This window comes from Ornithorhynchus anatinus, chromosome 21 (assembly GCF_004115215.2).
Source record: "Ornithorhynchus anatinus isolate Pmale09 chromosome 21, mOrnAna1.pri.v4, whole genome shotgun sequence".
NCBI classification, from domain to species: domain Eukaryota; kingdom Metazoa; phylum Chordata; class Mammalia; order Monotremata; family Ornithorhynchidae; genus Ornithorhynchus; species Ornithorhynchus anatinus.
The window spans coordinates 1,609,763-1,664,355 of NC_041748.1; the positions used below are offsets into that span (position 1 = coordinate 1,609,763).

The following is a 54,593-nucleotide window of genomic DNA, read 5'->3' on the forward strand; positions in this document are numbered from 1 at the left end:
ATGTGTCTGTTTACCATTGGCCTGTCCTCTCCCAAGTGTTTAGTACAGTGCTCTGCACGTGGTAAGCGCTCAGTAAGTATGACTGATTGAATGACTGAATTAATAGACGCTCCTTCAACGAGAAGGCTGGAGGAAGGGTAGTCTTTGGGCGAGGAAGGGTGGTTTTCGGTAGGGAGGGGATTTCAGCAGAGCGGTGAGAATGAAGAAGAGGCTTGGTAGACCGCAGGAGAAGCTGGGAGAGTAAGCTGGGGGTGGGGAGGCATTCTTGAGAGCGCTCAGTACACCCTCCCAAACGGATCCACCCCCACTCCTCTGGGAACCGAAGCGGATGAGTAGGAAGAGGGGAACATTCCTCTCCGTCCCTCTGCAGCCGCCTTCTCCTGGAAACATTATCCGACTCTGGCTTCATTCGTTCATTCATTCACTCGGTCGTATTTACTGAGCGCTTACTATGTGCAGAGCTCTGTACTGAGCGCTCGGAAAGGTACGATGCAATAATAAACGGACACGTTCCCTGCCCGCGACGAGCCGACAGTCTAGAGGGGCCTCTCTCTGGCCGCTCATTCTCGGTCCCTTTCGGGGACTCTTCCTCCTCTGTCTCCCTAACAGTGGGAGTCCATCAAGGTTCAGTTCTGGGTCGCCTTCTCATCTCCATCTACACCCACTCCCTTGGCGAACTCACTCGCTCCCACGGCTTCAACTCCCACCTCTACGCGGATGATTCCCAAATCCCCGATTAGACCGGGAGCCCGTCACTGGGCGGGGACGGTCTCTATCTGTTGCCGAATTGTCCATTCCAAGCGCTTAGTACAGTGCTCTGCACATAGTAAGCGCTCAATAAATACTATCGAATGAATCTCCACCTCCAGCCCCGATCTCTGTCCATCTCTGCGGTCTCGCATCTCCTCCCGCCTCCGGGACGGCTCTCCTCGGAGGTCCTCCCGTCCCCTCCAGCTTAAAGCGTCCAAAACAGAGCTCCTCGTCTTCCCGCCCACACCCCGTCCTCCCCCTGACTCTCCCGTCACCGTAGACGCCACCGCCCTCCTTCCCGTCTCACAAGCCCGGAACCTCGGCGTCATCCTCGACTCCTCTCTCTCATTCAACCCACACGTTCAGTCCGTCCCTAAATCCTGTGGGTTCGACCCTCACTGCGTCGCTACAATTCTCCCTTTCCTCTCCATCCAAACTGCTCCCACGTTATTCCCAGCACTTCTCCTCTCCCGCCTTGATTAAAGCATCAGCCTCCTCGCCGACTTTCCAGCCTTTCGTCTCTCCCCACTCCGGTCATTCATTCATTCATTCATTTATTGAGCACTTACTATGTGCAGAGCACTGCATTAAGCGCTTGGAACGTACAAATCGGTAACGGAGACAGTCCCTGCCCTTTGACGGGCTTACATTCTAATCGGGGGAGACGGACAGACAAGAACCAATAGCAATAAATGGAATCGAGGGGATGAACATCTCATTAAAACAATAGCAAATAAATAGAATCAAGGTGATGTACATCTCATTAACAAAATCAATAGGGTAATGAAAATATATACAGTCGAGCGGACGAGTACAGTGCTGAGGAGAGGGGGAGGAGAAGAGGGAAAGGGGGGAAAAGAGGGTTTAGCTGAGGAGAGGTGAAGGGCGGGTAGAGGGGGAGCAGAAGGAGCAGAGGGAAAAGGGGAGCTCAGTGAGGGAAGGCCTCTTGGAGGAGGTGAGCTTTAAGTAGGGTTTTGAAGAGGGGAAGAGAATGAGTTTGGCGGAGGTGAGGAGGGAGGGCGTTCCGGGACCGCGGGAGGACGTGGGCCGGGGGTCGACGGCGGGATGGGAGAGAACGGGGGACGGCGAGGAGGTGGGCGGCGGAGGAGCGGAGCGTGCGGGGTGGGCGGTGGAAAGAGAGAAGGGAGGAGAGGTAGGAGGAGGCGAGGGGATGGAGAGCCTCGAAGCCTAGAGTGAGAAGTTTTTATTTCGTGCAGAGGTCGATAGGCAGCCACTGGAGGTTTTTAAGAAGGGGAGTGACAGGCCCAGAGCGTTTCTGCAGAAAGAGGAGCCGGGCAGCGGAGCGAGGGATAGATTGGAGCGGGGAGAGACGGGAGGAAGGGAGACCAGAGAGCAGGCTGACACAGTAATCCATCCGGGATATTACGAGAGCCCGTAACGGTAAGATAGCCGTCTGAGTGGAGAGGAAAGGGCGGATCTTGGCGATATTCTAAAGGAGAGACCGGCAGGTTTTGGTGACGGATCGGATGTGTGGGGTGAACGAGAGAGCCGAGTCAAAGATGACACCGAGGTCGCGGGCCTGAGAGACGGGAAGGATGGACGGACTGAAGGATAGGGAAGTCAGGAAGAGGACGGGGCCCGGGAGGGAAGATGAGGAGCTCAGTTTTGGTCATGTCGAGTTTTAGGTGGCGGGCAGACATCCGGGTAGAGACGTCCCGGAGGCAGGGGAGATACGAGCCTGAAGGGAAGGGGAGAGGACGGGGGGCGGAGATGTAGATCTGTGTGTCATCTGCGTAGAGATGACAGTCGAAGCCGTGAGAGCGGATGAGTTCGCCGAGGGAGCGAGCGTAGGTGGAGAACAGAAGGGGGCCGAGGACTGACCCTTGAGGAACCCCAACAGTTAGAGGATGGGAGGGGGAGGAGGAGCCCGCGAAGGAGACCGAGAATGAACGGCCAGAGAGACGAGAGGAGAACCGGGAGAGGACGGAGCCCGTGAAGCCGTGGTGAGTCGAGGTGTGGAGGACAAGGGGATGGTCGACGGTGTCAAAGGCAGCGGTCCGGAGGTCACTCTGCTGGCCACGTCATTTTTCCAGGAAAATATTCAAGGCCGCGTTTCCCCGCCCCTCAGGAAACTCCAGGGGTTGCTTATCCACCTCCGCATCAAACAAAAACTCTTGGCCATTAGCTTTAAAGCCTTCAATCACCTTAATAATAATGTTGGTAGTTGTTAAGCGCTTACTATGGGCCTAGCACTGTTCTAAGCACTGGGGTAGATACAGGGCAATCAGGTTGTCCCGCTTGGGGGGTCACAGTCTCGATCCCCATTTGACAGATGAGGTCGCTGAGGCCCAGAGAATAATAATAATGTCGGTATTTGTTAAGCGCTTACTATGTGCAGAGCACTGTTCTAAGCGCTGGGGTAGGTACAGGGTGATCGGGTTGTCCCACCTGGGGCTCACAGTCTTAACCCCCATTTTACAGATGAGGTAACTGAGGCACAGAGAAGTTAAGTGAAGCGACTGGCCCAAAGTCACACAGCTGACCAGTGACAGAGCTGGGATTAGAACCCATAATAATAATAATAATAATGTTGGTATTTGTTAAGCGTTTACTATGTGCAGAGCACTGTTCTAAGCACTGGAGTAGATACAGGGTAACAAAGTTGTCCCACGTGAGCTCGCAGTCTTAATCCCCTTTTTACAGATGAGGTCACTGAGGCCCCGAGAAGTTTAGTGACTGGCCCACAGTCACCCAGCTGACAAGCGGCGGAGCCGGGATTAGAACCCATGATCTCTGACTCCCGAGCCCGGGCTCTTTCCGCTGAGCCACGCTGCTTCTCTGCCGTGCCTGCCTCTAGCTCACCTCGCTGACTCTCCCCCTACAACCCAGCCAGCACACTCTGCTCCTCCAGTGCCAACCTTCTCGCGTACGTCCCTCTCATTTATCTCCCTGCCACCCTCTCTCCCACGTCCCGTCTCTGGCCTGGGAGGCCCTCCCTCCTGTTATTCACCAGAAAATGACTCTCCCCGCCCCTTTCAAAGCCTTACCGAAGGCCCGGCTCCTCCTCCAAGAGGCCTTCCCTGACTGCGCCCTCCTTTCCTCTTCTCCCTCTCCCTTCTGCGTCACCCTGACCCGCTCCTGTGGAAGAAAAGCTTCACAGACTCCGCTCTGTGTTTGAGCGGATGTCTTAGAGACGGGTTTATTTACTATTAACCCTTCTTCTCGGCAGCTGGAGGACAGAGATCCCTCTGTTAGTCAAGGCCAGCTCAACTCTGAGCAAGCCAGAGCCGTCTTATATACAATACGGCGTCTAATTGAATCAAAAAGCACAATAGAGGATAAATACCCCCGGTTAGGCCACGGTAACTCCTCGGGATGGGTTCTCCATCCAGCCTCTGCCTTCTTCTCCTCATGGTGATGAAATCATGCTAGGTGGGGTTATTATTACTACTGCTAAGCAGCGTGTCGTAGTGGAAAGAGACTTGGGAATCAGAGGTCGCGGGTTCTAATGCCGACTCCGCCACTTGTCAGCTGACTTTGGCCCAGTCACTTCACTTCTCTGTGCCTCAGTTGCCTCATCTGCAAAACGCGGATTAAGACCGCGAGCCTCACGTGGGACGACCTGATGACTTGTATCTATCCCAGCGCTTAGGACGGTGCTCGGCACATAGTACGCGCTTAACAGATACCATCATCATCACTATTATTACTGCTACTAGAGTGATGGTACTTGCTAAGCGCTTACTATGTGCCGAGCACCGTTCTAAGCACTGGAGAAGAAGAGCTAATCAGGTTGGACACAGTTCCTGTCCTACACTGGGCTCACACTCTTAATCCCCATTTTTCTAGGTTAGGTGCCTGAAGCCCAGAGAAATGAAATGAGTTGCCCAAGGTCACAGAGCAGACACACGGCAGAGGTGGGATTAGAACCCGTGACTTTGCGATCCCTAGGCCTGACCTCTATCCACTTGGCAAGGCTGCTACTGTTATTATTACTGCTCCTGTTAATCATTCGTTCGTTCGTTCATTAATAATAATAATTATGGTATTTGTTAAGCGCTTATTATGAAGACTGTGAGCCCCACGTGGGACAGCCTGATTTCCCCTATGTCTCCCCCAGCGCTTAGAACAGTGCTCGGCACATAGTAAGCGCTTAACAAATACCAACATTATTATTATTATTATGTGCCGAGCAATGTTCTAAGCGCTGGGGGTGATACAGGATAATCAGATTGTCCCACGTGCGGCTCACTTTTTTTTTTAACCCCCATTTTTGCAGATGAGGTAACTGAGGCACAGAGAAGTTAAGCGGGACTCGCCCGAGATCACACAGCAGACAAGTGGCGGAGCCGGGATTAGAACCCACGACCTCTGACTCCCAAGCCCGGGCTCTTTTCACGAAGCCACGCCGCTTCTCAATTGAATTCATTGAATTCACTTGTATTTATTGAGCACTTTCCGTGTACGGAGCACTGTATTAAGCACTTGGGAGAGTACGGTAATCATAATGATGGTATTTGTTAAGCGCTTACTATGTGCCAGGCACTTTTCTAAACCCTGGGGTAGCTATAAACTAATCTCGATGGACACGGCCCATGTCCCACACAGAGTTTACCGCCTTAATCCCCGTTTTACGTATGAAATAATTGAGGCCTAGACAAATGAAGCGACTTGCCCAAGGTCACACAGCAGGTAGGGGGTGGAGCCAGGATTAGAACCCGGTTCCTTCTGATTCCCGGACTCGACCCGCTAGACCACCCTGCTTCTCAGCGCCCAGGATCCTTTGTGGCTCAGGGCCGCCTCTTCCTCCTCCTTCAGAAACACAAAGATGACGTCCAGAAGACGAAGCTGAAGCCGATTAGACCGTAAACCCGTCACAGGGCAGGGACCGTCTCTATCTGTTACCGATTTGTATGTTCCAAGCGCTTAGTACAGTGCTCTGCACATAGTAAGCGCTCAATAAATACTATCGAATGAATGAAGGGAAAACGGCGTGGCTCAGTGGAAGGAGCGCGGGCTTTTGAGTCAGAGGTAGTGGGTTCGAATCCCGGCTCCGCCGCTTGTCTGCTGTGTGACCTTGGGCAAGTCGCTTCACTTCTCTGGGCCTCCGTGACCTCGTCTGTCAAATGGGGATGAAGCCTCTGAGCCCCACTGGGACAACCTGATGACCTTGTATCCCCCCAGCGCTCAGAACAGCGTTTGGCTCATAGTAAGCGCTTAACAAATACCATCATTATTATTATTATCATCTCTTCATCCGATGAGAAGATAATAATAATAATGTTGGTATTTGTTAAGCGCTTACTATGCGCAGAGCACTGTTCTGAGCGCTGGGGGAGATACAGGGTCATCAGGTTCACTCCTGCTGCTCCCGGATTCCTCTTTCTCTGAAATCCTTCGGAAAACCCGTCGGTTCTCTCTGGCTTCGGGTGACTCACAGAGGTACGACACAAAGTCTGCTGGAGAAACGGGGAAGGAAGTCGGCTACGCAACACAAAAGCGTCAATGGTGCCACTCTCCACACAATAGCGGTTCCTGCCCTCGAACTGACCACTTATGAGGAACCCGCTAAAAAAATCTTATCTGGACAGTGGGTCCGAGGCCAAGCCCCCTTCCTCTCTGTTGCCGCCGTAATAATCCATCACTCAAGCAAGCAGTCGTATTTACCGAGCGCTTATTGTGTGTGCGGGCCACTGTTCTCAGTGCCTGGGAGAGTCCAACATCACAGAGTTGGTAATAATAATTGTTCTAAGCGCTGGGGTAGATACAGGATAATAGATTGTCCCACGTGGGGCTCAGTCTTAATCCCCATTTGACAGATGAGGGAACTGAGGCACGGTGAAATGAAGGGACTTGCCCAAAGTCACACAACTGACAAGCGGCGGAGCCGGGATTAGAACCCACGACCTCTGAGTCCCCAGCCCGGGCTCGTTCCGCTGAGCCGCGCTGCTTCTCTTGTTCTGGGTAGACTTGTTCCCTGGCCACGAAGAGCTGCCAGTCTGAAGGGGGAAAAAGACGTTGTAAATCAATCCATCAGTGGTATTTATTGAGCGCTTCCTGTGTGCAGAGCACTGGTCTAAGCACTTGGGAGAGGGTAACGTAGAAGAGGAGGTCGATACATTCCCTGTCCGCCACAGGCTGGTAGTCTAGAGGGGGAGATGGACATTAATGGCAATAAATAAATGACGGATTTAGACAAAAGTGCAACGGGGCTGAGGGAAGGGGGACTAAAAGGAGGAAATCAAACAGCAAGGGTGGTTCGGAAGGGAGTGGGAGAAGGGGCGGTGAGGGCTTGGTCAGGCAGTGCCTCTTGATAAATAATAATAATAATAATGATGGCATTTGTTAAGTGCTTACTATGTGCGAAGCACTGTTACAAGGTGATCAGGTTGTCCTACGTGGGGCTCACGGTCTTAATCCCCATTTGACAGATGAGGTCACTGAGGCCCAGAGAAGTGAAGCGACTCGCCCAAAGTCACGCGGCTGACAAGCGGCGGAGCCGGGATTAGAACCCACGACCTTTGACTCCCAAGCCCGGGCTCTTGCCACTGAGCCACGCTGCTTCTTGAGAAATAATTTATTAGCAATTACTTATTCATACGAATGTCTGTCTCCCCGACTAGACTGTAAGCTCATTACGGGCAGGGAGGGTACCTGCTAGTTCTGCTATTTTGCGCTCTCCCAAAGAGCTTAAAACAGCGCTCTGAGCGTAGTAAGCGCTCAATAAGCACCACTGATCGATGGATCGATTGGAGGCGGACTAGAAAGTGGGGAGAGCGGTGGTCTGTCGCTTGTGGAGGGGGAGGATGTTACAGGCCGGAGACAGGATGTGGTAGGCAGGTCAACCAGAGGTGAGAAGAAAACTCCTCAGTCACCGACCCTCCCTGTTTCTGTGTAACGAGAGTTTCAAATTTTGTTCCTCGTTGAGCAGGAGGTCAAAGGTAGCGGTAATAATGATAACCGTGGGATTCTTCCCTTCTGTCAGCTCTCTGGGGGCCGGGTACCTATATACCAACGCTGCTCTACTGGACTCTCCCAAGCGCTCAGTACAGAGCTCCGCACACAGTAGACTGTAAGCTCCTTGTGGGCGGGGATAACGTCTACCAACTCTGTGATACCGGACTCTCCCGTGCTTAGTACGGCGCTTGGCAGATAGTGTTTACCAAATGTACCGTGACTAGCAGTAATAAGTATTATGATTATTATACCATATTACATTTTACAAAGTAAATTTACTGTGATGATATTGTCTACACTGACAGAGCAATATGACCGGTCTATAATATGTAATGATATCATGTTATAAATGACAGAGAATACTTAATCGTATCTCATTTAATTGTCGATCATATAATATACGGTCCTCTAGACTGCGAGCTCACTGAGGGCAGGAAAAGTGTCTGCCAACTCGGTTGCGTTGGACTCTCCCAAGCGCTCAGTACAGAGCTCTGCACACAGTAAGGACTCAATAAATATGATTGTTTGATGGATAATATAATTCTATTATACTTACGTGTCCATCTTTCGGTCATATATTATGAATTTCTTGTTTATATTCATGCCCTCCTTTCCTCTTCTCCCGCTCCTTTCTGCGTCGCCCTGGCTCGGCCGCCTTTATTCATCCCCCATCCCGGTCCCACATCGCTTATGTCCATATCTGTCATTTATTGATTTCAATTCATGTCTGTCTCCCCCTCTAGACTCTAAGCTCACTGTGGACAGGGAATGTGTCCATCTAGTGTTATGCCGTACTCTCCCGAGCGCTTAGTACAGTGCTCTGCACACAGTTAAAGCTCGAAAAATACGAGCGATTGATTCGCTGATAATGTAATTGGGTTATAATGAGTAATTATGATGATTATTTTTGCCATTGTCACTAGGTAGCGAGCAAATATAAATGATTTTGAAAACCCTAAAGTCTTCAGTGATGGGTTAAGGCCCCTTGCCTGACACCTTTCCCTCTCCCAACCCCGTGCCACTGTGTGACGTGGAAAATTTAAAGAGAGCAAAAAATCTTTTTTCTCTTGCTGGTAAGTTCTCTACTGTCTTACAGGAAGGGAACTGCTGATTTGTAAGAGTCTTCCAGCATGTAGTTATTCGAGAGAAATCTGAGTCGGAGGTGTTGAAAGACTTTCCTCAGCCCCATTCTATGTCCTCCAGAATTCTTGAAAATAATAATAACAATCGTCGTATTTGTTAAGCGCTTACCAGGGGCCGGGAATTGTACTTAGCACTGGGTTGGGTACGAGAAAATCGGATTAGACACAGTCCCTGTCCCACGTGGGGATCACGGCCTCCACTCCCATTTTACAGATGAGGGAACTGAGGCCCAGAGGAGTGAGGTGACTTGCCCAAGGTCACAGAGCAGATGAGAAGTGGAGCCGGAAAGAGAACCCGGGTCCCTCTGACTCCCGGGCCCGGGCTCTAACCACTAGGCCGTGCCCCCCGTTAGCAGCTCGTTGGTTCTGGATAACTTTGGACTTAGTTAAGCACCTAGGGAGCTGTACTGAGCGCTGGGAGAGGTAGGATCATCCTTGTCATGTGGGGAGCCCCCCATCTGAGAGAGACTGGGGGATACGGGGATGAAATTCCCAGTTCGAATCGGAGTCGACTCTTTACGGGCGAAAATCCTTGGGGGGTGCTGGTCCTTCCCATAAGCGACACTCACGCACAGACACACGTGCACCATGTGAAAAACCTTGGTGCGTTCTGTACTCTGAGCTGCAAAACACTCCGGTCCTTCCCATCATCTGCACACAGTCAATTATATTTCCTGAGCCCTTATGGGGTGCAGAGCACTGTACTAGACGCTGGTACTAAACAGACACCTTCGCCGCCCACAGAGGGGGAGACAGATATGACTATAAATAAGTAAATTACGGATAGGGACCTAAGCGTTGAGGGGCTGGGGAGGGGGATGAGTAAAGGGAGCAAGTCAGAACGACGCAGAAGGGCTTGGGAGCAGAGGACATGAAGGCTTGGTCGGGAAAGGCCTCTTGGAAGAGAGGCGCCTTCGATAAATCTTCGAAGGAGGGGCGAGACAACGATACGAGGAGGGAGGGAGTTCCAGGCCAGAGGCAGGAGTTGGGCGAGAAGTCGGCGGCGGGAGAGAAGAGTTGGAGGGACGGTGAGAAGGTTGGCGTTAGAGGAGAGAAGTGGGCGGATTGGCGTTGGACTAGGAGAGTAGTAAGTTCAGGTAAGAGGGGTGAGGCAACAGAGAACTTCGAAACCGACGGCGATGAGTTTCTCTTTGACGCCGAGGTGGATGGGCAACCCCGGGGGGTCTCGAGGAGTGGGGAAACCCGGCCTGAACGTTTCTGTAGAAAAATGACCCGGCCAGCAGAGCGAAGTCTGGACCGGAGCGGGGAGAGGCGGGAGGCGGGGAGGTCGGCGAGGAGGCCGACACAGTCATCAAGGCGGGAGAGGAGAAGGCCTGGGATTAACACGGCAGCGGATCGGATGTAGAGGAAAGGATGGATTTTAGTGGTGTGGTGAAGGTCGAACTGACAGGAATTAGTGATAGATCGAATGCAGGGTCGAATGAGAGATAGTCGAGGTTACGGACTTGTGAGGCAAGGAGGGTTGGGGGGCCGTCTCCACTGATGGGAAAGTCAAAGAGAGGACAGGGTTTGGGGGGGAAGGTAAGGTCTGTTTCAGACATTTTTAGTTTGAGGAGACGGCAAGACATTCAGATAGAAGTGTCTCGAAGGCAGGAGGAAATGCAAGCCTGCGGAGAGAGAGAAATAGGGGCCGGAGATGGAGATTAGGGAATCGTCTGTTTAGAGGTGGTAGTTGAAGCCATGGGAGCGAATGAGTTCTCCAGGGGAGTGGGTGTAAATGGAGACTAGAAGGGAACCCAAAACTGAACCTGGGGGGCCTCCCACAGTTAGGGGATGGGAGGTAGAGGAGGAGCCCGCCAAAGAGACCGAGCGGCCAGAGAGGTAGGAGGAGAGCCAGAAGAGGAGAGTGTCAGCGGGGGTGAGGTCGGATAACGTTTCCAGGAGAAGGGGACGGTCCACAGTGTCTGAAGGCAGCTGAGAGGACGAGGAGGATCAGGATGGAGTAGAGGCCGTTGGATTTGGCAAAAGGGAGATCACCGGCGACGTTTGAGAGGGCGTTTTCTGTGCGGCGAAGGGGACAGAAGCCAGATTGGAGGGAGTCTAGGAGAGAATTGGAGGAGAGGAACTTGAGACGGCAGGTGTAAGGCGGCTCTCTCAAGGAGTCTGGAGAGGAAAGGTAGGAGGATGATGGGGTGATACCTGGAGGGAGCTGTAGGATTAAGGGAGGGTTTGTTTTGGGGGTGGCCTGGGAAACACGGGTCCGTTCGAAAGCAGTGGGGAAGAAGCCAATGGTGAAAGATCAGTTGAAGATGGCGGTCAGGGAGGGAAGGAAGGAGGACGCAAGGGTTTTGATAAGATGCGAAGGGATGGGGTCGGACTTGCAGGTGGAGGGGGTGGATTTTGAGAGGAGGCAGGAGATCACCTCTAGAGATTCTGCTGGAGAAGATGGGAGAATTGAAGAAGGGGCGGGGTGGCGGGAGGGACTGGAGAGGGACAGATTTTAAGGGAGATGACTTAGTGTCGATTTTCTTCGTAAAGAAGGTGACCGGGTCACTGTGGGCAAGGGAGGGGGCGGTGAGCGGACACGGGATTTGAGGAAGAAGTCAAATGTCCGGAACAATCGGGGAGGGTGAAGCGCACGGGTGTCATAAGGGTGGAGAGAGAATTCTGCCGGGAAGAGGGGCGGGGGGAGTTAAAGTCCACAAGGATAAACTGGAAGTGGGCGAAGTCGGCCTGATATCTAGATTGCCGCCAGCAGGGCTCTGAGGCTCGTACACGAGGGCGAAGGAGGCGGACCGTGCGGTTGATCCGGGTCTGTGGGTTAGTGGAAGGAGACCGACGAGGGGAGAGAGGAGCGACCGAGTTGAATTGGGTAGAGAGGGTGGAGTTGACAGCGTCAATTTAGTCATCGAGGGAAGATGGTTTGGGTATGGAGGCTAAGAGGGGCGTGATGAGTCGAGAAAGTTGGACGGGGTCCAGAGATTGGAGGACTCTGTGGGAGAATAATGCCGATTTTGGGGGAGGAGGAGTGCGGGAGAGGAGGCAAGTGAGAAAATTTGGTCAGAGGGGGATTTCAGAGTTGGTCAGGGTGGAGACTGTGCAGCGGCTGAAGTCGATGAGATCGAGTACGTGTGTCCGGGTTGGTGAGTGGGGGAGGTGGGGTGGATCAGAGGGTCGGCGGAGTCGAGGAATGATAGAAGGCGGGCGGCAGCGGGGTCATCGGGAACGTCTAACGTGGAGAGTGAAGTCCCCAAGGATCCCAGCGGGCATGGAAAAAGGGAGAAGGAATGTGAGAAAGTTGGAGGTGGGACCTGGGGGGCCGGCAGATGACCGGGACTAGAATCCGGAGTGGGCGGTAGAGGCGGACGTTACGGGCTTCGAAGGAAGGGAAAGAAAGGGATGGGGGAGGTGGGATGGTGCAGAAGCGGCACTGGGGTGCGAGAAGGAGGCCGACGCCTCCTCCTTTCCCAGTGAGTCTGGGGGAGAGGGAGGAGGTGAGCCCCCCTCCGGAGAGAGCAAGGGGGAGACCGCGTCGTCTGCGGAGAGAAAGGTTTCAGCGACGGAGAAGAGGAGCAGAGAGTGGGCCGGGAACACGTCAAGGATGAAGAGAGGCTTCCCCACGATGGAGCTGGGGTTCCACGGGCCACGCTCGGTTGAGGAGAACACACAGAACACACCCCCACGCTCTCACAAGTGCAAAGAAGTCCTTGGTGTGGAATGGACTCCGAGCTGTGAAGCATTCTGGTGCTTCCCGTCAACGGTGAGCAAACACAGACACGCACACACACCCTGCACGTAGTAAGCGCTCAGCAAATACTACTGAATGAAAGAATGAACGGTGTGTATTGGATTCTGAGCTGCAGAACATTTCGGTCCTTTCCATAAATTGTGCCTGTGTGCGGACACAGACGCACACACAGCTCTTGCTATGTCGTTTCAAGGCTAAGCCCAGGGGGGTTCCATAGGTCTTGGCAAATCCCAATAAAGCCGGAATTAGTTGACGCCTTGGGTAAACATTTGAAGAAGATTAATCTGAAAAAGTAAATTCTTCTGAGCTATACAGAGAAGGAGCAAAACCCATCTTGGGATCAGCCTATGCAAAGAGTAAGTCCGAGCTGGCGACGTGTTTCTTTTTCACAGATATTTGATAAGGGCTACAACGGGCCTGGAATTGTACTAAACCCTGGGGTGGACGCACGCTAATCAGGTTGGACACAGTTTCTGTCCCCCGTGGAGCCCACAGTCTCCATCCCCATTTTACAGAGGAGGGGACTGAGGCCCAGAGAAGTGAAATGACTCGCTCAAGGTCACACGGCTGACAAACGGCGAAGCCGGGATTAGGACCCGGGTCCTTCCGACTTCCAGACCCGGGATCTATCCACTAGGCGACCCCGCTCGCTTTGACGTCGTGCGGATAGAACACAGGAGGATGGAGTCAAAGACATGGGGTGGGTCGGTCAGTCATTCGTATCTATCGAGTGCTCACTCTGTGCAGAGCACTGGACTGAGCACTTGGGAGAGTACAACAGAACAATAGACAGACGCATTTCCTGCCCACAGGGAGCTGACAGTCTGGAAGGGGAGACGTACATTAATAGAAATAATTACGGATAGAGAGGTAAGTGGTGCGGGGCTGGGAGGAGGGAGGAAGAAAGAGAGCGAGTCGGGGCGACGCGGAAGGGAAGGGGAGAAGAGGAAAGGAGGGAGCAGTCAGGGAAGGCCTCTCGGAGGAGGAGATGGGCCTTCGATAAGGTTTTGAAGGCGGGGAGAGGGATGGTCTGTGGGGTTTGAGGGCCACAGGCGGGACGTGAGCGAGAGGACGGCGGCGAGAGAGACGAGGGGGAGGGACGGGGAGAAGGTTGGCGTTAGAGGAGCTCAGCGTGCGGGCCGGACTGGACTAGACGACCGGCGAGGTGAGGTCGGAGGGTCGAGGGGATGGAGGGTTTTAAAGCCACGGTGACCGGTCTCTGTTTGATGTGGGGCGGGGACGGAGAGAGGATGGGCTTTCCCCACCAACCCACCGGGACTTTGATGGTTCCACACTCTTTTAACTCTTCATAATTGTGGTATTTGTTAAGCTCTTACTATGTGCCAAGCCCTGTACCGGGCGCTGTGTAGATTCAAGAGGATCAGGTCGCACACAGTCCCTGGCCCACGCGGGGCTCCCAGCAAAGTAGGAGGGAGAACAGGGATCGAATCCCCATTTTAGAGATGACGAAACTGAGGGCCAGAGAAGAGCAGGGCCAGGTGCACGGGCTTGGGAGTCAGAGGATGTGGATTCTAATCCTGGCTGTGCCACTTGTCTGCTGTGTGGCCTTGGGCGAGTCACTTAAACTTCCCTGTGCCTCAGTTCCCTCATCTGTAAAATGGGGATTAAGACTGTGAGCCCCATGTGGGATGTGGACTGGGTCCAACCTGATTTGCTTGTATCCACCCAAGCGCTTAATATAACGCTAGGCACACAGTAAGTGCTTAACAAGTGTAATAATAGTAATTATTAGTATTATTATTATTATTAAATGCCTGGCACATAATAAATGCTTAACAAATACCGTAAAAAAAAGAAAGTGAAGTGACTTGTCCAAGGTCACCCAGCAGACAGGTGGCAGACCCGGGATGCGAACCCAGGTCACCTGGCTCCCAGGCCTGGCTTCCACCCACTAGACCGCACTGCTCCTCTGTCCCGTCAACTATCTCACCGTCTCGTCACCACATCCCGATGGGCCAGGAATGACAGTCCGCCTATTATGGAGGAGGAACAGACGCCCAGAGAGATTGAGTGACTCACCCAAGGTCACACAGCTGTCAAGGATCAGAGCTGGAAATAGAGCGTGAGTCTTTCCCCAGCTCCAACCCCTCGCCCACATTTTCTGGGGGGAACCAGACTTAAACTCATTTCGCGGAACCAGGGAGGAGTTGTGAGCGAGGGATTTAAAATCTCACCTCTCGTTGACTTGCTTTACCACATCCTGCATCTGGCCTGGCCTGCCCACCCTCTTCATATCTGACCGCCAATCACGCTACCCTGCTTCCAAGCCTTATTGAAGGCCCACCTCCTCCTCCGAGAGGCCTTCCCTGACTAAACCTCCCTGACTAGAGAAGCAGCGTGGCTCAGCGGAAAGAGCCCGGGCTTGGGAGTCAGAGGTCACGGGTTTGAATCCCGGCTCTGCCGCTTGGCGGCTGTGTGACTGTGGGCGAGTCACTTCACTTCTCCGGGCCTCAGTTCCCTCATCTGGAAAACAGGGATGAAGACTGTGAGCCTCCTGTGGGACAACCTGATGACCCTGTATCTACCCCAGCGCTTAGAACAGTGCTCGGCACGTAGTAAGCGCTTAACAAATACCAACATTATTATTACTATATCTGACGGACAATAACTCTCCGCCTTTCAAAGCCTTATTGAAGGCCCATCTCCTCCAAGACGCCTTCCCTGACTAAGCCCTCTTTTCCTCTTCTTCCACTCCCTTCTGCCTTTCTGCGTCACCCTGGCTTGCTCCCTTTACTCATCCCCCCCTCCCAGCCCCACGTCATTTATGTCCCTATTTGTTATTTATTTTCTATTCATTGTCTGTTTCCCCCTCTACACTCTAAGCTCACCGTGGGCAAGGAGGGTGTCATAGTTCGACATTGTATTCCCTCAAGCACTTAGTACAGTGCTCTAGCCCCACAGTAAGCGCTCAGTAAATACGAATGACAGGTTGATTGATTGAGGAGAGTTATCTTAGAGTGGCCGGATTGAGGGAAAAGAGCTGGAAAAGGCAGCGGGCGGGGAAGGTGGGAGAGATACGGGAAGCAGCTGCAGCTCGGCTCAGCTGCACCTGAGAAAGAGCGAGGCTCAGTGGAAGGAGCCCGGGCTTGGGAGCCAGAGGTCATGGGTTCTAATCCCCACTCTGCTGCTTGTCAGCTGTGTGACTTTGGGCAAGTCACTTCACTTCTCTGGGCCTCAGTGACCTCATCTGGAAAATGGGGATTAAAACTGTGAGCCCCACATGGGACAACCCGATCGCCTTGTATCCCCCCGCCCCCAGCGCTTAGAATAGTGCTTTGCACAGAGTAAGCGCTTAACAAATACCGTCATTATTATTATTATTATTTTATGGGATTAGATGAAAGGAAATAAGAAGCAGGCCTAGTGCATAGATCCCGGGCCTGGGACTCAAAAGGTTCTAACCCCTGCTCTGCCACTTGTCTGCTGTGTGACCTTGGGCAAGACACTTCACTTCTCTGGGCCTCAGTGACCTCATCTGTAAAATGGGGATGAAGACTGGGAGCCCCACGTGGGACAGGGACGTGGTCCAACCGGATTAGCTTGTATCTTCCCCCAGCGCTTAGTACAGTGCCCGGCACATAGTAAGCGCTTAACGTAATACCCCCCAAAAGAATGAGTGTTTTGCACAGAGGAAGCGCTCAATAAATAGGATTGAATGAATGAATGAATGAATGATCATTTGGGGGAGCAGCGCCACCTAGCGGTAACATTGGATTATTACACGTTCCGGGCAGGAGCGGTAATAATAATAATAATAATAATAATATTATTGGCATTTGTTAAGCGCTTACTATGTGCAAAGCACTGTTCTAAGAGCTGGAGTGGGTACAGGGTCATCAGGTTTTCCCACCTGGGACTTCCGGTCTTCATCCCCATTTGCCAGATGAGGGAACTGAGGCCCAGAGAAGTGAAGTGGAAGTCCTGGAATGCCCTCCCTCCTCACCTCCGCCAAACTGATTCTCTTTCCCTCTTCAAAACCTTACTTAAAAATCACCTCCTCCAAGAGGCCTTCCCAGACTGAGCTCCTCTTCCCCCTCTACTCCCTCTGCCATCCCCCCTTTACCTCTCCGCAGCTAAAGCCTCATTTTCCCCTTTTCCCTCTGCTCCTCCACCTCTCCCTTCCCATCCCCACAGCACTGTACCCGTCCGCTCAACTGTATATATTTTCGTCACCCTATTTATTTTGTTAATGAATTGTACATCGCCTTGATTCTATTTAGTTGCCATTGTTTTTATGAGATGTTCTTCCCCTTGACGCTGTTTAGTGCCATTGTTCTCGTCTGTCCGTCTCCCCCGATTAGACTGTAAGCCCGTCAAACGGCAGGGACTGTCTCTATCTGTTGCCGACTTGTTCATCCCAAGCGCTTAGTACAGTGCTCTGCACATAGTAAGCGCTCAATAAATACTATTGAATGAAGTGACTCGCCCACAGTCACCCAGCTGACAAGTGGCAGAGCCGGGATTCGAACTCATGAACTCTGACTCCCAAGCCCGGGCTCTTTCCACCGAGCCACGCTGCTTCTCTATCCTCTCCAAGCACTCACTTCAGTGCTCGGCACACAGTAAGCGCTCAATAAATACAGTTGACTGACAGAGACAAGAGACAGGGAAGTCTGACCTCGCTGATATGCAGATGGCTTTGGTGCTCAAGAAACAGGGCCGAGGTGAGTATATTGTTCTCAGGCAGCGGGTGAGAGCCCGAGGGGGACTCAAATGAATAACAAAAACCGTGGTCTTTGTTAAGCGCTGACTGTGTGCCAAGCACTGCGATTTACAAGATAATCAGTCCCTGCCCCACAAGCCGCTCCGGATCTCCGTAGGAGGGAGAACGGGTATTGCATCCCTGTTTTACAGATGAGGAAACTGAGGCTCACCGAAGTAAAATGACTGGCCCAAGGTCACCCAGCAGGAGCAGGAAGAAGGAGGTGAGTCCCTGGGCTTCCCCTTGACTCTACTTATCGCCATCGTTCTCGTCCGTCCGTCTCCCCCGATTAGACCGTCAACCCGTCAAACGGCAGGGACCGTCTCTGTCTGTTGCCGACTTGTTCATTCCAAGCGCTTAGTGCAGTGCTCTGCACCTAGTAAGCGCTCAATAAATACTATTGCATGAATGAATGAATGAGTGGAGGAAGAGGGAGAAGGGGAGGAAGTCTGCTTTGATCTGTGAGAATCTGAATTCTGGAGAGCCCGGGTTAGCTCCAGCAGAGGGATGGTCCCATCTTTGACCTGAAATAATAATAATTATTATCATGGTTATTATTATTATCATTGTGCTTATTAATCGCTTCCTAGGTGGTAACTACAGTTCTAAGCGCTGGGGTAGGTACAAATATTCAAAGGGCAGGGACTGTATCTGTTGCAGATTTGTGCAATCCAAGCGCTTAGTACAGTGCTCTGCACATACACACGCACATACAGTAAGCGCTCAATAAATACTATTGAATGAATGAAAATTAATCAGGTTAGATAGTCTCTCCCTCACATAGGGCTCACAGTCGCCACCCCCATTTTACAGGCGAGGCCGGAGCGATGAGACGACTTCCCTGCGGCCGTCCAGCGGACATAAGGCAGAGCCAGGATTAGAACCCAGGTCCTCTGGCTCCCGGGCCCCATGCTTTGTCCATTAAGCCACGCTGCTTCCGTACACCCGCCATTACAGACAACGTGGGAGAGTCCCAACCTGGGAATCAGAGGAATCTGGGTCTGGAAGTCAGAGGACCTGCTGTGTGACCTTAGGCGAGTCATTTCACTTCTCTCGGAGAAGTAGCGCCGCTCAGTGCAAAGAACTCAGGCCTGGGAGTCAGAGGTCCTGGATTCTCATCCCAGCTCCACTGATTGTCTTCTGCGTGACCTTGGGCAAGCTACTTCACTTCTCCGGGCCTTAGTTTCTCCTCTGTAGAATGGGGGTGAAGACTGTGAGCCCCATATGGGCCGGGGGGCTGGATCCAACCTGACTGGATCTACCCTAGCTCCTAGTACAGTGGCTGCTAATAAGTGCTTAATAAATACCTTTTTTTTAAAAAAAAAGGGAGGGGGGGAAGGTAGAGGCTGGTCAGTTGTGGAGCCAAGGGGCTAACAACATCGCTAAAGTCCATCCTTTCCTCTCCATCTGAACTGCTACTTTGTTAATCCCAGCATTTATTCAATCCTGCCCAGATGACTGTATCAGCCTCCTCGCTGACCTCCCTCCCTCCTGTCTCTTCCCCCCTCCAGGGCATACTTGGCTCCGCTGCCCGGTTCACTTTTCTGCGAAAACGTTCGGGCCGCGTTTCTCCACTCCTCCAGACCCTTCGTTGGTTGCCCGTCCTCCTCGGCATCGAACGGAAACCGGTCACCGTCGGTTTTAAAGCCTCGATCTCCTCGCCCCCTCCGACCTCCCCTCGCCGGTCGTCTAGTCCAGCCCGGCCCGCAGGCTCCTCTCATGCCAACCTTCTCCCCGTCCCTCCGTCTCGTCTCTCTCGCCACCGACCTCTCGCCCACGTCCCGCCTCTGACCTGGAACTCCCTCCCTCCTCAAATCCACCACACAGTGACTCTCCCCCCTTCAAAGCCTTATTGAAGACCCGTCACCTCCTCCCAGAGACCTTCCCTGACTGCGCCCTCCTTTCTTCTTCTCCCCCTCCCTTCTGCGTCGTCTTGACCTTCTCCCTTTAATAATAATAATAATAATGATGTTGGTATTCTAACTGTTCTAAGCGCTGAGGTAGACACAGGGGAATCAGGTTGTCCCACGTGGGGCTCACAGTCTTCATCCCCATTTTACAGATGAGGTAACGGAGGCACCGAGAAGTTAAGTGACTCGCCCGCAGTCACCCAGCTGACAAGTGGCCGAGCCGGGATTCGAACCCATGACCTCTGACTCCAAAGCCCGCGCCCTTTCCACTGAGCCACGCTTTTACTCATCCCCCCTCCCAACCCCGTAGCCTTTATATGCGTATTTGTAGTTTTATTGATTTCTAGCTCCTTGTGGGCAGGGAATGTGTCTGCTTGCTGTTCTTTTGTCCTCTCCCAAGCGCTTATTCCAGTGCTCTGCACGCAGTAAGCGCTCAATGCCTTCAGTTGGCCGACCGACTGGCTCACTGGTGTTTAGGGAAGTGACCGCACACGTTTCACTGAGAAATAGCCCTTCCCTTGAATGTACCTAGTCGTCCGGCAAGGCCTAGCAAGCAGAGCCCGGGCCCGGGAAGCAGGGGACTTCTAATCCCGACTCCACCACCTGCCGTGTGACCTTGGGCAGCTCACTTCACTTCTCTGCGCCTCAGTTTCCCCCTCTGAAAAAGGGAGATTAAGCCTTGGAGCCCTACGTGGGGCAGGGGATGGTGTCCAGCCAGATGACCTCATCCCCACCCCAACGCCTTCTCCGAGGGGCAAGTTTTCTTCCCCATCCCCATGAGGAAGCCGAGGGCAGCGAGGGCGTTTCCTCATCCGCCGTGGGGCAATGGCCCCCGCCCGGAGGATTCTGGGATTGTTGTGTAAGGGCCTCGTTTTCCGATTGCGACTTCCTCCTTGGGGCGGGGGCCGGCTTGACCCCCGGGGGAGCAGGGAGGAGAGGGAGAGGAGAAAGAAGCTGACTGGAAAAAGCCGGTGGGGCAGTCATTCATTCAGTCAGTCAGTCGTATCTGTTGAGCGAGCGCTCGCTGTGTGCGGAGCGCTGTACTAAGCGCTTGGAAAGTCCAATTCGGCAACAGACAGAGACAATCCCTACCAACAACGGGTTCGCGGGGATGAGACTGCAGTGTCCCCCACGGCAGGGCTCGAGTTTTCTAACTCGACTGGACTCTCCCGAACGTTCAGGGCAGCTTCTCTCAAAAAAAGTCCGTCCACACCAAACAGAAACTCCTCTTGGATGGCTTTAAAGCCCTCCCTCGACCTCACCTTGCTTCTCTCCTACGACCCAGCCCGTACACTTCGCTCCTCTAGTACCTCCTCTCTCTGCCTCCACCTCCCTCCTCTCGCCCCCTCGCCCACGCCCTGCCTTTGGCCTGGAATCCCCTCCCTCCTCAAATCCGCCAGGCGATGACCCTCCCCATCTTCAAAGCCTTCCCGGAGGCCCGTCTCCTCCTCCGAGAGGCCTCCTCAGATTAAGCCCCGCTTTTCCTCATCTCCCGCTCCCTTCTGCGTCACGTTCCCTGTGCGCTTCCCCCCTCCCGGCCCCGCTGCACTTCCGTGCACATCTGTAATTTTACTTTATTCGCTTTGATATAATAATGTTGGTATCTGTTAAGCGCTCACTTTGTGCCGAGCCCTGTTCTAAGCGCTGCGGGTGGACACAGGGGAATCGGGTTGTCCCACGTGGGGCTCACAGTCCCCATTTTACGGATGAGGTCACTGAGGCCCAGAGAAGTTAAGTGACTTGCCCACAGTGATCTCTGTCTCCCCTCCTCTCGACTGTAAATTCGTCGTGGGCCGGGAATGTCCCTGTTTATTGTTGTGTCGTACTTTCCCAAGCGCACACGGTAAGCGCTCGATAAATACGACTGATCGAATGAACGCATGTTCCGCCCTGTCAGCTCCCTGAGGGCAGGGATAGAGTGTACTGGACGCTCCCAAGTGCTCAGCACGGTCTTCTGCACACAGTAGGTGCTTAGTAGTCAGTCAGCCAATCATCTTTAAGGTATTGTCTCTATCTGTTGCCGAATTGTATATTCCAAGCGCTTAGTACAGTGCTCTGCGCATAGTAAGCGCTCAATAAATGAATGAATCCCAAGAACTAAGCTCTTGGGGAAGTACAGTAGAACAGTGCTCTGCAAACAGTAAGCGCTCCGTGAGTACGATTGAATAAGCAGACGTGGGGTCAGTCAGTCGTATTTAATGGGCGCTTACTGTGTGCAGAGCACTGCACTAAGCGCTTGGGAGAGTCCCATAGAGCAACAAACAGACACGTTCCCTGCCCACGACGTGTTGACAGTCTAGAGGGGGAGACAGACGTGAACATAAATGATAAACGACGGATATGGGCATAAGGGGTGCGGGGCTGGGAGGGGGGAGGAAGAGAGGGAGCGAGTCGGGGCCACGCAGGAGGGAAGGGGAGAAGAGGAAAGGAGGGCGCAGTCAGGGAAGGCTTCTTGGAGGAGGAGATGGGCTTTTAATAAAGCTTGGAAGCGGGGGAGAGGGATGGTCTGCTCTATTTATTGCCATCGTTCCCGTCCGTCCGTCTCCCCCGATTAGACCGTCAACCCGTCAAACGGCAGGGACCGTCTCTATCTGTTGCCGACTTGTTCACTCCAAGCGCTTAGTACAGTGCTCTGCACATAGTAAGCGCTCGATAAACACTATCGAATGAGGTTTGAGGAGGGAGGGCCTACCGGGCCAGAGGCGGGACGTGAGCGAGAGGTCGGCGGCGAGAGAGACGAGACGGAGGGCGGTGAGGAGGTTGGCATTAGAGGAGCCGAGTGTGCGGGCCGGGTTGGAGTAGAAGGGCAGCGAGGCGGAGGGGGCGCGGGGATCGAGGGCTTTAAAGCCGCCGGCCGACCCGTTTCCGTCTGCTGCCGAGGTGGATGGGCAACCGCCGGAGGGTCCTGAGGAGTGGGGAAACGTGGCCTGAACGTTCTTGGAGAAAGTCAATCCGGGCAGCAAAGCGAAGTATGGACTGGACTGGAGTCGGGGGAGACGGGAGGCTGGGAGGTCAGCGAGGAGGCTGATGTAGTAATAATAATAGTGTTGGTATCTGTTAAGCGCTCACTCTGTGCAGAGCACCGTTCTAAGCGCTGGGGGAGATACGGGGTCATCAGGATGTCCCACGTGAGGCTCACAGTGAATCCCCATTTCCCAGATGAGGGAACCGAGGCCCAGAGAAGTGAAGTGACTGGCCCACAGTCACCCAGCTGACAGGCGGCAGAGCCGGGATTCGAACCCCTGACCTCTGACTCCAAAGCCCAAGCTCTTTCCACCGAGCCACGCTGAGAAGGCCGTTTCTGTGCCCCGAAGGGGCGGAAGCCAGATCGGAGGGGGCTGAAGCGAGAATTGGAAGGGAGGAAGTTGAGACGGCGGTGCAGACGACTCGCTCGAGGAGATCGGAGCAGAGGCGCTTCATCCACAACCGGAATTTATTCTGAAATGGCACGGCCTAGTGGAAAGAGGCCGGGCCTGGGAGTCGGAGGGACCTGGGTTCAGATTCCGGCTCCGCCGGGTGTCAGTTGGGTAACCTGGGGCGGGTCGTTGCACTTCTCTGTGCCTCAGTTCCCTCATCTGTCAAATGGGGATGAAGACTGCGAGGCTCACGAGGGACAACCTGGTGCCCCCGGATCTCCCCCAGCGCTCAGAACAGTGCACGTAGTAAGCGCTCGACAAATACCAACATCATTATTATTATTTCAGCGCCTGGCACCGGGCTGGACCGATTCCGCGGTGGTTATTATCCGTCTCCTCGCCCGATCATCCCCCGGGGGGGCGGTCAGCCGAGCTACCGTGACTCCAACCTCCGCTCCCTTCTCCGGACCACTGCCCGTCGCCCAAGAAACCGGTCGGGTCGGCCCAGCCGGAGGAGGGCGGTCGGCTGTGATGGAGCGGCACAGCCCCGGGGGACCTCCCGAGGGGGAGGCCGGAACCCCGACCCCTCCTCCTCCTCCGTCCGGAGGCCGAGGTGCCCTCCCCTCTCCCGTGGGCCTCTCGGACGGACGCTGACCAACTGCTGTTGATTTAAGTATTAATAATTAAGCCTCCCCCCCCAGCTCCACTTTGGAGCCGGTATTGCCGACGCGGGTTTCCTCTCTTTCTTCGGGCCCGATCGACTTCCTTTTTTCCGGCCGGTTATAAAATCCGCCTGCCCCGAGCCTCGTCAGAGCCCGGGACGGATCGCTGACCGAGACGGCGACGGGATGGTCGTTCCGATACGGACCTGGGCGGCCCTCGTGGCGCTCGTCGGCGTGGCCGGGGTCTGGGCCGCGAATCCGGGATTCGTGGTCAGGATCTCCCAGAAGGGACTGGATTATGGTAAAGGAAAACGCGTCTGGTCCATCTCCTCTCCCCGTCCCTCTGGCTCTCTCTGTCTCGGACCGTCTCTCCGGGTCTCTCTCTTTTTCTCGGGGTTCTCGCGGAGCGGCTCGGCCTAGCGGGTCGAGTTGGGGCCCGGGAGTCAGAGGATCCGGGTTCTCATCCCAGCCCCGCCAATTGCTGCGAGACCTTGGGCCGGTCACCCGGCTTCTCTTGGAGAGGCAAGGTGGCTCGGCGGATAGAGCCCGGGCCTGGGAGTCAGAGGATCCGGGTTCTAATCCCGACTCTGCCGAACGGTTGCTGTGAGACCTTGGGCCGGTCACTCGGCTCCTCTCGGAGAAGCAACGTGGCTCGGCGGAAAGAGCGCGGGCCCGGGAGTCAGAGGATCCGGGTTCCAATCCCGACTCTGCCGATCGGTTGCTGTGAGACCTCGGGCGTTTCACTTCTCTGGGCCTCAGTTCCCTCATCTAGAAAATGGGAATCGAGACCGTGAGCCCCATCTGGGACCAGAGCCTGTGCCCAACAGATTGTTATGCATCTCAGTGCTTAATACAGTGCCTGACCCGTAGTAAGCGCTTAACCAACACCACAGTCATTAAGCACTCATTAGGTGCCGTTGCTGACCGTCTCCCTGTCTAGACTGTAAGCTCATCATGGGCAGGGAACGTGTCCGCTAACTGGTGTCTTCGCCCCCGTTTTCCAGATGAGGTGACTGAGGCCCAGAGAAGTGAAGTGACTTGCCCGAGGTCACACAGCAGACGGGCGGAGGAGCCGGGATTAGAACCAAGGTCTTTTTGCCCCCAGGCTTAGGCCCTATCAGTTGATCATTAAGCACCTATGGTGTGTAGGACACTGTACTAAGCACTTGGGAGAGGACGATATAGTAGAAACAGTCCCCGCCGTGATGGGGCCGTCTAGTCTATAGATAGTACGTACTGAGCGCCTACAGCGGGCCGAGCTTGGGAACGTGCCTCAGAGTTAGTACTCGGTAGTCACTTAACTTCTCTGTACCTCGGTTTCCTCATCTGTGAAGCGGGGATTCAGTCCCTTTCCTCTCTCAGACCCCCTGGGGGGACAGGGTCTGTGTCCAATCTGATCACCTTGTACCTCCCCCAGCGCCTAGTACGGCGCCCGGCACGTGGTCGGCGCCTAACAAATACCCCAAAAGCAGGATGGTGTAGAGCGCGGGCTCTAACCACTCGGCCACGCTGCTTCTCTTGGTGGGAACGGCTCTCACCTGGGGACTGGTGGTAAGGAATGAACAAGTCGGTTTCTGAGCCCGGGGTCTGGTCGTGTGTGACCTTGGGTGAGTCACTTCACAACCTAGAGAAGCAGCTCGGCTCAGTGGAAAGAGCCCGGGCTTGGGAGTCCGAGGTCATGGGTTCGAACCCCGGCTCCGCCACCTGTCAGCTGGGTGACCGTGGGCGAGTCAGTTCACTTCTCTGTGCCTCGGTGACCTCATCTGGAAAATGGGGATTAAGACTGTGAGCCTCACGTGGGACAGTCTGATGACCCCGTATCTCCCCCAGCGCTTAGAACGGTGCTCTGCACAGAGTGAGCGCTTAACAGATACCAACGTTATTATCCCCGGGACAGCGCTTGACCCGTAACCGGCATTTAACAGCCACCGCCGTGATTACTAATCGAACGGCGGGCGATGGGTCTACCGACTGACTCTCTTCCGTCGGACTCTTCCAAGCGCTTAGTACAGCGCTCTGCGCAGAGTAAGCGCTCAAGAAACGCCACCGATTGCCCCCCACCCCAGACGGTCAGCTCCTTGCGGGCGGGGAACGTGTCTACCAACTCCGCTCCCACTGGCCTCTCCCAAGAGCTTAGTACAGTGTTCCGCACACAGTAAGCGCTCAGTAAATACCATCGATTGATTGATCCTGGAACCTCAGGGACTACAGGGTTAATGCCTAGAGCCCAAGTCTGAGAGTCAGAAGGTCAGGTGTTCTAATCCTGCCTCCGCCACTTGTCTGCTGGGTGACCTTGGGCATGTCACTTCACTTCTCTGGGCCTCAGTGACCTCATCTGTAAAATGGGGGGGAGAGACCGGGAGCCCCACGTGGGGCAACCTGATGACCCTGTATCTACCCCAGTGCTTAGAAAAGCGTTTGGCACATAGTAAGCGCTTAACAGATACCAACATTATTATTATTATCATTATTAAGTCCCTTTTGAGCCTCAGTTATCTCACCTGTAAAATGGGGATTGAGACAATGAGCCCCACACGGGACGGGGACAGAGTCCAGCTCGATTTGCTTGTATCCACCCCGGCGCTTAATACAGTGCCCGGCACATAGTAAGTGATTAACAAGCGCCATCATTGTTATTACAGAGCTTTATCTGAAGTCCTCCATGAGGATTATCGGCTAGAACTAATATCTCCCAAGTCTTTTAGCTCCGCTTGATAAACTTTCAATTAGACGGGAGATTTTATAACACAAAAGGCCAGTTGTGCCTGCTCTGAACTTCTGCTTAGAGAGCTGCCCTATTTGCAGGGCGCTTTGCTCAAAGCGTCCAAGACACCACCCCGCACATGGCCTAACGTTTACATTTACCAGATGTCTTGAACCACGCGATGACCGAATTTAGAGGGTAAACTGTAGCCATTAATCGCCAAGGCGTCTATCTGTTGCCGACTTGTTCATTCCAAGCGCTTAGTACAGTGCTCTGCGCATAGTAAGCGCTCAATAAATACTATTGAATGAGTGAATATTGAGCTGTAGAAGCAGGGTGGTCTAGTGGCTAGAGCCCTGGGAGGCAGAAGGACGTGGGTTCCAATCCCGGCCCCACCACTTGTCAGCTACGTGACTTTGGGCAGGTCACTTCACTTCTCTGGGCCTCAGTTGCCTCATCCGTAAAATGGGGATTAACTGGGAGCCTCACGCGGGGCGACCTGATGCCCCCGTATCTCTCTCCCCCAGCGCTTAGAACAGTGCTCTGCACATAGTAAGCGCTTAACAGATACCAACATTGGTATTATTATCATGAGCCCCCTTTGGGCCGGGGACTGTGTCCAATCTGAGTAGCTTCTACTTGCCCCAGCATTTAGTACGGTGCCTGGCACAAAGTAAGCGCTTAAGGAGAAGCAGCGTGGCTCAGTGGGAAGAGCCCGGGCTTCGGAGTAAGAGGCCATGGGTTCGATTCCCGGCTCTGCCACTTGTCGGCTGGGTGACCGCGGGCGAGTCGCTTCGCTTCTCTGGGCCTCGGTCACCTCATCCGTAAAATGGGGATTAACCGGGAGCCTCACGTGGGCCGACCCGATGACCCCGTATCTCCCCCGGCGCTTAGGCCGGTGCTCTGCACGCAGTAAGCGCTTAACAGACACCGACGTTATTATTATCCTGGCGCCTCCACTTGTCTGCCGTGTGACCTCGGGCCAGTCACTTCACTTCTCTGGGCCTCGGTTTCCTCATCTGTAAAATGGGGGATGAAGATCGGGAGCCCCGTTAGGGACGGGGACTCTGTCCGACTTGATTAGCCTGGATCTCCCCCGGCGCAGACGCGACCCTAGCCCTCGAGGAGTTGCCAGTCACCGTACTGAGCGCTTGGGAGGGTCCGGTAGGGTTAGCAGACACGGGTCCCGCGGTCAAGGCCCCCCGGGGCGAGGGGGAGGGCGGTGATGGCGGGGGGTCGGGCCCGTGTGACGGCGGCCCCCTCTCCCACGTCCCGGCAGCCCGCCAGGAGAGCATCGTGGCTCTGGAGAAGGAGCTGTTGAAGATCAACCTGCCCGACTTCTCGGGCTCCTTCAAGATCAAGCATTTTGGGAAAGGCCACTATGATTTCAACAGGTGAGGCCGGACCGGGGTGGGGGGTGGGGGCTGGGGGCGGGGGGCCGCACTGGGGGAGGGGAGGCCTGGGGGGGGGGGGGTCCCTCTGTCCTCCCGAGGGGGGTCACAGCGGCCTGGTGGTGGAGGGCATCCCTACTTCCCCCTCTCGTGGGGTAGAGAGACTATCTTGGGAAGGGGCTTCCTGGCAGTGGGGTATCTGGGGGGCCGGGGCTTCCTGGAAGTGGGGTTCCCCGGGGCGGTGGGCGTGGCTCGGTGGAAAGAGCCCGGGCTTCGGAGTCAGAGATCACGGGTTCGAATCCCGGCTCCGCCACTCGTCAGCTGCGTGACCGTGGGCGAGTCGCTTCGCTTCTCTGGGCCTCAGTGACCTCATCTGGAAAATGGGGACTGTGAGCCCCACGTGGGACAACCGGATTCCCCTGTGTCTACCCCGGCGCTTAGAACGGTGCTCTGCACATAGTAAGCGCTTACCAAATACCAACATTATTACTATTCTGGAAGTGAGGTACAGAGAGAAGCAGCGTGGCTCAGTGGAAAGAGCCCGGGCTTTGGAGTCAGAGGTCATGAGTTCGAATCCCAGCTCTGCCACTCGTCAGCTGCGTGACCGTGGGCGAGTCGCTTCACTTCTCTGGGCCTCAGTTCCCTCATCTGTAAAATGGGGATTAAGACTGTGAGCCCCACGTGGGACGACCTGATTCCCTTGTGTCTGCCCCGGCGCTTAGAACGGTGCTCGGCACATAGTAAGCGCTTAACAAATGCCAACATTATTATTATTAGCTTGGGGGTTGGGGGGGGGGGAGGTAACCTGGGGGTGGGCCTTCCTGGAAGCGGTCACCTGGGGGGGGGGGCTTCCTACTGAGAGCTCACCTCCTCCGGGAGGCCTTCCCAGACTGACACCCCCTTCCCTCTGCTCCTCCTCCCCTCTCCCTCCCCCTTCCCCTCCCCTCAGCACCGTGCTCATTTGTATGTATTATTTATTACCCTATTTATTTTGTTAATGAGGTGTACATCCCCTTCATTCTATTTTTCCTGATGATGTCGGTCCGGTTTTGTTTTGTCCTCTTTCCCTCTGCCGCCTGTCTCCCCCCTTGAGACCGTGGGCTCGTTATCGGGCAGGGACGGTCTCTATCTGTGGCCGAATTGTCCGTTCCAAGCGCTTAGCACAGTGCTCTGCACATAGTAAGCTCTCGATAAATATTATTAAATGGATGACTGAACGGAAGTGAGATGCCCGGAGGCGCAGGACTTCCTGGGAGGGAGGAAACGTGGGGGAGGGGCTTCCTGGAAGCGAGTCACCTGGGGTGGGGGGGCTTCCTTGGAGGGAAGTACCCTGGGGGTGGGAATTCCTGGGGCAGGAGAGAGCTACCCTTTGGGAGGGGCTTCCAAGGACCACCCAAAATGCTACCTGAGCACCTACTATGTGTGCGGAGCACTGTAGTGAGTGCTCGTGAGAATCCAGGAGAGTAACCGCAATCCCCACCCCCTCCCGGAGCTTCCAGTCTATCTTTTGGGTGCAGAGCACTGTACTGAGCACCGAGGGAGTCCCTCACAGCGAGTAGCCACAATCCCCACCACCTCTGAGGAGCTTTCGGTCTCTCGTGGGGGGTGCGGAGCACTGCGCCGAGCGCTCGGGAAGTCCAGGAGTGAGGACAGTCCAGTGCTCTGCACCGGGTAAGCGCTCAATAAACACGATGGAATGAATGAAGCTCGTGGCGGGCAGGGAACGTGTCTACCGAATCGGTTCAGCCGGACCCTCCCAAGCGCCGAGCCCAGTGCTCTGCCCACGGTAAGCGCTCAATAAACACGATGGGACGGATGAAGCCCGCTGTGGGCAGGGAGCGGGTCCACCAAATCGGTTCTATTGGACTCTCCCGAGAGCTTAGCCCAGTGCTCTGCACCCGGTAAGCGCTCAATAAATACGACTGCTTGAGTAGCCCCGGTCCCCGCCGCCTCCGAGAAGCCCTCCGCCTCCCTGGGTGGGGGGTGGGAGGAGGCAGGGGGTCCCGGGCCAAGTGAGGACGGTCTCTCTCTCTCTCTCTCTCTCTCTCGGCAGCCTGGAGATCAACAACTTCCGCCTGCCGACGTCTCAGATTAGCTTGCTGCCCGGCCAGGGGCTGAGGGTGGCCATGTCCAACGCCTTCATCCAGGTCTCCGGGCACTGGAAAGCGCGCAAAAATTTCATGTACGTCTCTTCATCCCCCGCCGCGGGTCCTCGTCAGAGGGGAGGGCTGGGCGGGGGGTCCGGGGGGAGCCGAGGAGGGGGGCTTTAATCCCCTCCCCACCTTGACGGGAGACCCTTGTGTCCAGAGGAGATGTGAGGCCTTCTCCGCTGGGTCATTCCCGGCTTGGTTTCGAATCGGTCCGCTCACGGCGTGTCCGTTTATCGTGGTATCGGACTCTCCCGGTACGGTAGGCGCTCGATAGATACGACTGACTGAATGGAAGAATGAATTTCTTGAGCGCTCACTGGCCGCAGAGCACGGGGCTGAAGCGCGGCGGCCTAGTGGAGAGAGCTCGGGGCCTGGGAGGCAGAGGATCCGTGTCCTAATTCCGGCTCCGTCACCGGTCTACAGGCAGCGGGCACTCGATCGACCGGTCAGTGATATTTACGGAGCACTTTCGGCGTGCAGGACGCTGTGCTAAGCGCGTGGGAGAGTGCGACACAACCTAACAGAATTAATAGAAGTAAACAGTAACAGAAATAAATAAATGACGGATGTGGACGGATGTGGTGTGGGGCTGGGAGCGGGGATGAATAAAGGGAGACATTCAGGGCGACGCAAGTCGGGATCGAGGGCTTTAAAGCCAACGGTGAGGCGTTTTTGTTTGATGCGAGGTGGATGGGAAACTCCCGGAGGGTCCCGAGGAGCGGGGCGACGTGGACTGAACGTTTTTGTAGAAAAATGATCCGGGCGGCAGAGTGAGGTCCGGACTGGAGGAGGGAGGCCGGGAGGTCGGCGAGCAGGCTGATACGGTCATCAAGGAGGGCTGGAATAAGTGCTTGGATTAACAGGAAGGCAGTTTGGATGGAGAGGAAAGGACGGATTTTAGCGATGCCGTGAAGGTGGAACCGACGGGATTTAATGCCGGATGGAATACGCGGGTTGAATGAGAGAGAGGAGCCGAGGAGGACGCCGAGGTTCCGGGCTTGTGAGACGGGAAGGAGGGCGGTGCCGTCTACGGTGACGGGACAGTCAGGGGGAGGACGGGGTTTGGGCGGGAAGACGAGGAGCTCTGTTTTGGACGCTTTAAGCTGGAGGGGACGGGAGGACCTCCGAGGAGAGCCGTCCCGGAGGCGGGAGGAGACGCGAGACCGCAGAGAGGGACAGAGATCGGGGCTGGAAATGGAGATTTGGGAATCATCCTCATAGAGGTGGTAGACTGTCAGCTCGGTGTGGGCAGGGAATGCTTCCGTTTATAATTCTGTTGCCCTCTCCCAAGCGTTCGGTCCAGTGCCCTGCACACGGTAAGCGCTCGGTAAATACGCTTGAATGAATGAACGACCACGGTTATTATCATTATCGTTACCGAGCGCCTAGGAAACTTCTCCGTCTCCTGTCTGCAGCAAGCTCAACGGTTCCTTCAATCTGAAGGTGGAAGGCCTGTCCATCATGACTGACCTCCATCTAGGCAGTGACCAGAACGGTCGTCCTACGGTCTCAGCTTCCGCTTGCAACAGTCAAATATCCAACGTCAAGGTGCATATCTCCGGACGCTTAAGGTACCGGAATCCCTTCGCCCCTCCCCGGGGTCCTCGCTTGGGGGTGAGCTCTCCGTGGGCAGGGAATTCGTCCTTTTGTTGTCGTATTGGACTCTCCCAAACGCTTCGTACAGTGCTCTGCACCCGGTAAGCGCTCAAAAAATACGATGGATTGAATGAATGAATAAATCAATTCCAGAGCCAGACATAAGTCCTGCGGGGCTGAGCGAGGGGGGGGTAAGAGGAGCAAATCCGAACGCAAGGGGAGACATAGAAGGGAGAGGGAGAAAGAAGAGGAAATGAGGGCTTGTTAATAATAATAACAATAGTAATGGTGTTTGTTAAGCGTTTACTATGTGCCAAGCACTGTTCGAAACACTGAGGTAGATACAAAATAATCAGGTTGTCCCACGTGGGGCTCACAGTCTTAATCCCCATTTTACAGATGAGGTCACTGAGGCACAGAGACGTTAAGTGACTTGCCCGAGATCTCACAGCAGACAAGTGGTGGAGCCGGGATTAGGACCAAGTCCGCGCTCTGCTTAGTCGCGGAGACAGTGTGGCCCAGTGGAAAGAGCCTGGGCCTGGGAGACAGAGGACGTGGGTTCTGATCCTGGCTCTGCCTCTTGTCTGCTGTGTGACTGTGGACCAGTCACTTCACATCTCTGGGCCTCGGTTTCCTCATCTGTAAAATGGGATTCAATCGCTGCTCTCTCTCCCTCTTAGACTGGGAGCCCCATGTGGGACAGGGATCGGGTCCCACCTGACGATCTTGCATCCACACCAGCGGATTTGTCCCCGTGAGGTTCTGGGTGATGGCGGGGGGCGGCGGGGGACACCGGCGGGAGAGCGCGACGGGGGCTGGAGGAAGCCCCCACCGCCCCGGGCTGACCCTCGGCCCCGGCCGCCGCCTCTCCCACCCTCCCCGCAGCTGGATCCTGAACCTCTTTCACAAAAAAATCGAGTCCAGGTTCCGCAAGTCCATGGAAGGCAAGGTGAGGGACCCTCAATGCCCGGAGACCCCCGCCACCTCCCCTCCCTCTCCCCTCGCGGGATCCGGGACCCCTTCCCATCCGACCCACCCCCCTCCCAACCCTCAGCTCCCGGCCTCGCTCTCGGCTCGGGGCCGGCGCCCGTGTCCCCCGGGGCCGCTGCGGGGGCGGGCGGGGAGCCGCCACAAAATGGCAGCCGCAGGACACCATCCCATGAAGCTGTGGGCCTGGGGGAGGGTGGGTGACATCACGTGGGTCTTGGTCGTCCCCTTCTCCCTCCTCTTCCTCATTACTCAGTCAGTCGGTGGTATTTATCGAGCGCTTACTGTGTGCAGAGCACTGGGGGAGGAATCCGACAGAGTCGGGAGATACAGTTCCCGCCCTCAAGGGGCTTCCGGTCGATCCCGCCACCGGTGATATTCACTGAGCGCCCGCTTCGGTTCCCCAGGAGGTCTGTGGGAAAGGGGTGTCCCCACCGGGTGGGGGGGGGGGACGGGAAGCCGGAGCCTCGGAATTTCTCTTTGCTTCCTCAGATCTGCGAAAAAGTGATGTCAGCGGCCCGCTCCAAACTCCAGCCCTACCTGCAGACTCTGCCAGGTGGGCGGGGGCGGATGGGGCCGGGGGCAGACGGGGACGGGGCAAACGGGGAGGGGGCGGGAAAGCGGGAGAGCAGGCGGGCTCCGTCTCGGGGACGGAGGGTCCTCTCGTGGGCCTCCACCCGGTCTCATTCAATCATCTCATTCTGCCGTATTTCTTGAGCGCTTACTATGTGGACTAAGCTCTGGGGAGAGGACAGTAGAAGAGTGAAGGGGCCCATTCCCTGCCCAAGACGCGGGTCTGGAGGTCTCCAGCCCTCCGGGGCCGAGTCGGCCGCTCGCCGCGGGTCGTCCCCCGTGGGCCGGCGCGGCTGGAGCCTGGTCACCCGCCCTGGGGCCTCTCCCCGCTGACCGCTGACCACAGCTGCCTCACGGGCTCCACGCAGAGCAATCGCTTCCTTCCTCTCCGGCCTCCACCTCACCACCCCACCCCTCGTCCCCCACACCCCACATACACACCACTCGATTCCGCTTTTCAAGTTTTCTTACAGCCACTTCCTCCTCCTTCTCCCCCTCCTCCCTCTTCTCTTCCTCTTCCTCCTCGTTCTCCTTTTCTTCCTTTTTCTCCTCTCTTTCTCCCTTATCACCTCCTCCTTCTCTCTTCATCCTCCCCCTCTTCTCTTCCTCCTCCATTTCCTCCTTTTCTCCTCCTCTTCCTCCTCCTCCTCCTTCCTTTTCTCTTCCCCCTCCTCCTCCTCCTTTTTTCCTCCTCTTCCTCCTCATCCTCCTTCTTTCCTTCCTTTTTCTCCTCTTTCTCCTTCTCACCTCCTCCTTCTCCTCTCTTCCTCCTCCCCCTCTTCTCTTCCTCCTCCTCCTCCTTCATTTCCTCTTTTTCTCCCCCTCTTCCTTCCCCTCCTCTCCTCCTCCTCCTTCTCCTCCTCCTCCTCCCCGCCTTCTCTTCCTCTTCCTTCTCTTCTTCCTTTTCTCCTCCTCCTTCTCCTCCCCCTCCTCCCTTTTCTCTCCCCCTCCTCCTTTTCCCCTCCTTCTCCTCCTCCTCTCTTCCTCTCCTCCTCTCCCCTCTTCTCTTCCGCTTCCTCCTCCTTCTCCTCCTCCCTCTTCTCTTCCTCCTCCTTCGCTTCTTCCTTTTCTCCTCCTCTTTCTCCTCCTCCTCCCTTTTCTCTTCCTCCTCCTCCTTTTCCCCTCCTTTTCCTCCTCTTCTTTCTCCTCCTCACCTCCTTCTCCTCCTCCTCCTCTCTTCCTTCTCCTCCTCTCCCCTCTTCTCATCCTTCTCCTCGTCCTTCTCCTCCTCCTCCCTCTTCTCTTCCTCCTCCTTTGTTTCTTCCTTTTCTCCTCCTCTTTCTCTTCCTCCTCCTTTTCCTCTCCCCCCCCCCCTTTTGCCTCCTTTTCCTCCTCCTCTTTCTCCTCCTTCTCCTCCTCTTCCACCTCTTCCCCCCGGCCCGGGATCGAACGGGCCATCGATCATTCAACCAAACGGTCCTTCTCTTGTCGCCCAGTGACAGCCAAGATCGACAAGGTGGCCGGCATCGACTATGCCCTGGTCCACCCGCCCAAGAGCTCGGCCTCCACCCTGGACGTCGGGCTGAAGGTGCGGGGTTCGGCCGGGGGGGGGGGGGGATTCCCGGATCTGGGGGCGGCGACGGGGGTCTCTAGGCTGGGTTCGTCTGGGGGACTCTGAGGCCGGAAGCTCCAGTCCGTCAGCTCTCTGAGGGCTGGGGAACGTGACTGCCGACTTCTGTATCGGACTCTCCCAAGCGCTCAGTTCAGTGTTCGGCACACGGGAAACGCTCAATAACTACCGCTGATGGACGGATAGCCTGTCAGCTCCTTGTGGGCAGGGAACGTGGCTACCAGCTCTGTTGGATTGGACTCTCCGAAGCGCTCAGTATGATCCTCTGCACACAGGAAGCGCTCAATAAATAGCTCCGATTGACCGATTGTCCTCTAAACCATAAGCTCGATGTGAGCAGGGAACGTATCTATCAACTCTATTATACTGGACACTCCCAAGCGCTCCGTACACTGCTCTGAACACCGCGAGTGCTCAATTAAGTACCACTGATGGATTGATTGGCCGTCCTCTAGACTGTAAGCTCGTCGTGAAGCAGCCTGGCCTAGTGGATAGAGCACAGGCCTGGGAGTCACGAGGTCCCGGGTTCTAATCCCGGCTCTGCAACCAGCCTGCTGAGTGACCTTGGGCAAGTCGTTACACTTCTCTGGGGCTCAGTTCCCCTACCTGAAAAATCCCAGGCCTGGGCTCTTTCCACTAGGCCGGGCGTTTGTTAAAAACGTTAGGAGATAGAAGATCATCAGGTTGGACACAGTCCCTGTCCCTCATGAAGCTCTTTATCTAAGGGGGAGGGAAAACGGGGATCGAATCCCCATTTTACAGATTTGGAAAGTGAGAGAAGGGAAGCGACCGGCCCAAGGTCACCCGGCAGGCAGGGATCAGAGCCGGGATTAGAACTCAGGGCCCCGGACTGACATGCCTGGTGCTCCCTTCTTCAGGCTTCACTGCTCCAGGGACCCGGGGTTTTGAACCCTCACTGCTAAATCCCTAACGGTTGTTTTCTCAGCAATCGATCGATCCGCGGTATTTTTTGAGCGCTTACTGTGTGCAGAGCCCTATGTTAAACGTTTAGGAGAGGACAGTAGAGTGAGTAAACCCGATTTCTGCTCTCAGAGAGCTGCCAATCAATCAATCAGTGGTATTTATTGAGCGCTTACTATATGCAGAACACTCGACTGAGCAATTTTGGGAGAATACAGTAGAGCAGAATTGGTCGCCATGTTCCCTGCCCACAAGGAGCTTCAGCTCTAACCATCCAACAGTGGTTTTATTGAGCGCTTACTGAGTGCAGAGCCGCCGCACTGAGCGCTTGGGAGAGTCCGGTAGAGTCGGCAGGTACGTTCCCTGCCCTCGGGGAGCTGGCAATCTACCGTACGCAGAGCCCTGGACTTGGAAAGGTCCGATAGAGTCGGTAGAGACATTCGCTGCCCTCCAGGAGCTTTCAGTCTACCGTGTGCAGAGCAGTGTACTGAGCGCTCTGGGGAGCCCGACAGAGTCAAAAGACAGATTCCCCGCCCTTGAGGAACTCCAGCGTGACCCTCTCCTCCCCCTGGTCCTTCTCTAGGGCGAATTTTTCAATCTGAACCAGCGGTCCCCGCCTCCCTTCGCTCCCCCTGAGCTGAATTTCCCTCCGGCCTCGGACCGCATGGCCTACTTCGGGGTCTCGGATTACTTCTTCAACACCGCCTTCTCCGTCTACCACAAGGCCGGGGCCTTAAGGCTCTCCGTCTCCGACGACATGGTGAGATGTCGGGGGTCGGCGGTGGAGGAGGGGGGTTGCTGATCGGGGAGCGGCCGTTGAGGTCGTAGGGAACAGGTGGACGGTCCCCCGCCTCACGTCCCCCCGGGGAGAGGCGGGCACTCATTCAGTCGTATTTATTGAGTACTTTCTGTGGGCGGAGCACTGTACTGAGCACTTGGGAGAGTCCAGTACAGCAAGCAGACGCGTTCCCCGCCCACGATGAGCCGACAATATTGAAGGGGAGACGGACATTCATAGAAATAAATCAATGACGGATCGGGAGCGCCGCGGGGGCGGGAGGCGGGATGAATGACGGGAGCGAGTCAGGGCGACGCAGAAGAGGGTGGGAGGAGAGGAAAAGGGGGGCTTTAGTCCGGGAAGGCCTCCCGGAGGAGACGGGCCGGGTCCGATGGTAAAGCCGACGGTGAGGAGTTTTTGTCCGATGCAGAGACGGATGGGCAACCGCCGGAGGGTCTTGGGGAGAGGGGAAACGTGGCCTGAACGTTTCTGTAGAAAAATGAGGCGGGCAGCAGAGTGAAGTGTGGACTGGAGTGGGGAGAAACAGGAGGCTGAAGCAGGAATCGAGGTGGGACAGGAGAAGTTCAGTAGTATTTATTGAGCGCTTACTGTGTGCAGAGCACTGTACTCAGCACTTGGAATGGACAAATCGGTAACAGATACAGACAGTCCCTGCCCTGTGACAGGTTTACAATCTAATTTAAGTCTAAGTCTAAGAAGTGCTCGGATTAACGTGCACGTGTGTGCATAAGCCCGTCAACGGGCAGGGATTGTCTCTATCTGTTGCCCAAGTGTCCATTCAAAGCGCTTAGTACAGTGCTCTGCACGTAGTAAGCGCTCCGTAAATACTAGTGAATGACTATATTGGCGCGTGCGCATATAAGCGTGCATGTATACGCATGAGTGTGCCTTAAGGGGGAGGAAAACACCCCAGTTAAATTCCCTTCGTACCGACGAGGGAACTGAGGCCCAGAGAAGTGAAATGGCCGGCCTAAGGTCACCCGGCAGACACGTGGAGGAGCCGGGATTAGAACCCGGGTCTCCCGACTCCCGGACTCTCTCCGCTAGCCTCCGGCTGCTTCTCTAAGAGGAAGTGGGTGGGTGGGGGACGGTGGGTGGGGGCGGGAGACGCTTCCCGGATGATTTCCGTCTCTGTTATTGCAGATTCCGAAGGAGTCCAAAATCCGTTTGAACACGGCGTCTTTCGGGGGGCTGATCCCTCAGGTAAGGACCCCAACACACAACGACCCCGCAACGAGCTGATGGTCTAGAGGATGAATTGGGGAAGCCCCCCGCCGGAGGCCGGCGGTGACCCCGGGCAAGTCACTTCACTTCTCTGGCCCTCATTTTCCTCAACTGGGAACGGGGATTAGGACCATGGGCCCCAAGGGGGACAGGGACCCTGTCTAACCCCGTCGGCTTGTGTCGGCGCTCGGTACGGAGCCTGGCACCTAGTTAGGGGTTAACAGATGCCATTTAAGAAAAAAATAAACATCTGGGGGCCTCAGTTCCCTCATCTGTAAAATGGGGATTAAGACCGTGAGCCCCACATGAGATAGGGACTGTGTCCAACCTGCTCAGCTGGGGGACACACATAGTAAGCGCTTAACAAATACCATAAAAAGAAAAAGAAAACTTCTCTGTGCCTCAGTTCCCTCCTCTGTCAAACGAGGATGAAGTCTGTGAGCCCCACGTGGGACCGGGACTGTGCCCAACCCGATGACCTTGTATCTCCCCTGTCGCTTAGTACAGTGCCCGGCACACCGTAAGCACTTAAATACCCCTGGAAAAAGAAAAAAACCTGCTCCGTGCCTCAGTCCCTTCATCTGTAAAATGAGGATTAAGACTGTGAGCCCCACACGGGACGCGGACCGCGTCCAACCCGATCAGCTTGTATCTCCCTCGGCGCTTAGGACGGTGCCCGGCACATAGTGAGCGCTTCGCTTCTCTGTGCCTCAGTTATCTCCTCTGTAAAATCGGGATTAAGACTGTGAGCCCCACGTGGGACAACCTGATTACCTTAGAGCGGTGCTTGGCGCGTAGTGAGCGCTCGACAAATACCGTCATTATTATTTTTAATGAATACCGTTAAAGAAAAACTTCTCTGGACCTCAGTTCCCTCATCTGTCAAATGGGGATGAAGACCGTGAGCCCCGCGTGGGACCACCTGATGACCTTGTATCCCCCCCCCCCCCCAGCGCTTAGAACGGTGCCTGGAGCATAGTAAGCGCTTAAGAAATACCGTCATTAATCCCGGCTCTGCCACTTGTCGGCTGTGTGTCTGTGGCCAAGTCACTTCACCCCTCTGTGCCTCAGCTATCTCATCTGTAAAGTGGGGATCGAGACCGTGAGCCCCACGTGGGACAACCTGATTCCCCTGTGTCTACCCCAGCGCTTAGACCGGTGCTCCGCACACAGTAAGCGCTTAACAAATGCCAACAAACATTATTAACGAATACCATTTTAAAACCAACTTCTGTGGGCCTCAGTTCCCTCACCCGGCAAAGGGGGGTTAAGACGGCCCGCCCCAGCGAGGGAGGGGCTCGTTCTCAGCGTCTCCCGGGGACGCCTTCCCTCTCCCCCGCAGCTGGCGAAGACGTACCCCAACGTGGCCATGAAGCTCGTCGTGTCGACGGCCGCGGCTCCCTCGCTGTCCATCCGGCCGGGCAGCCTGAACCTCGGCCCGGACCTGGACGTCGAGGCCCTGGCCCTCCCGCCCAACGCTTCCGAAGTTCCGCTCTTCCTCCTCGGCCTGGTCAGCGGCCCCGCGGCGACGGGGGGCGGACGGGGGAGATCGGCCGATCGCCCCGAGAGGCGGCGCGGCCCGGCGGCTGCAGCCCGGGCCCGGCTTCCCGTCCCGGCTCTGCCCGCTCCGCGACCTCGGGCCGGTCGCGGAGAAGCGGCGCGGCTCAGTGGCAGGAGCCCGGGCTTGGGAGTCGGGGGTCGGGGGTTCTAATCCCGGCTCCGCCGCTTGTCGGCTGGGTGACCGTGGGCCAGTCGCTTCGCTTCGCTGGGCCTCGGTTCCCTCATCTGGAAAATGGGGATGAAGAGCGGGAGCCCCGCGGGAGACCATCTGATCACCTCGAATCTCCCCCAGCGCTTAGAACGGTGCTCGGCGCATACCGTCGTTATTATCATTATTATCATATAGAGAAGCAGCGGGGCTCAGTGGAAAGACCCCGGGCTTGGGAGTCGGGGGTCATGGGTTCGAATCCCGGCTCTGCCACTGGTCAGCTGGGTGACTGTGGGCAAAGTCACTTCACTTCTCGGGGCCTCAGTTACCTCCTCTGGAAAATGGGGATGAAGACCGTGAGCCTCATGTGGGACAAACTGATGACCCTGTATCTACCCCAGGGCTTAGAACAGTGCTCGGCACATAGTAAGCGCTTAACAAATACCAACGTTATTGGTATTATTATTATTATTGTTCCCTTCTCTCAGAGAAGGAGTGCGGCCGAACAGAAGGAGCCCGGTCCTGGGAGTCAGAAGGACCTGGGTTCAGTAATTCATTCGATCGTGTTTATCGAACGCTTTCTGGGCGCAGAACGCTGGACTAAGCGGTGGGGAGAGCCCAGTCGAACGATAGAACTGACCCATCCCCTGCCCACAAGGAGCTGACGGTCTAATAATGTTGGTATTTGTTAAGCGCTTCCTATGTGCAGAGCACCGTTCTAAGCGCCGGGGGAGACACAGGGGAATCAGGTCGTCCCCCGTGGGGCTCACAGTCTTCATCCCCATTTTACAGATGAGGGAACTGAGGCCCGGAGAAGTGAAGTGACTCGCCCACAGTCACGCAGCTGACAAGTGGCAGAGCCGGGATTCGAACTCGTGACCTCTGACTCCAAAGCCCGTGCTCTTTCCACTGAGCCACGCTGCTTCTAGAGGGGGAGAGGGGGAGATCGAGATCCCGTCTCGGGTGGGGAGGGAGGAGCCCGAGTGTCCTCCCACAGTGTACCGCGGTTCGCGGCCCTTGTCGTTTCAGTCCACCAACGCCTCGGTCGAGGTGGGCGTGAGGGGAGCCAACATTTTCGGGTCAACCAAGTTGGGCAGGTAAGAAGGATCTTCTTCATTCATTCGGTCGTATTTATTGAGCGCTTACCGTGTGCAGAGCGCTGGACTGAGCGCTCGGGGGAGGACGATACAACCATAAACAGACACATTCCCTGCCCACGCGAGCTTACAGTCGTCACAGACCTCGCCCGCGTCCTGGGAGCGGGAGCTGCGGTCAGAGGGGAAAGCGTCACAGGAGATTGTCCGTGAATCCGTGGAGGTATTTAATGAACACCTATTGTGTGCCGAAGAGCACTGTACTGAGCGCTTGGGAGAGGACAATAGAGCCAGTAGATGTGATCCTCGTCCTCAACCAGTTTTTCAACCGTCAGTTCTATTTTTCGAGTGCTTACTTTGTGCCGAACACTGTACTGAGCACTTGGGAGAGGCCAGTAGAGTCAGTGGACACGATCCCTGGCCTTTGAGGAGCTGACAGTCTACCGATCCATCACGTGCATTTATTGAGCGCTCACTGGGTGCAGAGCACTGTCCTAAGCGCTAGGGAGAATACAACAAGAAACAGACGCGTTCCCTGCCCACAGGTTTAGAGGGCTTCACCCCCATTTTACAGACGAAGGAACTGAGGCCCAGAGAAGTGAAGTGACTGGCCCAAGGTCACCCAGCAGATAAGGGGCCGAGTCGGGATTAGAACCCAGGTCCTTCTGACTCCCAGGCCTGGGTTCTAGCCACAAGCCCTCGCTGCTTCTCTAAGGGAAGTGAAGTGTTTCGTCTCAAGGTCACCCGGCCGACAAGTGAGAAGCCATGTGGACTCTGGGAGCCAGAAGGTGATGGGTTCTAATCACGCCTCCGCCACTTGTCTGCTTTGTAACCTCGGTCAAGTCACTTTACTTCTCTGGGCCTCAGTGGCCTCATCTGGAGAAAGGGGATGGAGACCGTGAGCCCCACGTGGGACAGGGACTGGGTCCAATCCCATTTGCTTGCATCCACCCCAGCGCTTAGTGCAGGGCTTGGCCCATAGTAAGCATTTAAAAAATGCCATCATCCTTATTATTATTATTAAATGCCATAATTACAAAGTGGCGGAGGCGGGATTAGAACCCAGGTCCCTCCCAATCCCGGGCCCAGGCTCTAACCACTAGCCCACGGTGCTCTCGGTGGGTTCGGGTGGTTGGGATAGAGCTCATTTTGCTCTCTGGAAGCCCCTTGAAAGATGTTATCCCCCAACAAACACACTCTCGATTCCTCTGGAGACCCTCACCATTTTTAGCCCCCAAAGGACAGGCTAAAATCTGGGGGATTTTCCTTCTCACTGGGGTGGGGGTGATTGTTCAGAGCCCCCCTCCCCTCAACATCCCCTTCACCTCAGCCCTCTCCCTCCTTCTACCCTTCACCTCCGCCACCTTTCCCCTCTTCCCTCAGCCCCGCAGCCCTTCCGTCCCCAACGGCAATTTATTTATTTCGATCAGTGTCCGTCTCCCCCTCTAGGCCCTCAGCTCCTTGTGGGCGGGGAATTTGTCTACCCACCCTGTTCTAGTGTCCTCTCCCGAGCGCTTAGTACAGTGCTCTGCACAGGGTAAGCGCTCGATAGATACCATCGATGGATGGATCGATCGGGAGAGGCGGAGAGCGAATTTCAGGGGAAATCTCCTTCCATGCTTCTCGCCTGTGATTTCCTCCTCTGTAGGTTGAATCTGGAGCTGAAGCAATCGTCTGTGGGCCCTTTTTCGGTGAGTTTAGGGGCCCGGGGGGCGTAGGAGGTGGGAGTTTAGAGGTTTTGGGGGGGTGGGGGGTGGGAAGTAACCCCCGAGTGAGAAGCAGTGCGGCCTGATGGATGGAGCCCAGGTCTAGGAGTCAGAAGGACCCGGGTTCTCATTCCCGCTCCGCCACTTACCTGCTGCGTGACCTTGGGCATGCCACGACTTTTCTGTGCCTCAGTCTCCTCACCTGAAAAATGGAGATTAAAACTGCGAGCCCCACGGGGGACATGGATTGTGTCCAGAGTGATTCGCTTGTACCTCCCCCAGCGCTTAGTACAGTCGCTTGGCACTTAGTAAGCGCTTGACAAACACCATCCTGAAAAAACAACAGAAAACCGGGACCTGGGAGTCAGAGAAGCTGGGTTCTCATCTCCGCTCTTTCAAGTCTTCTGGGTGACCTTGGGCAAGTCACTTCATTTCTTTCAGGGAAGCAGCGTGGCCCGGGGGATAGAGTCCGGGCCTGGGAGTCAGAAGGAGCCGGGATGAGAACCCAGGACCTTTGACTCCCAGGCCCGGGCGCTGCCCACTGTATCACCATGGTTGTCGTGTTCACCGTCCCTGGGCGGCCCCCGGTGATGTCACCCCCGCTCCTCACCCCTCCTCACCTTTTGGGGGGACCCTGACTCTCACCCTCTGACCCACCCGGACCTCCCTCCCCCACCTGGTCCTCCCTGCAGGTGACCCTCCTGGAGGCCGTCATGAACTTCTATGTCTCCCAGGTTCTGCTTCCGAAGGCCAATGGTAAGGCACCCCCAACCCCGGGAACTAGTTGAGGGGGTCAGGGCCTCCCCCACCTCCTCCCGCCCCCTTGCCCCAACATCCTACCCCCCAACCCCGGCCCAGCTCCTCCAGGGGGCACGGGAAACGGACACACGACCCCACTCCTCCCTCACCCTGCCGCACAGGCGGAAGACTGAGGGGGGAAAGAGAGATGGAGGAGAGAAAAGGAAAGAAGAGAGACAGAGGGAGAAAGACAGAGAGAGAAAGGAGAGGTGGAGGAGAGAAAAGGAAAGAGGAGAGAGACTGAGGGGGAAAGATAGAGTGAGAAAGGAGAGATGGAGAAGAGAAAAGGAAAGACGAGAGAGACAGAGGAGAAAGAGAGAGAAAGGAGAGGTGGAGAGAAAAGGAAAGAAGAGAGAGACTGAGGGGGAAAGACATAGACAGAGAGGCCCAGTGAAAAAGGAGAGTTAGAGGGGAGAGAGAAAAGGAAAGAGGAGGGAGATTGAGGGAGGAAGACGGAGAGACAAAGAGGTCCAGAGAGAAAGGAGAGATGGAGGAGAGAGAGAAAAGGAAAGGGGAGAGAGACAGAGGGAGAAGGGCAGAAAGAGAAAAGGAAAGACGAGAGAGGCTGAGGAAGACAGAGAGACAAAGAGGCTCAGGGAGAAAGGGGAGATAGGGGAAAGAGAAAAAAGGAAAGGGGAGAGAGACTGAGGGAGAAAGACAGAGAGAGAAAAAAGAGGTGGAGGAAAGTAAAGGAGAGACAAGAGAGACAGAGGGAAAAAGAGAGAAAGGAGAGATGGAGGAGAGAGAGAGAAAAGGAAAGAGGAGGGAGATTGAGGGAGGAAGACAGAGAGACAAAGAGACCAGAGAGAAAGGAGAGATAGAGGAGAGAGAGAAAAGGAAAGGGCAGAGAGATAGAGGGAGAAAGACAGAGAGAAAAAGGAGAGGTGGAGGAGAGAAAAAGAAGAGACGGGGGGGAAAGACAGAAAAAGGAGAGATGGAGAAGAGAAAAAGAAAGACGAGAGAGAGAGAGAGAGAGGGAGAGAGAGAAAGGAGAGGTGGAGGAGAGAAAAGGAAAGAGGAGAGAGACTGAGGAAGAAAGACAGAGACAAAGAGGTCCAGAGAGAGAGGAGAGATAGAGGAGAGAGAGAAAAGGAGAGGGGAGACTGAGGGAGAGAGAGGGAGAGAGAAAGAGGCCCAGAGAGAAAGGAGAGGGAGGGGAGAGAGTAAAAAGGAAAGGGGAGGGAGACTGAGGGAAGAAAGACAGGGAGAGAATGGAGAGATGGAGGAGAATAAAGGAAAGATGAGAGAGACAGAAGGAGAAAGACAGAGAGAGAATGGAGAGATGGAGGAGAGAAAAGGAAAGACGAGAGAGACGGGGGGAGAAAGAGGCAGGGAGAGAAAGGAGAGCAAGGCCGGTGAGGGGCAGCGGGAGGCCGGGGCGGGGGGGGGAGATGAGAAGCCCACGGTAGCCCCCCGGGGGCCGCTCGCCCCTGTCCTGGCCGCCCCCGGCCCTCCCCTCTGTCAGCCATTCCCCACCACGGGCCGCCTTGTCTCCCTCCACAGAGAGGCTGGAGAAGGGCTTCCCGTTACCTCTGTTCCAAAAGCTCCAACTGTCCAACCTCGTCCTTCAGCCGCTGCAGGTGAGGCGGACCCCGTCCCCCCTTCCGACCGTCCCCCAGCCTCCCCCGCCGACACCCAGAGACCCTCCTCGGTGCCCAGGGGCACTGGAAGACTCCGTCTGAGTCGGTTAGACGTGATTCCTGTCCTCAAGGAGCTCACCGTCCACTAAGTGTGGAGAGCACTGTGCTGAGCGATTGGGAGAGTCCTATAGAGTTAGTACAACAATCTCCACCACGGATTATATATTATCATCTCGGCAGCGAGGCTTAGTGGAAAGAGCCCGGGCTTGGGAGCCCGGGGTCGTGGGTTCTAATCCCGGCTCCTCCCCTTGCCAGTTGTGTGACCTCGGGCAAGTCACTTCGCTTCTCTGTGCCTCAGTTCCCTCGTCTGTAAAATGGAGATCAAAAGTGTGAGCCTCACGTGAGACAACCTGATTACCCCGTATCTACCCCGGCCCTTAGAACAGTGCTTGGCACGTAGTAAGCGCTTAACAACACCATCACTATTCTTACTATTATCTCTCCCGGCGCTTAATACGGCACACGTAGTAAGCGCTTAACAGTACTCTCCCGAGCGCTTAGAACGGTGCTCCGCATCCAGTAAGCTTTCGATAAATCCCATCGAATTGAATGAATGAAGTACCAGAGTTCTTATTATTATGTCGATTTGATCTGGGATCTACCCCGGCGCTTAGTAGAGTGCCTGGCGCATAGGGAGCGCTCAACAAATAGCACGGTTGGCATCATCGTCGTTCCGATTCCGGTCCAGGGGTTGAATGCTCGTTCTGATTTCTCCCCAGAACTTCCTGCTGCTCGGGGCCGATATCCACCACGGATGATGGAGCCCGAGAACTTGGGCGGGGGTCGCTTTTCTGGACGGGTTGGTGGGGGACGGGTGTCGTCACAGTAGTTGGGGAGGGGGAAGGGATGAAATTTTAAGGTACGGGGGCGGGGGACCACCGCCAGCTACAGAATAAACTCACTTTGAACACATTCTCTCTCTGCGTTTTTATAAATCCCCCGGCTGTTAAGATTCTTCTTCAAATGATTCATTCCTTCATCCATTCGATAGTATTTATCGAGCGCTTACTATGTGCAGGGCACTGTACTAAGCGCTTGGAATGGACAAGTCGGCAACAGATAGAGACGGTGTCTGCCCTCCGACGGGCTTACGGTCTAATCGGGGGAGACGGGAGGAATGAATGAAGACGCCTAGAGAAGCAGCGTGGCTCAGTATCGTTACGTGGGACCACCTGATGGCCTTGTATCCTCTCCAGCGCTTCGATCAGTGCTTGGCACACAGTGAGCGCTTAACCGACGCCTTCATCATCATTATTCTTCTTACAAGCAGTGACATGCTCCTCCAGCCCTTTCTACAGCCCCTTGTCAGCTGTGTGACTGTGGGCGAGTCACTTCACTTCTCTGGGCCTCAGTTCCCTCATCTGTCAAATGGGGATGAAGACTGGGAGCCTCACGTGGGACAACCCGCTTAACCTGTATCTCCCCCAGCGCTCAGAACAGTGATCTGCCCACAGTAAGCGCTTAACAAATACCAACATTATTATTACAAGGTAATCAGGTTGTCCCACATACTAAATGCTTAACAAATGCCACTGTTATCATGACCGTAACTACCCCAGCGCCCAGTACAGTAGCCGGCCCCTACTAAACGCCTAACAGACACCCTAAACCCTCCCAAACCGTCGACTTCCAGCCCCACCACGTGCTGGGGGGTCGGATTATGTTGCCGCACCGGCCGGGGCGCGGTACTTCCGGGTTCCCGGAACGAAAATCCACTAGGAACCATCGTGTCGCGGGCGGGGCCGGGGGGGGGGGGGGGACGACGACGACGGACAGACAGCAGGCGGCGCATGCGCGGGGGCGCTCGGCCGGCCGAGGGGGGAGCGCGTGGCCGGGGACCGGAAGCAGCGCGCGGGGACCGGAAGTAGGGAGCCGAAGGGGGACCGGAAGTGGGGAGCCAAGGGGGACCGGAAGTGGGGCCTTCCTGGAACCTGGGCAGGTTTGGGTGCGAGGTCGGGCTGCTGCTGGGGCGTCGTGAGCAACCTCTTGGTGGGGGGGGGGGGGGGGAGGGAGCGCTGCCTGCGTGCACAGCACTGCGCTGAGCGCTGCGGGGACCCCGGGGGGGGGGCGTCTACTACAGCTGAGTTGGCAGACCCCTGCCCGTAGCCAGCCGACGGTCCTTTGGATTTATGGATCGCTCCCCGTGGGCTGGGCACTGTACTGAGCGCTCGGGGGAGGGGTCCAGTACAGCAGAGTTGGGGGACCCGTGCCCTGGTCACCACCTGCTGACAGTCCTTGGTGTTTATTAATAATAATAATAATAATAATGTTGGGATCTGTTAAGCGCTTCCTATGTGCAGAGCACCGTTCTAAGCGCCGGGGGAGACACAGGGGAATCAGGTCGGCCCACGCGGGGCTCACCGTCTTCGTCCCCATTTTACAGATGAGGGAACTGAGGCCCAGAGAAGTGAAGTGACTCGCCCACAGTCACACAAGCGCTTACTACATTCAGTCGTATGTACTGAACGCTCCCCGTGGGCTGGGCACTGTACTGAGCGCTCGGGGAGGGGTCCAGTCCGGCAGAGTTCGTGGACACGTGCCCTGGTCACCACCTGCTGCCAGTCCTTTGGGTTTGTTAAGCGCTTACTAGATTCAGTCGTATGTACTGAACGCTCCCCGTGGGCTGGGCACTGTACTGAGCGCTCGGGGAGGGGTCCAGTCCGGCAGAGTTGGGGGACACGTGCCCTGGCCACCACCCGCTGACAGTCGTCTGTATTTATTGAGCGCTCGGTGTGTGCTGAGGACCGTACTGAGCGTTTGGGGGAGTCCAGTACAGGAGAGAGCTGACGGTCGTTTGTATTTATTGAGCGCTTAGTTCATTCAGTCGTATTTATTGAGCGTTTAGTGTGTGCAGAACCCTGTACTGAGCACTTGGGGGGGAGGGGGGAGTCCACTACGGCAGAATCGGTAGGCATCTGCCCTGTCCACAACGAGCTGACAGTCATTTGTATTTATGGACCACTTATGGTGTGCAGAGCCCTGTACTGAGCGCTCGGGGGTGTCCAGTACGGCAGAATTGGTAGACACGTGCCTTGCCCGCAGTGAGCTGACGGTCCAGAGGGGGGAAACCGATATTAATGCAAGCCAATCCACCGGTGGGGTTTAGCGAGTGCTTCCTGTGCGCAGAGCACGGCACCGAGCCCTCGGGGGAGTCCAGTACAGTCTCGGCCCGGTGCCCGTCCCCTAGGAGATGCTCAGTAGATACCAAGGAGCGACCGGGCAGGGGACGGGTCTTTGTTGTCATGTTTTACTCTCCCAAGCGCTTAGTACAGTGCTCGACACCCAGCAGGCGCTCAGTAGGTAGCCGGGAGGGACTGGGGGCGGGCAGGACGGCCCAGGCGATAGAGCCCGGGCCTGGGAGTCAAAAAGACTCCACCGCTCGTCCGCCGGGTGACCCCGGGCCAGGCGCTTCCCGTCTCCGGGCCTCAGCTCCCTCATCTGTCCATTCCAAGCGCTCGGTCCAGTGCTCTGCCCAGAGTAAGCGCTCAGTAAATACTATCGAATGAATGCAGGAATCTGTAAGATGGGGATGAAGACCGTGGTTCTCGCGCGAGACGGGGACGGTGTCCTAGCTCCCTCGCGTCCCCCAGCGCTCGGTACGGTGCCTGGCCCGTCGCGAGGGCTTAAATACGGCCCTCATTACTACCAGTACTCCAGTCGCGGCCCCCGTCTCATCGCGTCCTCCTCCCCGGCGCTCAGTAGAGCGCCTGGCCCGGAGTGAGCGCTGTCTCCGTCCCGCAGGCCGGAGCGACCGCGGCGGCCATGTGGCTCCTCTCGCGCGCCCGGGCCGCCGTCCCGAGGCCGGGCCGGGCCGCGGCGGGGCGGCGGGGGGCGGCGGGCGGCCCGCCGGCCCCCCGGCCCCGCCGGGATTTCGCCGCCAGGCTGGCCGCCGGCCCCACGTTCGAGGATTTCCTGAGCGGCGTCCGGAAGCCCCCGGGACCGCCCGCCCCGTCGGCCGACCCGCCCCCCTACCTCGCCTCCGACGCCCTCCGGGAGGAGAGGCGGAAAGGTCGGCGGCGTTTTCCTCCTCCCGTTGGGCCGCCGGGACGAGCGCAGCGCTCACCGGGGGTCGGGCGGCGTACGCTCTCTCGTCCCTCGGTTTACCCGCGGGCGTCCCCCCGTCGGCGTGCCCCGTCCCGCCCCCGCCGACCTCCCACCCGGAATCCCCCGCTCTCTCAGCCCTATTTCTTGAGCGCTTTCGGTGTGCGGAGCGCTGCGTCAGGCGCTCGGGAAGTGGAATCGGGCACCACCCCTCCCCCACGACGGGCTCGCGGCCTAAGGGGGGGGCAGACGGCGAAACGGAGCGGGCGGGCGGGCGGCGCGACGGTAGCCGGGCGTCTCCGTCCCCGAACCCGCCGCCTCCTCCCCCCCCCCCCCCCCCCCCGGTGCAGTCTACCTGGAGACGTACGGCTGTCAGATGAACGTCAACGATACCGAGATCGCCTGGTCCATCCTGCAGCAGAGCGGCTACCTCAGAACCGGGGACGTCCAGGAGGTAGCACCCGCCCCCGCCGGATCTCGGGGTTCCCGTCCATCCCCCCCCCCCCGGAAATCGGGGGAAACCGTGTCCCCGTCGCCTCCTCTGGCCTCGGTCTCCTCGTCCGCGACGTCGTGATATCAATAATAATCGCGGTATCTGCCGATGACGGTAACTGGCGAGCGCCGGGGCGAGCGCGAGAGAAGCGGGGTGGCTCAGTGGCGCGGGAGGCAGAGGTGGTGGGTTCTAATGGCGGCTCTGCCGCTCGGCAGCCGTGGGACTTGGGGCAGGTCGCTTCTTGGGGCCCCAGTTCCCTCCTCTGTAAAACGGGGATGAAGACCGGGAGCCCCAGGTGGGGCGGCCTGATGACGACGTTGGTATTTGAGCGCTCACTGCGCGCCGAGCACCGTTCTAAGCGCCGGGGGAGATACGGGGTCATCGGGCGGCCCCACGGGAGGCTCCCGGTCTTCGGCCCCATTTTACGGATGAGGGAACCGAGGCCCGGAGAAGGGAAGCGACTCGCCCCCCCCCCCCCCCCGGTCGCGCAGCTGACAGGCGGCAGGGCCGGGATTCGAACCCACGACCTCTGACTCCAAAGCCCTGGCTCTTTCCACTGGGCCGCGCCGCTCACCTCGTTTCCCCAGCGCTGAAGCGCTTAACAGGTACCGGCCTCGTCGTTATCATCGTCACGAGGTAACGAGGTGGGACCCGGGCCCGGCCCGCGTGGGGCTCCCGGTCGTCATCCCCGTTTCCCGGCGGAGGGAAACCGAGGCCCAGAGGAGGGAAGCGACCGGCCCGCGGTCACCCGGGGGTCCCCGTGACTCCCGGGCTCTACCCACCAGTCCTCACCGTCGCTCCTCCGAGAGACGTGAAATGACCTGTCCGGGGTCACACCCGGCAGACGGGGGCAGGGACGGGAACCCCGGGGCTCCGACTCTTCCCGCCGGGCCGCGTCGCTCCCGGTCTTCGGAGTTTCGGGAATCTCACCGTTCCTTTTCTCCTCCCTCCGTAGGCCGACGTGATTCTTCTGGTCACGTGCTCCGTCAGGTGAGGGGTTCTCCCCGCCGCCCAAGCGGGAGGCCCGGGCGTCGGATCGTGTTCGTCGAGCATTCGCCGTGTGCCGAGCGCTGTGCCGGACGCCCGGGGGGGTCCGGGGCGACCCCGGACACGCTCCCCGCCCGCGGCGTGGGCGTAACGCCGTTGGCCGAGCCACTTCACCTCCCTGGGCCTCAGTTCCCTCAGAGAAGCGGCGCGGCTCGGTGGGAAGAGCCCGGGCTGGGGAGTCGGGGGTCCTGGGTTCGAATCCCGGCTCTGCCGCTCGGCAGCCGGGGGACTGTGGGCGAGTCGCTTCACGGCTCTGGGCCTCAGTGGCCTCCTCTGGAAAACGGGGATTAACCGGGAGCCTCCCGTGGGGCCACCCGATGACCCCGGATCTCCCCCAGCGCTTAGAACGGCGCTCGGCACGCAGTGAGCGCTTCACAGATGCCAACGTTATTATTAGTATTATCCGGAAGCGCTTAGTACGGTGCTCTGCGCATAGTTATCGCTCAGTAAACACTGTCGAACGAATGAAAGACCCCGAGCCCCACGTTGGACCGTGTCTGACGCGATGACCTTATATCTCCCCCGGCGCTCAGAACGGTGCCCGGCACGTAGCAAGCGCTCGGCACCGTCATTTAGAACGGTGCCCGGCCCATAGTAAGCGCTTAACGAATACCGGCGTGGCTCAGTGGGGAGAGCCCGGGCCCGGGAGTCCGAGGTCACGAGATCGAATCCCGCCTCTGCCCCTTGAGAGCTGTGTGACCGTGGGCGAGTCGCTTCACTTCTCCGGGCCTCGGTGACCTCATCTGGAAAATGGGGATGAACCGGGAGCCTCCCGGGGGACGACCCGATGACCCCGTATCTCCCCCGGCGCTTAGAACGGTGCTCGGCGCCTAGGAAGCGCCTGACGGATACCAACGTTCTCATTATTACCGACATTATCATCAGAGGGGGAGACAGACATAGCACAGAGAGAGAAACGATAGAAAGGGCCGTAGGTGCCGCGGGACCGGGTCGACCCGATCTGCTCGGCCCCCCAGCGCCCAGTACGGTGTCTGGTTCGGTGTCGAGGGCGGCTTTAAAGCCCTCGGCGGGCGTCCGGTCCGGCCCGCGCGCCGCGCTCCTCTCGCGCCGACCTTCTCCCCGTCCCTCCGGCCCGTCTCCGCCGACCTGTCGCCCGCCTCCCGCCTCTCCGATCCCACGGACGACGACTGTCCCCCGCTTTAAGGCCTCACGGGAGGCCCGCCTCCTCTCCCGAGAGGCCTTCCCCGACTGCGCCGTCCTCCCCGTCCCTCCGGCGCCGCCCGGACCCGCCCCCTTTCTGCCCCGCTCCGGCCTTCATCTCCGTCCGCGTCCCTCCCGCCCCCGCTAGACCTCCGGCTCCTCGCCGGCGGGGAACGGCCCCCCCGGCCCGGCCCCGCCGCCTCCCGGGCGCCCCGTCGGGCGTCCCGCGCCCGGGAAGCGCCCGATCGGGGCGCGACTGACGGACGGATCGACGGATCGACAGGGAGAAGGCGGAGCAGGCCATCTGGAACCGCCTGCGGCAGCTGAGGCCCCTGAAGGAGAAGCGGAGGCGATCCGAAGTCCCCGTCCGCGTCGGCGTCTTAGGTACCGCTCCCCCCGTCGCCTCTCGCCCGGGCCCGGTCGCGTCTCGGGGCCTCGGTTCCCCCCTCCGGAGAGCCCCGCGGGGGACGGTGCCCGACCCGAGCGTTTAGGGCGGCGCTCGGCGCATCGTGACGTCGGCTCTAAGCGCTTACTGTGTGCGGGGCACCGTCCTAAGCGCCGGGGGAGATACGGGGGCGTCGGGTCGGCCCACGGGAGGCTCCCGGTCTTGGTCCCCGTTTTCCAGGCGAGGGAACGGAGGCGCGGGGGAGTGAAGCGACTTGCCCTAGCGCTTAACCCGACGATTACCGATTGTCCACTCCAAGCGCTTAGCGCAGTGCTCGGCACGTGGTCGAGCGCTCGGTAAACACTACCGAACGAACTAGAAGTACCGTCGCTGGGATCGTGAGGCCGCGTCGGCGGCGGTGTCGGGATTGTCCGTCCGTTCGGCTCATCCGGTCGTAGTCGTTCGCCCGGTGGTATTTCCGGAGGGCTTCCTGTGCGCGGAGCACTGTTCTAAGCGCTTGGCCGGTCCAGCTGGGCAACAGGGAGAGACGGTCCCTGCCCGGCGACGGGCTCGCGGTCTAGAAGCGGGGAGACGGCGAGACGAGCTGCGCCGTCCTCCCTGTCGTCGCGATCGCGAGGCCGCCCGGTACCGTCGTGATCCCGGGCCTGCACGTCGGTGACGACGATTGCGATCCCGCACGGTCCCGAGGCTGCATGGCGGAGCGTCTGAAGTCCGAGGTGCTCCGGCGGGAGAGGACGGTGGACGTGCTGGCGGGGCCGGACGCCTACCGGGACCTCCCGCGCCTCCTGGCCGTGGCCGACTCGGGCCGCCGGGCCGCCAACGTCCTGCTGGCCCGCGACGAGACCTACGCCGACGTCACGCCCGCCCCGCCGCCCCCCGGCTCCACCTCCGCCTTCGTGTGAGAGACCGGGAGGACGAGGGAGGGGGGCCGCGGGGAGGAGGCGGGGACCCCGACGCCCGTCCACCCCCCGTCCCTCGCCCGCCACAGGTCGATCATGCGCGGCTGCGATAACCTGTGCAGCTACTGCATCGTGCCCTTCACGCGAGGCCGGGAGCGAAGCCGGCCCGTGGCCTCCATCCTGGAGGAGGTGAAGAGGCTGTCCGGACAGGTGACCGACCGCCCCCCCCCCCCCCACGGCCCCGAGTCTCCGTCGGGGAGGACCGACGTCTGCTCCGCCCCCTCTCCCCGTCCCCGCAGGGCCTGAAGGAAGTGACCCTCCTGGGGCAGAACGTGAACAGCTTCCGCGACGCGTCCGAGGCCCGGTTCTCGGGGGCGGCCGCCCCGGGCCTGAGCCGCGGCTTCCGGGCCAACGCCAGGGCCCGGCCGGGCGGCCTGAGCTTCGCCCACCTCCTGGACCGCGTGGCCGACGTCGACCCGGACATGAGGATCCGCTTCACGTCCCCGCACCCCAAAGACTTCCCGGACGAGGCAGGCGAGGGGCCGCGGGGCGGGCGGGGACGCTCCGGGGCGAGGGAGCGCCGGCCCCGCCGGGCGGGACGGCGGGCGTCTCCCCCGACCCCGTTGGACGGACGGGGGAGGCCGGGGGCCCGGAGGGATTCGGCGATGGGTCCCTCGGTGATATTCGGCGGGCGCCCGCTGCGTGGGAGGGTCCGGCATCCCCGGCGGCGGCGTTGATGTAGCCCGGCGCGCCCGTGGTATTTCTCGAGCGCTTACCGTGCGGAGAGCGCCGGGCTAAGCGCTCGGGAGGCTCCGGGACGACGGAGTCCCCGTCCTTCCCCGCCCAGGTGCTGCAGGTGATCCGGGAGCGACACAACGTCTGCAAGCAGATCCACCTCCCGGCTCAGAGCGGAAGCAGCGCCGTCCTGGAGGCCATGAGGAGGGGGTGAGGCCGGGCGGCGCCGCCGTGGGGGGTTAATCCAGCGCCGACCGGGCGCCCGGCGCCGTGCCCGCTCCCTGCCTCCGAGGCGCCGTCAGTCGGGGGTATTTACCGAGCGCCGACGGCGCGCAGAGCGCTCGGGCGAGTCCGACGGAGTTGGGGGACGCGGCCCCTGCCTCGAGTGAGCCGACGGTCCTCCGTTCCCTCGATCGTATTTTTCCGTTCCCCCGCCGCCCCTCCCCCCCCCGAGGAACCGACACGCCGTCGGTCGATCGGTCGTATCTGTTTTAGGCGCTCGCTATAGGCCACGCGCCGGGGGGAGCGCCGGATCATCGGGTCGGGCGGGGACCTGATGGCGGAGGTGTCCGGGAAGCGCTCTCCACGTGCCAAGCGCTCTTCTCAACGCCGGGGTCGGGGTGGGGCAGTCGGGTCGGGCCCGGTCCCTGCCCCCCGTGGAGAACGGCTTTATTATAGCGACGGGATTTAGCAGGCGCTTACTGTGTGCCAAACGCTGTGATTTCTTTATCTCCGCCGACGTCCGTCGCCTCCTGGACCGTCAGCTCGCTGCGGGCAGGGAACGCGTCCGCTCCTCGTTCCCTTGTCCTCTCCCAAGCGCTCGGTACAGTGTTTTGCGGACAGTAAGCGCTCAGTAAACTCGATCGAACGGATGAACGGATTCGGAGTCGAGACGAGGTGTTTACGGAGCGCTCGCCGTGCGCGGAACACCGTACGGGGCGCCTGGATGCGTCGGACGCGGTCCCCGGCCCGCAACGGGGCTCCCGGGCCGAGGAGGGAGAACGGCTGCGTCATGAAGATGGGATTTACCGAGCGCTCACTACGCGCCGAGCGCCGGGGTGGGTTCGAAACGTTCCGTCGGGACGTGGCCGTCTTCCTTGCAGTTACACGAGAGAAGCCTACCTGGAGCTGGTCCGGCACATCCGAGCCACCGTTCCAGGTAGACCTGATTCTTTTCCCCGGCGGCCGCTTGGCAGTCTTCCCCTTCCGCCCCGATCCCGGCGGCCCACCTGAATATTTGAAAATATTAACGTTGGTATTTAAGCGCTTCCTACGTGCCGAGCACCGTCCTAAGCGCCGGGGGAGAGACGGGGGCATCGGGTCGTCCCACGTGGGGCTCCCGGTCTTCATCCCCGTTTTCCAGATGAGAGAAGCCAAGCGACTTGCCCGCGGTCCCCCGGCTCTGCCCCCGGCGCCGAGCCCCTCCCGTTCACGCATCCGTTCACTCGTACTTAGCGGGCGCTCGCTACGCGCGGGGCACTGGGCCGAGCGCCCGGAACGTACGGGCGGGCCGCCGACAGAGACCGTCCCCGCCGGCGGTCGAAACGGGGGAGGCGGACGGCGGGACGGGGAGTCTGGCGTCGATGTCGTCGAGATAAGCGGCTAGACACACGTCATTAACGGAATTGATAGAGTAATAAATAGGGAAATAAGGCACGGGGGCTGCGGGGGCGGGAAGGGAAGGCCTGGGAGGGAAAGGTAGCCCCCGGACCCCGGGCTTCCTGTCGGTTGGGCGGTCCCGGGGCGGGGAGGGCACCTCGGGGGCAGTGACGAGGCGGGC

General features: G+C 57.5%; 2 protein-coding genes across 2 annotated transcripts in view; both read left to right on the forward strand.

Moving 5' to 3' along the window:
• The first annotated feature begins 23,211 nt into the window (after positions 1 to 23,211).
• LOC103166655 (bactericidal permeability-increasing protein-like) lies at positions 23,212 to 44,943 on the forward strand. Its single transcript, XM_029048634.2, has 15 exons — positions 23,212 to 23,471; positions 27,154 to 27,268; positions 29,319 to 29,447; positions 30,831 to 30,986; positions 31,897 to 31,960; positions 32,491 to 32,554; positions 34,008 to 34,099; positions 35,646 to 35,822; positions 37,005 to 37,064; positions 38,428 to 38,595; positions 39,823 to 39,890; positions 41,536 to 41,578; positions 42,286 to 42,349; positions 43,895 to 43,971; positions 44,751 to 44,943. Exons 1-15 carry the CDS (start codon positions 23,357 to 23,359, stop codon positions 44,787 to 44,789), a joined length of 1,431 nt encoding a protein of 476 aa, XP_028904467.1. The 5' UTR covers positions 23,212 to 23,356; the 3' UTR covers positions 44,790 to 44,943.
• Positions 44,944 to 47,793: 2,850 nt separating this feature from the next.
• Positions 47,794 to 54,593, forward strand: part of CDK5RAP1 (CDK5 regulatory subunit associated protein 1) — a 9,396-nt gene continuing 2,596 nt past the window's right edge. The window contains exons 1-9 of the mRNA XM_029049554.1: positions 47,794 to 48,040; positions 48,423 to 48,526; positions 49,521 to 49,555; positions 51,057 to 51,157; positions 51,867 to 52,077; positions 52,168 to 52,288; positions 52,378 to 52,608; positions 52,926 to 53,023; positions 53,917 to 53,972. Coding sequence (XP_028905387.1) covers positions 47,794 to 48,040; positions 48,423 to 48,526; positions 49,521 to 49,555; positions 51,057 to 51,157; positions 51,867 to 52,077; positions 52,168 to 52,288; positions 52,378 to 52,608; positions 52,926 to 53,023; positions 53,917 to 53,972 — 1,204 coding nt within the window. The remainder of the gene's footprint in view (positions 48,041 to 48,422; positions 48,527 to 49,520; positions 49,556 to 51,056; positions 51,158 to 51,866; positions 52,078 to 52,167; positions 52,289 to 52,377; positions 52,609 to 52,925; positions 53,024 to 53,916; positions 53,973 to 54,593) is intronic.

Bases quoted from the DNA above. Each gene is read 5' to 3' on its own strand.
- LOC103166655 (XM_029048634.2), top strand. From the start codon at position 23,357: ATGGTCGTTCCGATACGGACCTGGGCGGCCCTCGTGGCGCTCGTCGGC. The intron at 31,961-32,490 runs GTGAGGGACCCT...TTGCTTCCTCAG, and splicing joins GCAAGTCCATGGAAGGCAAG to ATCTGCGAAAAAGTGATGTC. The intron at 42,350-43,894 runs GTAAGGCACCCC...CTCCCTCCACAG, and splicing joins TCTGCTTCCGAAGGCCAATG to AGAGGCTGGAGAAGGGCTTC.